At 37.1% G+C, this 72,089-nt stretch overlaps 2 protein-coding genes and 1 long non-coding RNA gene across 4 annotated transcripts; 1 reads left to right on the top strand and 2 right to left on the bottom strand.

The window, feature by feature from the left end:
• Nucleotides 1-22,973: 22,973 nt before the first annotated feature.
• LOC104214972 (alpha-galactosidase 3-like) lies at nucleotides 22,974-29,325 on the bottom strand. Of its 2 annotated transcripts, none has more exons than XM_070160389.1 (15): nucleotides 28,725-29,325; nucleotides 27,901-27,959; nucleotides 27,734-27,790; nucleotides 27,620-27,654; nucleotides 27,389-27,492; nucleotides 27,198-27,270; nucleotides 26,717-26,775; nucleotides 26,573-26,638; nucleotides 26,400-26,483; nucleotides 26,027-26,091; nucleotides 25,855-25,937; nucleotides 25,326-25,416; nucleotides 25,107-25,165; nucleotides 23,554-23,694; nucleotides 22,974-23,357 (listed from the first exon to the last, which is right to left on the bottom strand). In XM_070160389.1, exons 1-15 carry the CDS (start codon nucleotides 28,868-28,870, stop codon nucleotides 23,247-23,249), a joined length of 1,233 nt encoding a protein of 410 aa, XP_070016490.1. In that variant the 5' UTR covers nucleotides 28,871-29,325; the 3' UTR covers nucleotides 22,974-23,246. The 2 variants fall into 2 exon arrangements, with proteins under 2 accessions (XP_070016490.1, XP_070016491.1); XM_070160390.1 differs by having other exon boundaries at nucleotides 27,734-27,803; nucleotides 28,725-28,761.
• Nucleotides 29,326-43,190: 13,865 nt separating this feature from the next.
• On the top strand, nucleotides 43,191-45,940 carry LOC104248418 (uncharacterized). Its single transcript, XR_716446.2, has 2 exons — nucleotides 43,191-43,858; nucleotides 44,250-45,940. It is a non-coding gene; the product is annotated as an uncharacterized lncRNA (long non-coding RNA).
• Nucleotides 45,941-48,289: 2,349 nt separating this feature from the next.
• Nucleotides 48,290-51,600, bottom strand: LOC104248419 (uncharacterized). Its single transcript, XM_009804664.2, has 4 exons — nucleotides 50,517-51,600; nucleotides 50,209-50,415; nucleotides 49,229-49,320; nucleotides 48,290-49,122 (listed from the first exon to the last, which is right to left on the bottom strand). The coding sequence occupies exons 1-4, from the start codon at nucleotides 51,330-51,332 to the stop codon at nucleotides 48,426-48,428; spliced, it is 1,812 nt and encodes a 603-aa protein (XP_009802966.1). The 5' UTR covers nucleotides 51,333-51,600; the 3' UTR covers nucleotides 48,290-48,425.
• Between the last annotated feature and the right edge of the window lie 20,489 nt (nucleotides 51,601-72,089).

Here is a 72,089-nt window from a genome sequence, read left to right as displayed (position 1 = left end):
TTTGAGAATGGCGAAAGTTTTATCCCCCACTACTCCCAGACACTACCCAATCCTCTCTACAAAAAAAAAGAAAAAAAAAAAAAACAAATTTGATTGTGAGGCCTGAACTACGTTTGACTTGATTCCGAAAGGATACGTAGGCAGCCTCTCCCTGAGGTTCAGTCACACCAACAATAAAATCCCATCCACCCTGAAATTGAAAACCGGGGCACGTCGAGCAGTTGAGAAGTTAGTATCACTACCTCTCTTTACCAAGCACAAGCCTTCAAATCAATTACCAAATATGGTGGGGAATCAATAAGCGTCACAAACGAAGACCATCACACTCTGAAATTGAGAGAGATAAAATGAGAGAGTCTCGGCGGTGAAAACCTTCGGGCACCACGAGGCGACGGGAGAAGAGAAACCAAAATGAGAGAGCTTGTTTAGTAAAAACTCGCAAAGAGTGCTATCAAGCGATGACAGGAAGAGAAATGAGAGAGGTCAGCCAGCGAAAACCCGCAAAGGGCGCTGTTGGCCGAAAAGGAATGACGCCACCCCAAGAAGGTCTCGGCAAAGTTCCACCGGTTTGGAATCACAGATCCGTTCTGGTTCAGGAAAACGCAAGCTCTTAGAAGGTCAGACGTCCAGTCCAAAAAGCATGTCATGTCATTTAAAGCCAGCGTTATCTTCCTCAGATAAGTCTTTCTCATCCCGAAAAGGGTATTCCTTTTCTGATTTGTTTTCCCCTTTCTTTGTTTCTTTTCGAATCCCTTTTGCATTTTAACCCCGAGTTCAGGACACACCGGAAAGGACAGGTGGCAGGTTTGTTTGCACGGAATCCCGTCTCATGAAGGAAAGCACCTCATCTCGTTGATATGATTACCCAAGCATGATGAATCATGACGTTTGATGGTGTTCCGGAGTAAAGAAGAAAGAGAGGAATCTTGAAATCTTCCCCCAGCAAGTCCACCTTCGGACAAATCCCCACAGAGTCTCCCCCTGTACAAAACCCCACAGAGTTTCTCTTTTTGTACAATTTCCCACAAAGTCTCCCCAGTATATATATATATATATATAAAATAAAAAAAAATAAAAACAAATAAAAATCCCCGTTGGAATTTCATCAGCACATCCCCAGCGAGTCCTTCTGTAAATATTCCCCAACAAGATTACCCCAACAAACCCTGGGAAACTCATTTTTTGAAATAAATCCCCAGCCCCATTGTACAAAAATCCACACAAAGAATCCACTTTGAAAATATTCCCCACAGAGCTTCCGTTGTTGTACAGAGCTTCCTTACGAAGCAAGTCATCACAGAATCCGGAAATACAAGCCTGTGCAGTCTAAAGGTTTCACCATTCGAATCAAATCAATGGCGGGACTTCGCAACAGAAGTTTAGTCAGCATTAGGGTTTTAAACCCTAAACTGAACTTTTTCTTTTCAGCCAGCATTAGAGTTTTAAACTCTAAACTGAGCTTTTCCATGCAATCAGCATTAGGGTTTTAAACCCTAAACTGAATTTTCCTTTTAGTCAGCATTAGGGTTTTAAACCCTAAACTGAACTTTTTCTTTTCAGCCAGCATTAGAGTTTTAAACTCTAAACTGAGCTTTTCCATGCAATCAGCATTAGGGTTTTAAACCCTAAACTGAATTTTCCTTTTAGTCAGCATTAGGGTTTTAAACCCTAAACTGAACTTTTTCTTTTCAGCCAGCATTAGAGTTTTAAACTCTAAACTGAGCTTTTCCATGCAATCAGCATTAGGGTTTTAAACCCTAAACTGAATTTTCCTTTTAGTCAGCATTAGGGTTTTAAACCCTAAACTGAACTTTTTCTTTTCAGCCAGCATTAGAGTTTTAAACTCTAAACTGAGCTTTTCCATGCAATCAGCATTAGGGTTTTAAACCCTAAACTGAATTTTCCTTTTAGTCAGCATTAGGGTTTTAAACCCTAAACTGAACTTTTTCTTTTCAGCCAGCATTAGAGTTTTAAACTCTAAACTGAGCTTTTCCATGCAATCAGCATTAGGGTTTTAAACCCTAAACTGAATTTTCCTTTCAGTCAGCATTAGGGTTTTAAACCCTAAACTGAACTTTTTCTTTTCAGCCAGCATTAGAGTTTTAAACTCTAAACTGAGCTTTTCCATGCAATCAGCATTAGGGTTTTAAACCCTAAACTGAATTTTCCTTTTTAGTCAGCATTAGGGTTTTAAACCCTAAACTGAACTTTTTCTTTTCAGCCAGCATTAGAGTTTTAAACTCTAAACTGAGCTTTTCCATGCAATCAGCATTAGGGTTTTAAACCCTAAACTGAATTTTTCTTTTAGTTAGCATTAGGGTTTTAAACCCTAAACTGAACTTTTTTTTTCTTTTCAGCCAGCATTAGAGTTTTAAACTCTAAACTGAGCTTTTCCATGCAATCAGCATTAGGGTTTTAAACCCTGAACTGAATTTTTCTTTTAGTCAGCATTAGGGTTTTAAACCCTAAACTGAACTTTTCCCTTTCAGCCAGCATTAGAGTTTTAAACTCTAAACTGAGCTTTTCCATGCAATCAGCATTAAGGTTTTAAACCTTAAACTGAATTTTCCTTTTAGTCAGCATTAGGGTTTTAAACCCTAAACTGAACTTTTTTCCCTTTCAGCCAGCATTAGAGTTTTAAACTCTAAACTGAGCTTTTCCATGCAATCAGCATTAGGGTTTTAAACCCTGAACTGAATTTTCCTTTTAGTCAGCATTAGGATTTTAAACCCTAAACTAAATTTTTTTTCTTTTCAGCCAGCATTAGAGTTTTAAACTCTAAACTGAGCTTTTCCATGCAATCAGCATTAGGGTTTTAAACCCTGAACTGAATTTTCCTTTTAGTCAGCATTAGGGTTTTAAACCCTAAACTAAATTTTTTTTCTTTTCAGCCAGCATTAGAGTTTTAAACTCTAAACTGAGCTTTTCCATGCAATCAGCATTAGGGTTTTAAACCCTAAACTGAATTCTTCCTTTGCTCGGCGTTAGGGTTTTAAACCCCAAACCGAACCTCTCCCCAGCTAGTCGGTGTTAGGGCTCCAGCCCTGAACTGAGCATGCATATCCTCTTTCATCAATTTTATGAACTTCCTGGTGAATAATTAACGAAATTTTCCTAGTGAAACTGGGGCAGAAAATTTCGTTCGTTTGTTTGTTTTTTCCCGCAGGTCTAACCTCGAGCCACACGGATCGAAATGACCCACGAGATGAGTCTCGACTCAGAATCAAAGAAGAAAAAGAGGTGTCCCAAGATTCGGATTAAATGGAAGGCGGATTGACTCCAGCATTTAATTAAGGTCCTGAACCCTGCCGGTCGCGCCTCACTCAGTATCCCAGAGTTTAAACAGGTCACCACAACTCGCAAGCATCAAGATTCAGATCAGAGTCTGCAAGCAGAATCAGCTAAGACCCAAGATCAAGTCGTAAAAGAATCATAGATAGGAATCTTGTAACTAGCAGTTGACATACACACAAGTAGTTAGCTCAGTTTCCAATTTCCATTTGGTTGTAATAAGGCGGTCAGTAACGTAGCAGTGACAACAGCAACAGCAGTAGCAGAAAGCATCGCAATCCCGTGGTAGTCCCAGCTACCAAAACTTCTCGAACTACATTGACCTGATTCCTGTTTAGCCCAGGATATGTAGGAAATCTTTGAAGCAAGATTCGGTCAGATCTTTCAAAAAAAAAACACATGCTTCATACGGAGTGGTCTATAGGCAAAAATCGCTCATACACGCTCACTTTATCTTTGCACGAAAACCCTTCGTGTTTCCGAACAAAGAGGGGCAGCTGTGAGCACGTGATTTATGTTTCGCACGACAATCGCTCCAAAAGGAAATAAAAAATAATAATTGGCCCTGCTGTACAATTTTCGGATTTCTGTGCTGCACTTTGTTGATTTATTCATGACTTTTACCCATTTTTATTTTTTCTTATTTATTTATTTAAAATACAAAATGTGTGTGTCAGGCGTAATTCGAACCGTAATCCGGTCGTTAAAAAAGAGAGAAATCATAAATAGGCATCTTCGTCCGTGATTTTGTTTTGTTTGATTTTACCTGTTTTGAAATATTTTAGTGTATGTGCAAATAATTGTATTGAGTGTGTATTTAATTTTTAATTTTGATTTTTTGCTTTGTTTTGTTTTTTTTTTTTTTAAAAAAAAAAAATCAGCAATTATTCCGGATTGGGCCAATTTTAATAAATTGGCCCAAACAAACAACGTTCAAACCAAGCCTGCCCGGTCCAGGCCACCTGATGCCCAGGACGTCCAAACGACGTCGTTTGAGTCATGCCTGATCTGGGCCGTTGATCTCAGATTGATCAACGGCCAAGATCAATTCCCCATAACCCACCAATAAACCCGACCCGTCTCACCCGGACTGACCCCAACCCTCAACCCTCAAAACGACACCGTTCCATTTAAGCCTTCAGATCCAGACCGTAGATCTAGATTGATCTAACGGTCGAGGTTCACCCACCCACTAACTATATAAACCATTCACCATACCCTGCCCCCCTAGCCAACACCCCCGCCTTCGTCTTCACCAAACCCATCCCCTTCAAACCCTAGCCGCCCCTGCACACCTTCACCAGAAACCCGGCGGCCTGAACGCCGGTGACCTCCACCTGAACACCATAGAACCCCCATGCCATCCTGAACCTAAATCTACCAACCACACACTTCGAATCCTACCCCACCTGCTCGAATCTTCATTTGAAGATTCGAGTCGGAACCTAATCTACACCAACCAACCCAAGCTTCACACCAGACACTCCCCAGACCCCCTCGTGACCAAACCATACTTGGTTTGGTCCGAATCTGATCAGGGAAGCCTGAATCCCAGATCTAAGTTTGAAAGTTTTGTGTCCTTCGTCACTGGTTCATACCGGTTCAACCGAAGAGATTAAGGTCTAATGGACTTTAATCAAAGTGTTTCTCATCTGAGAAACACTTCGATTAAAGTCCATTCAGCCTTAAGAAAAGTTTGTCCAAATCCGAGTTCAAACTTTTAACTTTGCAAGCTTTAAGGTGAGTTTGTTTTCTTTCCTTTATTTGTTTTAGTCCGTGTGATTTGTTTTAAATATCTGGTCATGTTTTGTTTCAATTTGTGTCTTTAAATTTTACCACCTTCTGATTGACCACTTTGCCTGAACCACTGTGTTTTGTTTGAACCCCTCCTATTCTGATAAGACATGTGTATTGGTTGTATTCCAAATTTGTACTGACTAACTGATTCCTCAAAGTATAATCCTGCTTAATCAGTATAAGTCGAGTCATGTGTCCCATGCTTTTGAATGTCTGATTTGGCTACGTTTGTGTATGTTAATGCTAATATAGTCGAGTCGACATGTGTCGTCAATTAGTTTCAACTGTCTGAACAAAGTTAAATCGATTTGCTTCTATTGAACATTTGCCTGAATCAATTAAGAGCCAGTTTAGTTCACTTATAGCTGTTGGATTGTTTGTATTTAGATTCTGAATTGGAAGGCATGTGCACTCGTGCACAGCATGTGCATTGGTGCATCTCATGTGCTTTGTGCACAGCCTGTGGCCTGCATAAAGGTCCTTTGTTTAATTTTAAATGGTTTGACAGCATATGCTGTCAACATATTCTACTGCCCATACCCTGCTTTAAGTTTAAAAAGTATTAAACCCTTTAAAAGTAAGTCTTCCAGGGAATGTGGATGGAAGTTATATACTTAAATAACTAATTGGGATCTAAAAAGGTAAAAGACACATGGGAGGGGTACTGTGACATTTTGAAAAACAGACTGTTAAAAGAGATGGTGTTGAGGCTTATAAAGGAGGAGGACCTGGGAGATAAAAGGGAGACAGAATTAGAGGCAGAGGGATTAGAAAAGAAACACACACACACTGTGAAGATAGAAAGAAAAGAGAGAGTTGACAGGAATAGAAAGAGAGCAAGAAAGAGAGAAAACAGATTAGGAAATCAGAAATTTGGTCTCGTTTGTCTGAACTTCATCTATTGTCAATACATTAGGCAGTGTTGCTTCTTCTAAAATTCAATCGAGATTATTGTTAGTGTTTTGTGGCATTTGGTATATTCCGGAATTGGATTGTCTGGAGCATTGTTGCCATCACACTGTGTGCTATTTCGTTTGGCTGTTATTTTCCTTCAACTCTAGTTCCACCTCGCATCAGAATCCTTTTCTTTTGTGCTGTTCTGATTGTTGTTGCTATTCTGCTCACTGTTGTTGCTGCCCTGTCCTGCTGCTACTACTAGTCCTGCTTCTTTCTGCTGCTGATTTCCACATCTTCTTCTTCTTCTCCTTTGCATTTTCAGCATTTCCAGGTACACATTTCAAGTCCCGTATTGATGTAATTAAAACAGTTGGAAAGCATGAAATGAAAAAAAGGTTGAAGAAGTTCAAGTATTTGTTGTAGTATTCATAATACATTAGCAGGCCTGTGAAAGTTGATTTAGTTTATGATTCAACAGTTCGAAAGTATGTATTGATATTTGACTGAGTTTACCCTGTTGTATTTTAACTCTGTAGTTGTTTGTCAGTAGGGGCATGTATATTTCGACTTTATACAATACTGTTCTTGTTTCATTTAGTTTTTTTTTGTTTAGTTAAGACTAGTCCACATAAGTTTAGTTAAGTTCAACTCGAGAAGTGTTCGGATTAAGTGTTGTATTTCGTTTAGCTCGTACATGATTCCTTGCCAAACTAAAGTATTTTACTTTGCCAGTTATCCTTTAATCTAGTCCAAATAAGTTCAGTTTAGTTCAACTCAAGAAATGTTCGGATTAGGTATTGCATTTCATCAATCTCATATGTAGTCTTTTGTTCGACTGAAACGTCCTCGCAAGGCATGGCGTTTTTACTTTATAAGTAGTTAATCAGAAACTGACAAAAATCCGGATTAGGCAAAAGCCTATAATTGAATTAGCATGTACCTTTTCTTCTAGTTTTAAAGACAAATGCATTAGAAATGTAGCCATTTTAGGATATCCTTTTCTAAAATAGAGATGAGCCTCGCCAAATAAATATGCAAAAATTGCGGGGCCCTCAATAAATAACCATGATAATTATTTAGAATTCAAGATAGGCCATTTAATAAATTTCATGGCCTTCTACAAAGATAATAACGCGTTAGACTCTGTTGGCGCGGCTTAATTAAATCACATTCTTAAATTCGGGTGCACATTGATGTGACCCAAATCCGAATCTCAACGAAGTCCAAATGTGTCGACGATCACGGGTGCATTGATTGTGACGTGGTTCGAGATGCATTTTCACGACGTTGCAATTCTATAAAAAATAAGTAATAATAATAAAGCGGTTTAAACTTAATAAAAGCACGTAAGTCATAACATGTATTTAAATCAGATATTTAGCCATTATAACAATTTAAGCGACCGTGCTAGAACCACGGGATTCGAGGGTGCCTAACACCTTCCCTCGGGTCAACAGAATTCCTTACTTAGAATTTCTGGTTCGCAGACTTCATTTGGAAAAGTCAAAAATTTCCTCGATTTGGGATTCAAGATAAACCGGTGACTTGGGACACCAAAAGCCAAACCTTTCCCAAGTGGCGACTCTGAATTAAATAAATAATCCCATTTTTCGAATATCGTCACTTAAATTGGAAAAACTCCACCTGCGCATCTTATCCCTCGGGGCGGGGCGCGCAAAAAGGAGGTGTGACAATGTCTAAAATGAGACTCTATGTTGCTTACCAAATAAACAGTAGTCACAAGGTTTTACCGTTGTACCTTTAGCATAAGAAATGAGCGATTTCTTGGCAAGAATCTGCAATCCCTTCTCGCTCATATGGCTCATTCTTTTGTGCCACAAATTTGCAGAAATCTCATCTTGTGATGCGTTCAATTCACCTTGCCATATTTTTGCATTTGTCATGTACAACGTGCCACGTGCAACTCCCTTTGCAATCACCAATGATCCCTTAGTGAGTCTCCACTTTTGATTTGCAAAATAGTTCTCGTATCCATCTCGGTCTAAAGCAATTCCCGAGATCAAGTTCATCCGCAAATCAGGTACATGCCGCACATCCTTTAGAACCAATGTGCATCCGACATTTTCCTTGATACAAATGTCATCAATCCCCTCAATCTTTGAGTAACTTGTGTTACCCATTCTCACAGTGCCGAAATCACCTGCTACATATCTGCAAAAAAGATCTCTTACTAGTGTGGCATGGTAAGATGCCGCTCTGTCAACCACCCATTCCGACTCTGGACCTGACAAGTGCATGCATTCTTCTTCCTCGTTTATAAAGAGGACAACATTATCATTGTTTTGTACCATGGCAGCTGTGTTGTCGTCATTCTTCTGGTCACTGGTTTCACATTTGGCCTTCCTTGGATTTGGGCAATCTCTTTTGAAGTGACTTGGTTGATCACAGTTGTAGCAATTTCTGGCTGTTAATTTGGATCGGTTCTTTGACTTCCCACGAGCTCCGGATCTACCATAGCTGTTCGAACTCCTTTGATAACTCCTGCCTCTACCTTCTGTGATGAGAGCTTGTCCTTGATTTTCAGGCTTCTTTCTCATCTTCTTATTGAGTAAAAGAGCCGATGTGATATCTTTCAACTCAATAGTAGTCTTATCGTGCAGGATGGTTGTTGCCAAATTATCGTACAAAGATGGCAACGAGTTCAACAGCAAGATGCTTTATTTTCTTCCTCAATTTTCACTCCAAGGTTGGCAAGCTGTGTGATTAGTCCGTTAAACATATTTAAATGTGACAAAAAATTCATACCTTCACCCATGTATAGGGCATATAACTGCTTCTTCAGGTACAATTTATTTGTCAGTGTTTTGGACATGTATAGGCTTTTCAACCTTGTCCAAATTCCACGTGCAGTGTCTTCATCAATGATGTTATTTACCACATCATCTCATAAGTGCAACCTGACTGCACTAGTAGCTCTTTCATCCAAGTCAGCCCAATCCTCAGCTTTCATGGTATCAGGCTTTTTGGCATCGACATCTAGTACCTTGTGTAATCCTTGTTGGATGAGCAGATCCCTCATCCTTCTTTGCCATGTTGAGAAACCGTTATCTTCGTTGAATTTTTCTACCTCGTACTTTACTCCGGACATTTTTATTTTTCACTGAGTATAGTACTACGGACAGTGAATAGTATTTCAGTGAACGAGCAGAACTTGTACTCTGATACCAATTGTTGGGAATAAACTCCCAACAGAAATAATATTCACGGTAATAAAAGCGGAATAATAATGTAGCACCGAGATACGGTAATTAACAAGAATAAAAGAGTAACAACGACACCAAGATTTTTACGTGGAAAACTCTTTTAATAAGGGAAAAAACCACGGCCCCGAGAGGAGCAACTGATATCACTATAGTAAGGAATTTTACACTTTGTAGGTCCGAGTAAAATACTCCAAAGACCACTACAACACTCAAAAGAAATAACCCTCTTTTGATATTCCCACCTCACTATAATATCGCTCACTCTCTATTTTTCTCACTTACTATTTTCTTATACCTTGTCTGTGAAACCTCACTCTTTCTTTCTCTCTTTATTGGTGTTTTTTGTGTGTAGAAATGAGAGTTGAAGCTCTCCTTTTATAGCCAAAACTTCACTCTCTAAAGCCTACAATATTTGACAATTTACACACACTTTTCACAATTCAACAAAGTTGACTACCAAACCAAAGAAATTCAACAAGGTTGGTTACCTAACCAAACCAAGTCAACAAGGTTGGCTACCAAACCAAAGAAACTTTTATTAGGCACATGCCTAATACTTCTTCAATGAGATGGACAACATCGGTTTGGATCACAACCTCACTAAATATTAAATTGAGTGACATGTCCAAATAAGGGGGAAAACCCGATATTCTTTTCCTACTTAATTCCCCGGACGAAGCTAATGTTTTTCTAAATGTTTTCAAATTAACAAATCAATCTAAGACCAATAAATTTCGATCACGTTATAAGAAGTCCGGAAGAGGAACGAGTTATACCATGTATTCTTCAACCGGAAAAATATGTTCCAAAATAAAAATGCAAATACACTACAATCGAAATGAAGAGGTTGATTTTTAACTGGCAACGAAATTTGGACTATACGTGTATGTCAAACTTTTTCAAATTGTATTTTTATGTCGTTTGTGCACTTCGGATGATAATCTCATCAACTTCTCGTTAACCATTTATTTTCTTTATTTTTAGAGATGACAATATTCCAAAATAAATAAGGTTTTTGTTATAAATAATATTAAGTGTGAATGTTCATGTATTATAAAATTACTTGGGAGCAAATTATGACCAAGTGGCATGAACTTCAATAAGTGGCAAGGTCTTTCAACAAGTGTCAAGACTTTCAACATGTGGCAAAGCCTTTTCGACAAGTGTCAAGACCTTGGACAAGTGGCCAAATCCTTCCATGCAAAAGTTCCTATAAATAGGCCCAAAAACTTGAAGAATGTAATCAATCAAGAAAAGTTTATTAATTATCTTCCTCTAAATTCCTCTTGTTTTACTTTATTTTTTATTATTCCATAACACATTATTAACACGAGACTCTACCGTCTCAAGAAGTTCTTTGAGAAGACTAAGGTATAATTTAGAGATATGGCTGGCGCTTGGTTTGAGATGTGGGAAAAGAAAAGAGATGAAGATGATGGTCCGCCTACTTGGGAAGAATTTGAAGAGGCATTCATGGCTAACTTTATCCCGAAAGAGGATAGGGACGCTAAGGCTACAGAGTTCAAACAGCTCAAACAAGGGAATAAAAGTGTGCAAGAGTACTACATGGAATTCATAAGGTTAGTTAAGCATGCTCCTCACATGGTTAAGACAGAAAAAGCAAAGATTTGCAGGTTTGTTGGCAATTTGGCTTACCACATTAAGGATACGACATCAGCTGCAGCGGTAGGAATGACAGCGTTCTCTTCTGTTGTGAGATTCGCCAAGCACTTATAAAAACATACAATAAATGAGAGAAGAGAAAGAGCATAACAAGAAAGCCCAGACAACGGGCAAGTTTAATGGTAGATCCAGTGGAGGTGGAAGGGGTTCCTCTGATAAGGAGTCATTAGCACCAGCTCAGTCCACTCATCAGTCAGGTGGTGGGTCTTCCTTAGACGTACTCAGAGTAATGGAAATCAGTCTCCCCAAAATCAGAATTTTAGGGCATCATCTTCATATAGCCAGAGTCATGCTGAGAAACATTCACAACAACACAGACTTTATGGAATAATGTAAGCAACAGCATTCAGGTCTGTGTAAGCTCGGGTTTCATGGTTGCTATCATTGCGGAGACATTGGTCATATAAAGGTCAACTTCCCAAAGTTGAGACGTAATTTCAGTAGGGGATCAACTCGTCTTTCGATTTCCTCAGTTACTGCAGTTGCACCACCTCAGGCTCGTGGTTCTCATAATCAGACCGGGCATGGGGCAGGAAGAGGTGCAGATCGAGTTACTCAAGGAAGGGGACAACCCCGTTTGTTTGTTACACTTGATCGTCAGAGTGCAAAGGCATCTACAGAAGTTATTACAGATATACTTCTAGTCTGCTCACATAATGCTTATGCCATAATAGATCCAGGTTCAACGTTTTCATATGTGACTCTATACTTTGAAGTTAACCTCGGGCTAGAACCGGAATAACTTAGTAAGTCATTCCTAGTATCTACTCTAGTTGGTGAGTCAGTGAGAGTCACAAGAGTCAATAGAGGTTGTATAGTTTCAATCCAAGGTCGCAGCACCGAGGCAAATCTCATAGAGTTAGAAATGGTGCATTTCAATGTGATCATGGTTATGGATTGGTTGTTTTCCTGCTATGCCATATTAGATTGTCGTGCCAAGATAGTCAGGTTCCAATTTCCAAATAAAGAAGTCTTAGAGTGGAAAAGTAGTTCAGCATCGCTTGTAGGTAAGTTTATTTCTTACCTTAAGGCGCAACGAATGATCAGTAAAGGGTGTCTCGCCTATTTGGTTCGCATCATTAATCCAGAATCAGAACCACTAGCTCTTCAGTCTATCCAGTTGTTAGAGAATTTCCAGAAGTTTCCCCAGATGACCTTCCCAGACTTTCTCCCGAAAGAATCATAGACTTTGGCATTTATCTCATGCCAGGCACTCAGCCCATATCTATATCTCCTTATAGGATGGCTCTAGCAGAACTTAATGAGTTGAGAGAACAGTTGAAAGACCTTGTTGACAAGGGTTTCACCAGGCCGAGTGTTTTATCGTGGGGTGCCCTGGTCCTATTTTTCAAGAAGAAAGATGGGTCTCTCAGAATATGCGTCGACTATCGGCAATTGAATAAAGTTCCCATTAAGAACAAGTACTCACTACCAAGAATTAATGATTTATTTGATCAACTTCAGGGTGCAAAGTACTTTTCAAAAATAGACTTGAGGTCGGGGTACCACCAATTGAGAATCAAAGAAGAGGATATATCTAAAACAGCCTTTAGAACTCGCTACGGGCACTATAAATTTCTAGAAATATCCTTCTGGTTGACAAATGCTCCAACTGCATTCATGGACCCCATGAATAGAATTTTCAAGCCATTTCTTGATTTGTGTTTATAGATGAAATTTTGGCATAAGTGAATATTACAACTTTACCTTTTTGATATAATATAGATGAATAATGATATTTATTTTCATTTACAAAAAAATATTTATGTTACAGAGTACAAATGGCAAATGATTTATATAGAGTAAAATGTTAATATGATAAAGTTACTTTTTAAAATTATATATGAACTACTATTTAGAATTTTGAAGTAAACTAAGAATTAGTAACTTTAACCTTCCTATAATTATTCATCTTAACAGGTAAGCTAATACCCAATTACTTGGAATCATTTAAATCACGAATTTGGATGTGTTCCATGTTGTTATATAATTGTGCTTTGAGGTTATTAAACGTACTACTATTTCATGTGCTTAGAGTTAAAAAGATTATATCTTAACGTATATTTATTATTAGAAACAATTGAAAACTTCTATTTTATAACATGTATAGCAACCTCCACAAACTCCTCCCTAAATATTATGATTTCTTGCGTAGTTCAATAAGGAAAATAGTTAATAACTAAAATTTAATTGAATTTAAAGTTCTAAATATTATAAAAGAAACTTAAATTACAATTTTGTCCAATATAAACTCCATTTTTAAAGGGTAAAAAAGGCGAACGACATTTCGCTAAGGGCCTTCGTGCTTTTAACAAAGTATAGAATAGATAGATATAGATTCTTATATTTTTCTTTTTGAAGTTTATTTTTTCATATGCAAAGTTGATAATTATTTTTATGATCAATTTTTATAGGGCAATTTTTTTTTCGATTGATAATGTAACCAATCCACTTAATCTTTGTTGAAACTTTGTTAATCTTAAAGAAGATTTTCTTAATTATAATAATTTTGATCACGGCATTCCAAAGCAACGGTCATGTGCTAAATACTTATATTCTAATTTGGAGTTTTTTCACAAGCTAATTTACTTGAAACGTGTCTATGGTAGCTTGAAAAAAAAATATACATAACAAAAGTGGTAAACAAAAGTAATTCAAATTAGGGTGAAATAAATATGTAAAAATTGTACGGGACGCCTTATTTGGTCGCCCTCATTTAATCTATACCTAATTTTTTTTAAACTTTTAACTTGTACCTACTTTTTAAATAGCTTCAGTCCCCTTTCTCCTTCTCCTTCGTTTTCTTCTTCAAGTTACAAAATAAATTGGTATTTATCTCCAGAAGCAACGCTGCTTTAGTTATAAGGTCAATTTTTTTTAATTGAACAGTTCGGCAGTTATACTTCTGCTCCAACTTTACAGTAAATTAGTCTTAGAAAAAAGTTTAAGTTACGAGTAGGATTTGTTTTGGATTGCTCATTGTTGAAAAGCGCTTTTGTAAGGCCAATTGTTTGTGTGCCCTTTGGAAATATATATATTTCTTGGTGTGATTTTGTGCAGTATATATTCATACGCCTCTCTACTTATTTTTGTTTGTTTGGGCACCGTTATTCCTAATTTTGTCTCAGAGGATATATATCGAGCATCTTGTGACTTTCTTAAAAACATTACTTGCTCATTCTAGTCCACGTAAGCTAACAGCCACTAGTTACAACTAAGGCAAAACAGTAAAAATACTGCTAGAAAATTATAATTGACAAATACAGCAAATTAACAAAAACTTCAGCTCTCTAGAGCTGAAGTTCGCCTTACAAAACAAAAACTGCAGCTCTAGAGCTGAAGTTCGCCAGTTACAAAAATAAAAAATTTAGCTCTAGAGCTGAAGTTCACCAGTTACAAAAACAAAAACTTCAGCTCTAGAGCTGAAGTTCGCCAGTTACAAAACAAAAACTTCAGCTATAGAACTGAACTTCAGGCCCGGCTACTAGAATGCTGAAGTTTTGCGTGATTGTCTTTGTTATTTTAGCCCCGTATGCTGAAGTTATGCGAAAAAGCGGGTACGTTTGCAATTTTTTTGTAAAGCGGGCCCAAATTAAAACGTAACACAAAAGCGGGTATAGATGCAAATGCCCCAATAAATATAAAGTAACTGCATATTTAATTGTCGACCAATTCTACTCATAATTACCTCAAGTAAATCTATTAAAAAATAACATAAAATATGTTACTCTGTAACTAATGATTGTTTCTAAGTTGGGCAGTAACCCAGTAAATGATCAAAAATAATTTCTTATAATTAATCATAACTATTAGTCGTAATATTTTATTTTAATAGATTAAGGGTGTGTTTGGTATGAAGGAAAATATTTTATGGAAAATATTTTTTAATTTTTTCATGTTTGGTTGGCTTAAATGTTTGGGAAAATATTTTCCTTATGAACTCATTAATGTTTTCCTAATCAAGAGAAAGGGAAAATATTTTCCAAAACTCCTTTTCAACCTTCCTCACCTATTCCCCACCCTCACCAACCTATCCCACACCATCACACCCACTAAACCAACCCCACCCCACGCCTACACACCCCATCCCCTCTCTCCAAAATTATTTTTTTATTTTAGTTTTTTTTCCGTCACCACCCACCCTGCTATCTCCCCCTCCCCTCCAACAAAAAAAAAGTTTTATTCTTTTTATTTTTTATTTTTTTATTTTAAATTTTTCTTTTTTCATTTTTCTTCTCTACTCCCCCCTTCCCTCCCCCCCCCCCCCCCCGAAAAAAAATATTTTTTTTATATATTTTTAGTTTTAGTTTCTTCCTCTTTCGGTTTACAAGTTCCAAAGTTATGAGTTCAGATGTTTATGTTTTTAGAAGTTTACGGGTTTAGAAATTATAAAGTTCGTGATTTCGAAAGTTTAGTGGTTTGGAAGTTTATGAAATTTGTGGGTTTGGAAGGTTGTTGGTTCGAAAGTTTATGGCTTCATGTTTATTGTATCAAAATTATTTATGAATACTCTTGAGAAGTTATTTTCCTTAATTTGCGTACCAAACACCGAAAAATGAATAAGATTACTACTCCCTCCGTTTCAGTTTATGTGAACCTATTTCCTTTTTGGTCCGTTCCAAAAAGAATGACCCATTTCTAAATTTGGAAACAATTTAGCTTAAACTTACAATTCTACCCGTAGTGAGAGGCTTTTATAACCACACAAATACTTTGGGTCCCGTTTTGACTTGTTTAGGACTGCAAATTTCAAGAGTCTTCATTTTTTCTTAAACTCCGTGTCCAATCAAACATGTTCACATAAATTAAAACGGAGGAAATACTTGTTTTCCAAGAAATATTTTCTTGTAAAACATTTTCCGTTATACCAAACACACCCTAAACCTATGTTATAATTTATAAACATAAAAAGGAGTAAATTTTGGGGCCTCCTATTTTTGGGGCCTAAAGCTTTCGCTTTAATTGCCTAAGGGTCGAGACGGCATTGTAAATACCAAGTGTATGATGAAAGAAATACCATATTTGTTTTCTTAAAAAGAAAAATTCAGTTCCTAAGGTAGCAACATATTTACCAATTACCATCACTAATGGATGTGGCAGGATATGGACGGGTGAGACACGTTCACCCTTAGGATTCTAGCACGGCAATAAAGAAATTCTATTGGGAGCATTTCCCCCGTTAACAGGGCTTACGCAGACGCAAATCCGAATTACTCGAATCATTGAGTGTCATAATAATTGTTGATGTTTTACGTCTCGATTCAGGTAAAAGGTCCTATGCCTCTTGGTGGAGATATAAAAGCATTCCATTTGATCATATTTTTTTGTCAAAGGATATACTCCCTCTGTTTCACTTTATATGAACTTATTTCTTTTTGGTTCGTTCAAAAAAAAATTATTCTTTTTTAAATTTGGTAACAATTTAACTAAACTTACAATTCTACCTTTAATGAGAAGCTTTTATAATCACACAAATACTTTGAACCCCTTTTTGACTTGTTTTGGACCACAAATTCCAAAAATATTCTTTTTTTCTTAAACTCGTGCCTAGTCAAAAATGTTCACATAAATTAGAACGGATAGAGTATCAAAGTTGTAAAATAATACTAGTAGAAAGACCAGAAAAGAGAATTGCGAAAATTCTTATTGAATAAGGTAGTCTGCTATACAATATAATACGATACAATATATTATGAAACGATTTGTAACAACCCTGCAAACAAGCTATAAGAAAAGGATGCTAACTTTTAGAGAAAGAATTCAAGCAACTATATAATCTCTTTCCTTTGCCAGACTTAGCCATACAAAATGAAGGGACACATAAATTATATAGAGATTTGCAAGAAAGTACAATCACTATATTGCACATATATAGGGATATTTTAATATTATTAAGCAAATAAGATATTCAACCTTCTTGAATCAGTTTAATTCATTTTCCACTCAATACTTCTTCTTATCTCTGCAAGTTTTCGAAAAGGATAGCTTCTTGTTGGAACTTACAAATAATTAGAATTATTTGGTACAGAAGAATCATAGGAGATATTGCAAACTCTTCTACTACTTTGGTGGAAGTGGATAATCAGTTTGATCTAAGCCAAGTACGAGGGTATTTGGCTAAGCTTATAAGTTGGTCAAACTAGCTTATAAATACTCTTCGATTTATTTATGCGTTTGATAAAGTTAAAAGTGCTTATAAGCCAAGTGTTTATAAGTCAAAAATAAGCCAAAAGCCATAAACTGGTCACCCCCAAGCTTATGAATTTTTAGCTTATAAACACTTTAAGATTGACCAAGATTTTTACTAGTTTATTCGTAAAATATTTCTGTCATGACCCGGATTTCCCACCCTCGGAAGTCATGATGGCGCCTACTAATGGGAGCTAGGCAAGCCAACTCTTATCTACCCTTTTCATTAACAAAATTCTTCTTTTAACAATTAACAATGATAATGTAAATACAGCGGAATAAATCAAATGAGCGAAAGACTTAAGTTAATAAAACTGAATGAAATACGGAAATTCAACATAAACCTCTACCCAAGAACTGGTGTCACATTACTCACGAACTACTAAGAGTACTACATACAACCGTTTGAAAGATAATATAAACTATTTGTCTCGAATACATGAGATAATAGACTGAAAATAAAGATAGAGGAGATGTCGGGCCTGCGGACGCCTGAAGGCTACCTCGATGTCTCGTTGGACTGAATGCTAACTCCTGCACTACTGCTGCTGCCGTCCGAAACCTGGATCTGTGCAAAAGAGCACAGAGTGTAGTATCGGCACAACCAACCCCATGTGCTGGTAAGTGCCTAGCCTAACCCCGGCGAAGTAGTGACGAGGCTAGGACCAGACAACCAAATAAACCTATGCAGTTCAAATATATATATACAACAAAAGGAAATAAAGGAAACAACCAATCAACGTGGGAAAGGGAAACGTGTTGTAGGGAGGCAACAGTTTCAATTAAAAATCCTCAATAAAAGAAAGAAACAACAAAGTAAGAATATCAACAAGTATTAAACGTCAACAGCTTGCACGGCATCACCCTTCGTGCTTTTACTCTCGTCCTCACCCAAGCAATATTTATAATAAAATTATGCACGATATCACCCTTCGTGCTTTTACTCTAGTGCTTGCCAAATCAATCGCATTATATCAATGTGAACGGCATCACCCTTCGTGCTTTTACTCTCTTTCATCACAATATAATCAATGGATATCGGTACAGAATGGTACATTGTACGGCACGGCATCACCCTTCGTGCTTTACACTCTTTCCTCACAATAGCAAACAATGCACGGCATCACCCTTCGTGTTTTATCACTCTTCCTCACCCAAAAAACAATCACAAATAAGGGGCAAGGAAGTAAACGGAATAATAATAGAGATCCCACCAAGGGAACAACAATTAAACAATTAAATTCCCGGCAAGGGAGATATCAACAATTCAACAAACATCTCGGCAAGGGAATAATTCAATAATTCTTTATCTTTCTTTCATTTCTCATTTTGTAATTCACTTTACCACTTGAGCCAATGCTCCAAAGGGTCTAAATATCACAATTTCTTTCACATGCTCTTCACAACATATAGAAATCATCATTTAAGCATGGAAGATACAACAAAAATCAGAATATTCGTAATATAAAGACTCACGATCATGCTAAACACCAACGTATAGATACTCGTCACCATACTTATACGTTGTACTCGACAAATAGCAAGTAGCAAATAAGACTCAACTCTTATTTCCTCAAGCTAAAGTTAGACCAAACACTTACCTCGAAGTTCTATGGCCAACTTAATCCTCAAGCACCGTTTTTCCTTTCAAATTTGGCTCCAACTCAATCGTATCTATACACAATTGACTTAATATCAACAATAAATACTAAATAATCCAATTCTAATGCCTAAATATAACTTTCTAAACATTCTTCCAAAATTCCAAAAATCGACCCCGGGCCCGCTTGGTCAAAACACGAGGTTCGGACCAAATTCCGATCTCCCATTCACTCACGAGCCTGAATATATAATTTGCTTTCAAATTCGACCCCAAAACGAGGTCTAATTCAAGAAAAATCAAAAAGCCCTAACTCTAACCAATTCTCTAATTTTCTACTCATATTCACATGTTTTAGGACTAGAAATCTAATGGGTGTTGATAAAAAATGGAAGAAAATAAGTTAAGGATTACTTACCCAATAGTTTTTTATGAAGGAAAGCTCCAAGAATCGTCCAAGAGCTTTGAAGAAGAGAGGGTTTGTGAAAAATGGGAAATTTCCCGTAAGTGTTCTGTTTTTGGGTCTTTAAAATCACTGGGCAAAAATGCCCTTCGCGATCGCGACATGCTGACCGTGTTCGCGTAGAGTCAGGCATGCCAGGCCTTTGCGTTCGCGTACCGTTGGTTGCGTTTGCGATGAACAAAGGCGACCCCCATCCAATTAACCCTCCGCGTTCGCATCACACCGGTCGCGTTCGCGATTAGCAACCTCTCAGTGCTCCGCGTTCGCGACCGTGGCTTCGCATTCGCGAAGAACAATCCACCCCTGCCCCCATTTTACCCTTCGCGATCGCGAGAGTGACTACGCAATTGCGAAGAAGAACATACCTGTGCAGAGATTGCAGATTTTCTGCAATTCTTCCTAAGTCCGAAACACTCCGACGCCTATCCGAAACTCACCCGAGCCCTCGGGGCTCCAAACCAAACATGCATATTAACTCAAAAACATCATATGGACTTATCCATGCGATCAAATCGCCAAAATAACATCATTTACATCAAATTAAGCCTCAAGATCCATGATTTCTCCCAAATTTCATAAAACATCAAAATTTCCATTTTAAGTCCGAAACACGTCAAACGACATCCGTTTTCAACCAAACTTCACAGAAAGTGCTTAAGCCATATATAAGACCTGTATCGGGCGCCGGAACCAAAATAGGGGCCCGATACCATCACTTTCTAATCAGATTTCATTTCCAATTTCCTTAAATATTTTCAGAAAATAATTTTACTCAAAAATTCATTTCTCGGGTTTGGGACCTCGGAATTCGATTTCAGGCATACGCTCAAGTCCCATATTTTCCTACGGACCCTCCGGGACCGTCAAATCACGGGTTCGGGTTCGTTTGCCCAAAATGTTGACCAAAGCCAAACTTATTCATTTTAACACCAAAATTTAGCATTTTTCACAAAATTTCACATTTAAACTTTCCGACTTCGCGTTCGGACTGTGCACGCAAATTGAGACGACCATAAATGAGGTTTTCAAGGCCTCGGAAGCTCAGAATGGATAAGAGAACAGGTGATGGCCCTTTGGGTCGTCACAATTTCTTTTTAGAACAAAACTCCTACATCGATACTCGCCGCCACAAGTATTCAACCTCCCCCCCCAGACCACATTTTCAAATCTGCAATTCTCATTGATTATTTAAGATAAGTAAATTCTCTATTCCTTGAATACTTATATTTATGTGATTGTGTATTAATCTTTGAACTGTATGTAATAAATGAGGACACATCAAATTTTGATGTGTTACTTTTTAAGTGTTGTGGTGATGAAGACAATGTTTGTTTCTCTTCAAATAATTTGTCCTATTTAGGTTTATTTTTTTACTGAGAAACTTTTATCAATTTATTAATTATTATAACTTATAATTATATGCTTATCATAAAATAAATTTTATTTATCATAAAATTTATCTCATCTAAGCACAATTGTATTTAAAATAAAATGACAAATAGAATATTTTGTATTTGGAATCTGGAATCTAAAATTTTGAAGAAATTATGCCCTTATAAGTGGAAATAATTCTAAGGTTATTTAAGTCATTTTAACATAAAAAGAGCTTATCAGCACTTTTTTATCAAATATCGCAGCAACTTATTATCAATTTCAGCACTTGTACCTAAACACATGACTGTTTATTTATTAAATCAATTTCAACACTTAAAGTATTTTTCAGCACCTAATGCTTATCAGCTACTTCAAATCAGTTAATTCAAACAGGCTCTAAATTAGGTGGGTGTTTGGACCGTAAACTCAGTATTATATTGCTAATAAATTACAAAAAAGAGCAATTTAGTTTAAATTTAAATTCAGAATGTAGTACACCTTTAAAATCCAAGTTGGACCAACAACCTTTTGCAATCACTGATCAGAGAAATTTGGTGCTTAATTGTGTTAATCCCTTTTATATAGTGACTAGTTACTGATAGCCCGTGCTGAGCACGGGCCCAATTACTCTATGCTAAATTTTGGGGTGTAGCTTTATTTTTCTTTCATTTTCTTCTTATTTATAAAAAAGGAGATTTTTTGTTGTACGACTATTGTAAATAAGTAATTACAGTTTGCAACACAACTTTTGTCAATCGGTTATTTATTTCTGATTTCATGAGAAAATCTTCGTAATTATCTCAAGCTAGATACCAGTATCATAGAATAAGTAAGCTAATCATCTATTTGTTTTATGCGATTTAGACTTTAGACTACTTTAATAAAGTGGTATATATACAAATTTGAAACTTTTTTACACCGGTAGTCTTTAAAAAAATACTTAGAATAACATAATATATGATTCACCTTTAGAACAATTTCTTCTTCGGTCGAGAAATAACAAGTTTGGATAAATTAGATTTGATCAAAAGTAATTTTCTACAAAGATTAAATTTTTAGCAAGCATTTAACTCAGGTCCATTTCATAAATTGACTGCCCAACGGGCATTATAAAGTGGGTTCGTTGCAACTGTTACTCTAACAATTGAAAAAATAATTCAAATAGCCGACCACCAAACTGTGTAAACTAAAAATAGTCGTTGAAGATATAATATATGCATAATTAATATATATTATATGTAAATAATTATGTTTTACCGATGTATATATTATGTATATGGCTAGAAAAAGTAAACAATGAATATGACAGACTATTTGTGTAAAAATCCCAACAATTTTACCTTAGTATAAAAGTGAGTGTACGTGTAACTATAATTTTTTCCTAATACTATCACTTTTATGTCCTTTTTGTGTGTTCAAATAAATTCCAAGAATACGTTAAATTAAATTTAATAGATTGTACAGGTGTTGGTAATGTTGTAAGTGGAAAAATCTTGGACAAAAAGAGATACACTATCAGTAGCATTCCATGAATTTTCAGAAAAAGCTCCGCAGCCTAATTTATGTAAACACATGAGGTAATGCAAGGTAATAAATTAAGATATTACTGTTCTCCTAAGCAAGTGAAAAGTACTAAAATTCAGTGAAGATTATTTGTAATCCTGCGAGTTCATGAATATTATTTGTAATTTCATTCATATATAAAGATTTTTGTTATACTTATCCGAAAAGGATGCGCTTGACCACCCTCGACATAATGTGGCTACGCCACTGCCGAGTTGCAGGATTTAACTTTTCTATAGACATTTAGAGTTTTTACTTTTCTAGAAAGACTTAAATGTAACTTCAGAAAGTGATAATTAACTCATTTTGCATTTTTTGAATTCTTCTTGCGTTATGATAATTCTTCTGAATAAATTAGATAAATTGATACAAAATATCTTCTCTTTCAAAAGTATCCATTGCTCCCTTCACCACCCAAATATTATAGATTGTTGAGGAATTAAACCCAATGAAATATACCCCGGACAAATACACAGAACCATTCTCAAGAATGCTATATAGAGATTAACCAATATTTATTTTGTCTTGAAATTTTAAACTAAAAATCTTAACTTCGGGACAATTCAAGACACTTTTGTTCCGAAAAATTGAACTGAAAAACTGAAATTCAGGACGCACGAGCTAATTCTTAAATAGCAACCCTTTAGAGTGGCTACCTGGTATCATTTCTACAATATACCCCCCACATGGTCCATTAGAACATGTAACTTGGAGCACTTGAACTAAAAAGAAAAACTAAAAATTTTGCAGGCTTCACAATCATTTCAAGAAACATTATTCTCAAGAATTTCATGAGAGCAAAGTTGTAAGTTCAATCCTTAACGCATGCTGTCAATGCTCATTGAATAGCTTGAATGAATAACTCTATATGAATTGTGAACCATAACAACAGTTGAAGAAGCCTATTTCCAGAAAAACTTTCAATAATGTCACATACTTCAACAAACATAAAAAGTTTATTCATGTGGGAGAGCATTTTACAAAGCTGACTAACTAGATCGCAAGTTCAAAGGAAACTAGTAAAAGATTCGACCATGAAGAGAACTGATGGACACAGATATAGATTAGAAAGATAACAGAGGAAGCCTACGATTTGTGTCTAGCGAGGTGGGGTAGCACCCACCTGGAAAGGTTGTACAAGCAATGAACTTCTCTTACACTTTAATCAGATTGAAGCTAGAGTTGCCCTCTTTGGAGTTAAAATGTACATTTCACAGCCATGAGCATCAACCCGAGCACTGAATGAGCCCACAGTGTTCTCCGAAACAACTTCATGCTGCAACATTGCCATGGCGATGAGATCAGAGCAAACTTTTGAAGTAATGAATACATTTCAAGGACATGAGTTCCAGAACATAGAGAAATGAAACCAGCAAACAATGCTTAACTAATTCAGATGTATCAGTGTGAAAAATGAAGTAATTAGAGATCCTGAAGCTACAAGAAACTGGCTACATGCTGTACCAACTTACCTTCCACAAGTCTCTAACAGAGACGCCGATAGAAGATTCTAATCCAATTGCACCCCATTTAGCAGTAATAGTTGCAGCCTTTGAACATCTATTCCAGAGTACTACGGCCAAACGGTTTCCAGACAAGGGACCTGCCCAAATCTGTAAAAAAAATAAAGAACATTAATAATAACAGATTGGTAAAGCATTATTAAAATTTACACTGCTCAAACCATTCTCTGCCCCCACCCCTCGAAAGAAAAAGAAATTATATCCAAATGCATCGCAACAATAATAACAAGAATAACCACAACAAGAGTAATACATCAACAAGTACGCCTCAATCCTAATTAGTTGGGGGCTATCTTAATCCTCTATATCCCGTCCACTCCATTGACCGCATTAATGATTGAGGATTACTGGTTTTTTTTGTCTTAATAATACTAATAGTTAATAATGACAACAAACAAAGAACTACTAGTGACAGAATATTCTGGGCAAATTCTACCGATATTGTGCAAGAAAACATCATCTTTGTCCGATCAGTCCAACATGTGAGGTTGGCTGCCTTGTCACTTGAATAATAAGAGGAACTACTGATGACAAAACGTTATTGGCAAAGACTACATGATTTTGTGCAAGAAAACATTGTCATGGCAAGTCAGTTATACATGTGAGGAATGTAAATCTCATAGTGGCTGCCTAGTCACTTGGGGCTGAAAGTTACTAAACACTTATGCACCAAATGGACAAAACACTACACTTGTATGTCAGTGTGAAAGCGTCAAGCAATTAAGCATTGGCGTGGAACACTGGATCTCATTGAAATACACAATCTGAAGCTATACCAGGCTGCAAATATCTCGATGACTTTTATTAATTGAAAAACTGTACTTCGAATTTTTGAACCAAATGCTACCTAAAATATCCTATCAGAAAGACCAAAGTTCGATTAACACCCACTAACCCTCTTTATTTTTTGTTCAATCGTGACGGAGAAGAGCTTGATTGCTTTGCAAATTCATTTTGATGAAGTAATAATATTATTGATGTGGTGAATAAATTTCCCAATGTAGAAGTGGCATATAAACGAGGCAAAAATATGGTTTTCTACATATACCATCCAATCCTCTATGCGATCGCTTTCCAAATTGCTCTATCCAAGAGAATGGAAGTTCTTGTTACATTGAGAAAATTCCACATCAAAATGAAATATTAACATGTAGAGAAAATTTAGACTTCCTTTTTTTGTGATTATTGTCAGAAATCAACCTCTGTATGATCTTTAATTATTTAGGTAGTCTAAGTGAGAAATTTTTCAATCAATTTCTCATAATCCTCCAGCTAAATATTTCAAGTAAAACAAGAAAGTGTTCAACTCAATAAGGTCACTTTATCTGGTAAGCATCAAAGAAATCTTGTGTTTAAACTGTAAACAACAATAGAGCTCTTCATTCATATGTCAGAATACTGATATAAGTAGCTTTCCAAGAGATTATCTTTTTCTGGAAAACCAAAAGATGCTAAATGTAGATAATGAGAAAGAAAAAATGAGAAACAAGGTGCAACTAGACCTGCTCGCAACCATCTGATCCGGAAGCATAAACTCTCCTACCCTGAACACCAAGTGGATCTGTAAAACAGAAGAAGTCATTTCTTATAAATAATTATTTATATCAAAACCATATGCACACCAAAAGTACAAGGAAAATATGAGCATTCTCTGACAGAACAACCTCCTACCATCAAAAAAGGGGTGGAGAAGGGGTTACAAGGAAGACAAAGCTTTTTACCTTGGTCAACAGCGATAACCTCTTTATTGGAAAGAATTTCTAAAGTTTCAGCGGTGATGTTTCTGACATCACAACCAATAATAAGCGGAGCCTACAAATAGAAGCATGATGCCAGTTCATGAAGTAAGAGGGTTGAAGCACACAAAGCCACTGCACTGTCTCTTTGCATGAATAGCCCAACATAAAGCTGAGTTGTTTTCTCATATATGTACCATGATAATTTCTTTTAGAATGGGGAATAAAACAAACACATCCAATATGATGGACTTAAGTAATGACATATACACATTAAAACTTCTAAAAACTGGTCCATCTCCCTATTCTTATCCTTATTTCATTTACACACATGCACCATTTATACCAGCAAACAATTTGACTGAAGAACGGTTCCATCACAAATTTGTCGTCCTAAGGAGAAATTTTTTCGAAAAGGGATTAGATAAAAGTATTCAGTCAGACAATTAAAAAGAGAAAAAAAAAACAAGAGAGGACTCAGAAAACATAATTATGAGTTTGATTGGGGATTTGCCTTCATCAAAGCCCAAATGCTAAAGTGCCCTTTGTACTCGTGGTAATTCATGCCCCCATTTCCAACCTCAAACATATCAGGATCTGCCAGAAGATAATAGAGAGTTAAAAAAACTCAAATGCTATTCATTCTACACCCCTTCAAAATCTAATGTTTCAGGCCCACTACCTACCGTTCCATCCACCAGGTCCAGCATACGATGCCCACTTGTCATTGATATCAGCAATAGTTGTCATGCTAAAAGAAGTAAAATAAATGAAAGATTTCTGTCAGTATGATGCTTAATAGAGTTAAGTAACAATTCAGAAAAAGCAAAAAAGTTAAGCAGTATGGACAGTGAAGAGTTCTCTTAATGTTAAGTTAAGCTTGCATATTGTTTTATCCAGCTACTGTTCATAATTAGTGTAGAGCTATGATCAAAATCTTCTAAGTTTTGAAGGTACCATACATACATGCATAACTATCTTTATTTACTGTAACAACATCAGATTACAAAATAATACAAAAATAAGATGAAATAAAATAAAAATGTCGTAAGTTAGAACCTAGCCCATGTATCATTGATGTCATCTGTTGTACGCCAACTGTTTCCAATTTTTCCAGCCCATTTGGCAGGGTCATCGACACCCCTGCCAATTTTGAAACAAAGCACAAAGAAAGCCCTCAAAATGCTGGTTAAGAACTCCATTTCAAATCGAAGAAAGTGCTTCGAAGTTACCATTCACAAAGTGCGTAAAATATAGTCTGTCCAGTAGCATTAAGGGCATCACGCATGGGCGGGTATCTGGGAAACATCTTAGTAATTAGATCTAATTATACACCTAAACCAATTAAGTTAGACCTCACTGACTAAGAGTTGAACCTCTTTTGTGGTGGGAGGCCTAGATTGAAGCAGTTGTCGTACTTCAAATAGCCAACACCCTGTGTAGTTGAACAATCAGAATTTTAGTTAGCAGCTGAAATGTAAATCAACTTCCACATTAAAAGAAATGAAATGAAAAGCAACGCTAATGCTAACATATTAACCAGGATTTACAAGTAAGAAAACTGTGTTACCGTGTATACAAAATGCAATTAACAGTATTAGCTAGTGCTGCAATCAGCATATGTAACTGAATAGCTCTTTTTTCTTTTAAAGCAAAGACAATTAATTCCTCGAAATCACATCAATTCTTATTTCCGTTATCTAAAGGCTAGGATATCCAGAAGAAGAAGAAAATTTCTGAACATTTATTACCATTACTCTACTGCTGGAATGGTCATTATTGTGTTTATCACTAAGTTTGGAGACATTCGGTAACAATGCGAGTGTGCGACTGACGAAACAGAAAGGACAAACTAACCCAAGATGCCCAAAGTTCAGCATCATTTTTTTCATGAAACAGTGAGCCAGGTCGAACTTGACATGTAAAAGCCCTACAAGATCCAAGTAACTGAATAGTGCACAAACACTTTATGCCAGACAGAAAATGTTTTAAACTAATTTTGGCATAGTTCAAAGATAATCAGACAGGGTAGTGGGGATTTGTCCTACCCAGCATCAGAATAAACACCTAGCTTTAGACCCTTTGAGTGCACATAATCAGCTAGAGCTTTAATTCCAGATGGAAAAGTTTTCAGGTCAGGAATCATTTGACCCTGCACAATAATTGGTGGATGATTAGCGTCTCACAAATCCATATATGGTCTGAAACTAAAAGCAAGAGATCATAACCAAGAAACAACCACAGTTTAAATGACGATATCAGTTAAATTGTAGACGCACCTTTAAATCTCGAGTCAATCTGGACCAACAATCATCTATAATGGAGAAAGCATATCAAACTGTCAAGATGTAAACCTCAAAAACAAAAGCAAATTAGTTTCTTCAAATGCTTACCGATGTTGACATAAGTATAACCCAGGCTAGCCAAACCAGTTGATACGAGTGCATCAGCTACCAAAGAGCACTTTCGTGTTATTGAGTAAACATTTAATAATTCAATAAAGGCTCTCATACTTTTAAGCAAACTATCAAAACAAGGTAAGGGAGCTCGGGGCATTTACCTGTTTCCTTGATGACTGTTTCATTAATATTGCAAGCAAAAAAATTCCAGGTACTCCACCTGTCCCAGAAATATGATTAATCACATAACTATAACACTCTTAACTTTTAACATATCAAAATTGTGAACAAGCATAAAGTTTTATTCTAACTTAGCAAGAGTGTCAAGAAAGGCATCTGCCCATATAATTTCGAAACACAGTTCATGGACTTAGCCTTACCCCTTTTTCCTTATATAGTCAGAGAAGGTTAAAAGCCAAAAAAAAAAAAAAAAAAAACCGCCCGGTGCACTAAGCTCCCGTTATATGCGGGGTCCGGGGAGAGCCGGACCGCAAGGGTCTACGGTACGCAGGTACGCAGCCTTACCGTGCATTTTTTCAAGAGAAGTTAAAAGCAAGGGCAAAAAAATAAAAGGAAGAAACTACATGGTTTCAACTAAATCTTAGTAATTCATTTCCTAAACTTTTTAGCATTAAAAGAAAACCTAAAACCAACCACATGAACATAGATATAACTTATATATAAGCTCCGAGTGTTGCCAATATAACTTATAAGCTCTTAGTGTTGCCAGCATGTTAAGAGTATTATGTCAATGTGCAAGCAAACTGGCCTAGACACTACCGTTATCAAAAAATAAAAAACAACAAGTAGCAAATATCTTCAAATTGACCATATGATTTTCTTACTTTTCTAAAAGTTGAAAGCTTCATACAAGAGAATTACTAATAAACTGAATCAGAGACAAAATAAAGATTCAATTTTTATACGGAAAAAAAAAGCAGGGGATGAGTGAAGAAAAGGGGAAGAGGAGAAGAAAATAACGGACCCCATCTGAGGAGTTCGAGCCAAGCCATTGTCGATTTGAAGAACACCATAATTGGAAGTATCATAGAGCTGAGAAATGGAGAGTCTATCTTGAATTTTCAAATAAGGATGAATTGGAAACTCTCTTGCCGTGACTGTCACTGACATTAAAAACACAGTCAAAGACACAAGCGTAGCCGCAGTGGCAAGAATGCCAGAGGACTTTGCCAATCTTGAATTTTGGGATTTTGTTTCCACAAATTCTGAAAAAGAGTGGATTATTAGGAGAAGAAAGAAGAAAAAGAAAAGAACAAGTTTGAAGAGGGAAGGAAATGAATTATTTGTAGCTAATTATCCAAAGCATCTTCCTTTTATCCACTCTGATGATAATTAAAATTGGCAGCTAATATTGACTTATTGTTATATTATAATTGGACCGTCCATTTCTTACTTAAAAAAGGATCTTATTTTATTGGGTGTTAGCCTTGTTCTTTTGGATTTGTGTTTTTGCTGCACACTTTTCGCTCCCGGGGAAAAAGGAAAATACTATGGGCATGGATCCGATAAGTGCATCCTCAGTATTTTTATTTTTGGGATCCTTAAAAAGTTGACCAGAAAAAAGGGAAAAGATATGGAGGTCAAAGATAATAGGAAAAACAATACTAATGGAGATTTGAGAGCTTCAGTGAAGACGATAATGGCGGAAACAGAAGAGAAGGTTCTAGAGAGAATTTTTTATTTGAGAGAAAAACTGGCTTGTATTATTGAAGCTCTGTTTATACAATGAGCTGATACTATGTATATATACACCTCTACAATTGCATCTAATCTACAGCTCTCACATCACCTAAACTAACCAATTTCATAATTAGTTATAACTAACTAATCCTTCTTAACCGACTTAACTACACTCACGTGATTGGCACGTGATTACTCCTATCTTCAACACTCCCCTTCAAGCTAGATGGTGCAACCAAGTTCAGCACCCCTAGCTTGCCTATCAGGTAATCATGTTGTGATCTTCCTAGGGCCTTTGTGAACAAGTTTGCTTCTTGATCTCTAGACATCACATATCTTGTTTTTGATAATTCCTTGTTGGATTTTTTCTCCGATGAAGTGAAAGTCTATTTCTATATGCTTCGTTCGTTCGTGGAATATAGGATTTGCAGCAATTTGGTTTGCTGCCTTGCTATCACAGTGCAGCTCCACTGGCAATTCAACCTCTGCACCCAGTTCCTTGCATAATCCTGTCAACCAAAGAATCTCTGAGACTGTAGCAGCCATGCTCCTGTACTCAGCTTCTGCTGAGATTCTTGATATCGTGCACTGCTTCTTTGACTTCCAAGATACCAAAGAGTCTCCTAACTTCATCACATACTCTGTCAATGACTTTCTGGACACTAGACATGATGCACAGTCAGCATCACAAAATGCTATGAGTTTTGGGCACTGCTTTGAGCTCATCAACAGAGCAAGACCTGGTGCCCCTTTTATGTACCTTACAACTCTTATTGTTGCCTCCATGTGTGACCTCTTTGGACATTGTACATAAATTGGCTCAACACATGCATTGCATAACAAATGTCTGGCCTTGTCATAGTGAGGTACAACAGCTTCCCAACCAATCTTTGGTATAGCCCTGCATCTGGCAGCTTCTCATTATCTTTCAGCTCCAAGTGTTGATCATATTCTACTGTTGTGCATCTCTGATTGCATTCATTGGAGTGGCTACTAGTTTTGATCCTGCCATTCCAAGATCAGTGATCAATTCCATTGCAAATTTTTGTTGATTCATCAGTATTCCTTCTCTTGATCTTACTATCTCAATTCCCAGAAAAAATTTCAGCCCCCCTAAGTCTTTAATCTTGAATTTGCTTTGCAATATAGACTTTGCTTCTGAAATTAGGTAATGATCATTCCCAGTTATGAGGAGATCATCCACATATAATAGAATGATCACTAGACTGATCCCTTGCCTTTTTGTAAACAAGGAATAATCAAATCGACTCTACACAAATCCTGAATTGATCAAGGCCTCGGTTAGTGTCAAATTCCATTGTCTTGAAGCTTGCTTCAATCCATAGAGGAATTTACGCAGCCTATATACTTTCTCCCCCTGGTTGTGAAATCCCTGGGGCAAGCACATATACACTTCTTCTGTAAGGTCACCCTGAAGGAAGGCATTGTATACGTCCATCTGATGCAAATTCCAATTATGTGATGCTGCTAATGCAAGAACCACTCTGACTGTTACCATTTTGACTACAAGAGAGAAAGTCTCATGGTAGTCGAGGCCTTCAATCTGGTTATACCCTTTTTCAAACCAAACGAGCTTTGTATCTTTCAACTTCCCCATTTGCTCTATATTTTATCTTGAATACCCATTTGCAACCAATGAAAACTTTCCCTGTTGGAAAATCTACCAAGGACCATGTCTCATTTTCTTTGAGGGTATTCAACTCTTATGTCATAGCTTCTACCCATTGAGGATCTGCTGATGTTTCTTCATAGCTACTAGGTTCCTTCAAGCTAGTTATCTTGGAAAGATAAGATTTGTACTTGACTGAAATACCATCATAGCTCAAAAAATCTTGCATTGGGTACTTACAAGATGATTGTAAAGTTGAGCTTGTCAATGAACCATTGCACACATAGTCCTGCATCCAGGCAGGTTCTTTCACAGTCCTGCTTGATTTTCTGAGCTGATTGTCTGAGTGGGAAGGATGAACTATTTCTGAGAGTATTCCTTCTAGCTGTTGTGGCTGTTGTGTTTCTTCAAAATCTGGTGAAGGCAAATATGGTGATTCTGTAGCAGGTAGTATCTCATGTTGGAATGCATCTGCAGAAGGAGGACTTGCAGCTTCATGTGTAGGATCTGCATCTGTAGATCTGTAGATGAAAGATATGGTGTTGTTGTGTCATTGCTGGTGACAGATTCTATTACTCCATTGGGAAAAACCTACAACTTTCCTTCCTTTAAAATCTGGAAAGGAAACATGTTCTCCATGAACTTTACATCCCTGCTTACAAAAAAAGCATTAGTCAAGAGATTATATAGTCTATATCATTTCTGAGATGAAGAATATCCCATATGAACAGTGTTGATACCCAATTTTTTCTTATGTATTTTTATGCACAAAATGCTTTTAAAATAACATGTATATGCATATATAAGCATGCCCAAGTATTTTGGTATTTTTTCCTAATTTTTAAAGATTTTTAAAATTAATTTATTGTCTATTTTAGCAGTATAAAGACCAATAATTACTTCCAAAATCATCAATTTTGGTGAATAGTTTATTTTACTCCCATATTTATACTAAAATATAGTTAAGGTAATTTTATATATTTTTATAAATTTATTTAGTATTTAAAAGACTAAATTGCATATAATTGCAATTATAGCCTACTTTAAGATTAATAGCATTTTATAATTGTAAAATTGGGTCCAGAATTTTTAGATCAATATTTATATACTATTAATTGTATCAGTACTTTTAATTTGCTGTTAAAATCATCTTCACTATTTTTATAAAATAAAAAGGTGAAATTGGCTATTTAATATTTAGCCCATCTTTATTTCAATAACAGCCCCATTACATATCAATTGTACCCTTAATTTGACTCAATTAAACCAGCCCAATTCTATTTGGACCCAACCCACGACCCAATTCCAAATGACGCGCCCGGTTCCTACTGTTGATCCAGGTCGTTGATCATTTTGATCAACGGCCATAAACCACGCTTACCTTTTTTAACTCCAAACGAATACCTTAATCCTTCATTTCCATCTCTCAGCCACCTTTGAAACCTCTCGTCTCTCAAACTCTCCACCCTAGCCTCCTTCTACCCCTCTTCAACTACCACATCATCGGAATCCATGGCTTCTCAGGCCATGGATGGTTGGTACTCACTCCCTAAAACCATGGTTGTTCGAAGCTTCGAGACCTGACCTCGATGGTTCTCCTTCAATCCTTCTCAGATCTGTAGATTTATGGCTTCTCCAGCCATTACTCCGGCATATTCAAGTATTATGAGCCTTTTTAAAGGGCATCATCTTCTCCTTCTTTAAGTACTTCACAGTTTCCTTGGTGGAACTACAAAGTCTTTCTAAGTTTTAGAGGTGAAGATACTCGAAGGACATTTACAGGTTACCTCTTCAAAGGCTTGGAAAATACTTGAAGGACATTTACTCGTGGGATCAGTTCTTGCCTTTAGCAGAGTTTGCCTACAACAACAGCTACCAGTCGAGTATCCAGATGGCTCTTTATGAAGATTTATATGGTAGGCGGTGTCGATCTCCGGTTGGGTGGTTTGAGCCGGGAGAGGCTCGATTGTTGGGTACAAATTTGGTTCAGGAGGCCATGGACAAGGTCAGGATCATTCAGGATAGGCTTCGTACAGCTCAGTCTAGGCAAAAGAGCTATGTGGATCGTAAGGTTCGAGATGTAGCTTTCATGGTTGGTGAGCGGGTATTGCTCCGAGTGTCGCCTATGAAGGGCCTGATGAGATTTGGGAAGAAGGGCAAGCTTAGCCCTAGGTTCATTTGCCTGTTTGAGATTCTTGAGCGAGTGGGAGATGTGGCTTATAGACTTGTATTGCCGCCTAGCTTATCAATTGTGCACCCAGTTTTTCATGTGTCCATGCTCCGGAAATATCACGGAGATCCAGCCCACGTGTTAGATTTCAGCACTGTCCAGTTGGACAAGGACTTGTCTTACGAGGAGGAGCCAGTAGCTATTCTACACTGGCAGGTTCATCAGTTGAGATCCAAGAGTTTTCCTTTTGTTCGTGTTCAGTGGAGAGGTCAGCCTCCTGAGGCTTCGACCTGGGAGTCTGAGTCCGATATGCGGAGCCGTTATCCTCATCTATTCCCCGACTCAGGTACTTCCTTCTTCTGTCCGTTCGATGATGAACGGTTGTTTTAGAGGTGGAGAATGTGACGCCCCAAAGGGTTATCACCTATTTTCTTATCTATTCCGAGCTTTTAAGGCCTTGAAAACTTCACTAATGGTCGCCTCGATTTGCGTGCATAGTCCGGGAGCGTAGCTGGGAGCTCAAATATGAAATTCTGTGAAAATTTGCTAAGTCTTGATATTAAAATGAATAAATTTGACTCCGGTCAACATTTTGGGTAACGGACCCGGACCCGTGATTTGACGGTCCCGAAAGGTCGTAGGAAAATATGGGACTTGGGCATATGCCCGGAATCGAATTCTGAGGTCCCAAGCCCGAGAAATGAATTTTTGAGTAAAATTGTTTTATGAAAATATCTAAGAAAAATGAAAATAAAATTTGATTAGAAAGTGATGGTATCGGGCCCGTATTTTGGTTCTGACATCCGGTACAGGTCTTATATATGGTTTAAGCATTTTCTGTAAAGTTTGGTTGAAAACGGACATCGTTTGACGTGTTTCGGACTTAAAATAGAAATTTTGATGTTTTATGAAATTTGGAAGAAATCATGGATTTTAAGGCTTAATTCGTTGTTTATGACGTTATTTTGGCGATTTTATCGCACGGTTAAGTTCGTAGGATGTTTTTGAGTTGGTATGCATGTTTTCTTAGGAGCCCCAAGGGCTCGGGAGTATTTCGGAGGTGTTTCGGGATGATTTCAGACTTAGGAAAATGTGCATATTTTGGCTTCAGCTGTTGCAGGCCTATTTCTTAATCACGTTCGTGACGCCTCTTTCGCGTTCGCTTAGCCTTGAGTTTTTCCTTCATTGTGTTTGCATCAGTGACCTCGCGAACGCGTAGGGTTATTTGACCCTAGCCTCATTTTCTTCTTCGCGTTCGCGAACAATCCCACGCGTTCATGAAGCTTCATCTTTTCCTCCTCCGCGTTCGCGTAGCCCCACTCGCGATCGCGTAGCTTTGCAGGTTCCTTCATCGCGTTCGCGTGGAGTCTCACACGTTCGCGTAGACCAAAATTTTGGACCCCCAGTCTTTACACTTTGCGTTCGCATTCCCCTGCTCGCGAACGCGATGGCCTATCCAGAGCTACCCTTCGCGAACGCGACCTGCCTTTCGCGAACGCGAACGGCAATTTCACCCAGTCCTTTAAAAGTCCCAAAATAGAACCCATTTTGGGATTTCACCAATATTTCACAAACCCTCTCTTCTCCAAAGCTTTTGAACGATTCTTGGAGCATTTCTTCACCAAAGTTTCTTGGGTAAGTCTTGCTTAACTCGTTTTCTTCATTTTCTATCAATATCATTTGAATTCCTAGGCCTAAACATGTGAAAATATGTAGCAAATAAGAGAATTGGGTAGGGTTATAGCTTTTTGAATTTTCTTGAATTAGACCTCGTTTTGGGGTCGAATTTAAAAGGCAAATTATATATTCGAGCTCGTGAGTGAATGGGTGATCGGAACTTGGTTCGAACTTCGTGTTTTGGCCAAGCGAGCCCGGGGTCGATTTTCGGAATTTTTGGAAGAATGTTTAGAAATTTATATTTAGACATTAGAATTGGATTATTTAGTATTTATTGATGATATTAAGTCAATTGTGTATAGATGCGATTGAATTGGAGCCAAATTTGAAAGGAAAAGCGGTGCTTAAGGATTGAGTTGGCCATAGAACTTTGAGGTAAGTGTTTGGTCTAACCTTAGCTTGAGGGAATATGTCACGACCCAGATCCCGAACCTGGTCGTAATGACGCCTCTCGTGAAGACAAGGGCAGCCATTCTAACCCAATTCGTCTTTTAAAACAGTTATTCAAAACAAATATCGTATAAACATGGTTTAATAATACCAAATAGCGGAAAGTATAGATAAAATGCGGAAATCCAACCCAACACAGCCCTAACCGGGGTGTCACAAATCATAAGCAACTAAGGAATCCTGACACAAGTCTACTAAATACGAAATCCAATACAATAGTTCGAATAACATAAAAATAATAAGATAAAGGAGTCATGGGGGCTGCGGACGCTAACAGCTACCTCATAGTCTCTGAAACACCGCCTGGACTAGAAGGATCAGCTCTCAGGAGTGGAAATCTGCTATGCCTGAATCTGCACACACGGTACAGGGAGTACTGTGAGTACTCCGACCTAGTGAGTAATAAATATAAATAATGGCTGAAAGCAAGAAAACACGTAAAGGCACAAAGCATTCTATACAGAAGCAGTTAAATCACTTAAACTAGTAAATCAGCGAAGTATCAAATGAAATCTCTTTTAAAACAAGTAAAATAGGTAATTTGGCAGTAATTAACAAGTAGAAATCTGCCACTCGGGCACAGTATCAGTCACTCAGTACAGTATCAGCCCTTCGGGCTCTCCCTCAGAACAGTATCAGCCTCGCGGGCTCACTCTCAGAATAGTATCAGCCCCTCGGTCTACCTCACAATCACTCATATCAGCCCCGCTCAGCATAATGGGTACCCGCGCTCACTATGGGTGTGCAGACTCCGGAGGGGCTCCTACAACCCAAGCGCAATAATAACATAAGGCCTGAAAGCCTTCTCACATCATTCATAAGGCCTGAAAGCCTTCTCACATCACTCATAAGGCCTGAAAGCCTTCTCACATCACTCATAAAGCCTGAAAGCCTTCGCACATCACTCATAAGGCCTGAAAGCCTCCTCATATCACTCAAGCCACCGCGTGGCATAAACAGGATCACAGGCCCTCGGCCTCATATCACTCAGCATATCCTCATATATGGCCCTCGGCCTCACTCAGTCCGAAAATCATCATAAGCCCCTCAGGCATTTGTAAAACAGTAGTTCTCAGCCCAAAATATCATTTAGAAATATCATTTGAGTTTTAAATCTGTATAAAAGCGGCTGAGTTTGTAAAACAATAATTTTCAACAGGACTGAGTTCAAATACAAGTCAAAACAGTGAGAAAATAGTGATAAAAATCTCCGAAGGGTTCAAATAATTGGCACGAAGCCCAAATATGGCGATCGGTCCAAATCATGATGATAACAAATAAGTTTCAGTCAAATATGCGGTAAAATCGTCAATCGGGCCGGACCAAGTCACAATCTCCAGTAGTAAAAGACCCCGCACTCATCATCTAGCTCGTGTCGCACCTCAATATAGCACTACGATGTGCAAAATCCGGGTTTCAAACCCTCAGGACATCATTTACAACACCTCGAACTGGATACTTCTTTAGTTCGCGACGCTTTTGCCCCTCGAATTGGCCTCCACGTGCGTCGAATCTATCCAAAATCAGAACGAATACGTCATAATATGTTATGGGAATAAATCCCAATCAAAACAATCGAAAAATACCAAAATTCTCGAAATTAGCGAAAACCCGAGCCCCGGGCCCATGTCTCAAAACTCAGAAATTTTTACATCAACGGGTTCTTTATCTCCTCACGAGGTCCATCAAAGGCGAGGTGGGAAATGCCCCGCACGAACTATCTGATCAAGTTTTCTTTTTCCTATCACAGGCAGCTGGCAAAGCCGTGTTTGATCGTCGCGTACATGCTCCGTTACAGCTTCGTTCATGCGCCAATCAATTGACAGTCTAACCATACCAAAATTATCCAAATCCCATCATATTTCGACCCTCAAATCCGTGATTCTATCCAAGAGGGTTTTCTAAACTTTTCCAACAAAATTCATGGATTAAATGCCAAAACTAGTAGTAGATTCAAGTTATCCAACCAAAATTGAGTTAAGAACACTTACCCCGTTGTTCTCTCGAAAAATCATCTTATCCGAGCTCCAAATCGTCAAAAATGGAAAATGGGACGAAGTCCCATTTTCAGAACTTAACATTCTGCCCAGGCCCGTTCTTCTATGCGATCGCAATACTCCCTCTGCGATCGCAATGCACAAAATTCCAACTCCACACTTTTACCCTATGCGATCGCATACAGACCCCTGCGATCGCAATTTATCAGCTCTTGACCCTATGCGATCGCAAACTCACACCCGCGCTCGCATTGAACAAATTTCCATTCAAGCCCCCAGGTCCACTTAACACTGTGCGATCACAACCCTTATTATGCGGTCACATTGAACAACCAAACAACCCCTCAAAATCCTCATATGCGATCGCAACACTTACTCTGTGATCGCATAGAGCAAAATGCTCTGCAACAGCTGATGCCTTTTTCTACAATTTTTCATAGTCCAAATCTCCCCTTTAGCCATCCGAAATCACCCTGAGGCCCCCAGGACCTCAACCAAAAGCACCAACACATCCTAAAACATCATCCAAACTTGTTCCAATCATCGAAACACCTCAAACAACACCAAAACCATCAAATTACGTCGAATTCAAGCCTAAGTTCTTCTAAAACTTCCAAAACACGCATTCGATAAAAAACCCAACCAAACCACGTCCGAATGACCTAAAATTTTGCACACATATCCCAAATTTCCTAACGAAGCTACAACAACTCTCGGAATTCCATTCTGACTCCCGGATCAAAATCTCACCTATCAATCGGAAATCGCCAAAATACTAACTTCGCCAATTCAAGCCTAATTCTACACCGGACCTCCAAAATCACTTCTGATCACACTTCTAAGTTACAAATCACCTACCGGAGCTAACCAAACCATCGGAATTCACATCCGAGCCCTCTAACTCATAAGTCAATGTCTGATTGACTTTTCCAACTTAAGCCTTATTAAAAGAGACTAAATGTCTCATTTCTTATCAAAACCACTCCAAACGCAACCCAATCAACTGGACCACATAAGACACGGATAACGAAGCATGTAGAAACAGAAAATGGAAAAAACGGGGCGGTAACTCATGAGACGACGGGCCGGGTCGTCACATCGTCCCTAACTTAAACAAACGCTCGTCCTCGAGCAAGTCAAGAAACATACCTGAAGCCTCAAATAGGTGAGGATATCTGCTCCGCATCTCCCGCTCGGTCTCCCAAGTAGCTTCCTCCGCGGGCCATCCTCTCCACTGCACTTTCACTTAAGCTATATCCTTTGATCTCAACTTTCAAACCTGACGACCCAAAATAGTCATTGGCTCCACATCATAGGTCAAATCATCATCTAACTGAACCGTGCTGAAGTCCAAAACATGGGACGGGTCCCCAACATACTTCCGGAGCATAGAAACATGAAATACCAGATGCACATTCGACAAACTGGGTGGCAAGGCAAGCATATAAGCCACCTCCCCAATCCTCCTAAGTACCTCAAAAGGTCCAATGAACCGCGGACTCAACTTCCCTCTCTTTCCAAATCTCATAACACTCTTCATGGGAGAAACCTTCAACAAGACCTTCTCACAAACCATGTAGGATACATCTCGAACCTTCCGGTCCGCATAACTCTTCTCACACGACTGTGCTGTACGAAGTCTTTCCTGAATTACCTTCACCTTTTCTAAGGCGTCTCGAACCAAATCTGTCCCCAATAGCCTAGCCTCGCCAGGCTCGAACCAACCAACTGGAGATCTACACCGTCTCTCATACAAAGCCTCATACGGTGCCATCTGAATGCTAGATTGATAGCTGTTGTTGTAGGCAAACTCTGCAAGTGGCAAAAACTCATCCCAAGAAACTCCAAAATCAATAACATAGGCACGCAATATATCCTCCAATATTTGAATAGTACCTTCGGACTGTCTGTCCGTTTGAGGATGAAACGTTGTGCTCAACACTACCTGAGTACCGAACTCTCGCTGAAAAGTCCTCCAAAATTGAGAAGTAAATTGAGTGCCTCTATCTGAAATAATGGACACTGGAACACCGTGCAATCGAACAATCTCTCAGATAAAGATCCCTGCCAGTCCCTCCGAAGAATAAGTAGTACACACCGGAATGAAGTGCGCGTACTTGGTCAGCCGATCCACGATCACCCAAATAGCTTCGAACTTCTTCAAAGTCCGAGGAAGACCACTCAAAAAATCCATAGTGACTCTCTCCCACTTCCATTCGAGAATAATCATTTGCTGAAGCAAACCACTCGATCTCTGATGCTCATATTTTACCTGCTGATAATTGAGACACCGAGCTATAAATCCCACAATGTCTTTCTTCATTCTTCTCCACCAATAGTGCAGCCTCAAATCCTGATACATCTTCACGGCACCCGGATGAATAGAATACCGCGAGCTATGGGCCTCCTCTAAAATCAACTCCCTAAGCTCATCCACATTGGGCACACAAATCCGGCCCTGCATTCTCAACACACCATCATTACCAATGGTCACATCTCTGGCATCATCATGCTGAACTCTGTCCTTAAGGACAAACAAATGCGGATCATCATACTGGCGCTCTCTGATGCGATCATATAAGGAAGACCGAGAAACCATGTTGACATCCAATTTTGTCCCTCTTTCTTCCAGAATGTTTATTTGAGCTTCTAACATCACTTATTAAAGTAATTTTAACACCAAATTAGACCTATTTTCTATTATTAAAATATTACTACTAACATTACTAATTATTGTAATTATAGTTATAATTATTATTTTTACCGTCATCATCATTGGCATTCCAAAATTATTCTCGTATCTTTGTGAAATCATACCCTTTCTCCTTGTTTAATCAAATAGTATTATCTCCTTAATTCAACAATTACAAATAAATACTTAATATTATAGTATTTTATTTAGAAAGTTAGTGTAATAGTTATTCATTAAATTTTCATAATATCTTATAATTATTTTATTCATTTAAATACGAGCTATTATAATTTACTCTAGTATTCTAAGTATTTTAATGATTTGTTCAACATTATAATAAAATTTAATCCAAACAAGGAGCCCAAAGAAAAAGAAATGGCTATTTTAACTCAGCCGATTATATTGGCTCAATCTATAGAAGCTAATCCTTATCCTATTTAGCATACAAATCATTTTCCATGATCCAGCCTAACACTCGAAAGAAAAGGGTTATTCATCAGCCCATTAAAGAGGCGGCCCAGCAAGCCTATATGTTACCCAAACACCTTCAAATCCGTCCAGCCCACACTATAAGACCAAGCCCGCCCGCATAAGACCTAATCCGTAGCCTTTTCTTTGCTTTTGTTTCAACGTGCTTCTTCCCTATTGTCACAGCGGCGTTTTCAGTCCGCCGAAAATGCTGCCCGATGTGCGGCAGTAAAGTCCCCACTTGACCTCAGCCTTACCCAATTTTCGTTCGCTTTCGAGGTTTAACACTTAGAATAAATTTAAGGCAACATGAATAAACAAAGGCAACATAGATTTACGGGAACCCTTTCCCAACCTTTTATAATAAATCAATTACAAAGGAAATTCTCGAGTTAGGCAAGGTGCTGCCACCCTTGGCAGGCACCAACTCACAAAAATGGCCTACACTTGCACGAATCTGCCCTATAAAAGCCCCTGCCTAAGGCCGCTCGTGCTACCACTCGTTTGGCAAGGCAATGGCACATATTTTGCCATGCTCAAGCCATAAAATAGACAACCCTATGCCTATCTTTCAGACATTTTCCCTCCCTAGGTACTTAGCCCGTTTTTAAGGCTGCTAGCACACATATATATATAATGTAGTCAGCCCCAAAAGTGTTTCCTATGTTCAGTTGACATCCCCCAACTGATAGGACATGATCCCCATGATCAAAACGTGTGGAACATGATAGAACATGCTCCAAAAACGTGCAAAGACTTAGCCATATAATCAGCAACTCTTGGACAAAGGCAGTTGTAACCGCCAACTGCATCATGTGCACCACATGTGCGCATTTTCTTGGCCAGCTGCTGCCCAATTTCGTGTCTAGTCTTGGACCGGCCCAATGCCATTATATCCAGCTGCATTGCGCCAAGCTCCAACGCCATTATATCCAGCTGCGTTGTACTATAAATTTCCTTGACATCGCCACGAACTTGTTTGCTGCACGCTGCCTGCTGTCATAGTTGATTGTTCTTGTCAAGTCGCCCCTACTTGATCAAGTCTGCCCGTTGTCAATGCTGATTTTAGCATCAAGTCACCAAGCCTTGATGCCCTTCCCTTTGCCAAGTCGTTTGCCCACAAATAACTTAGGTGCCAGCCCGCTCACCTAAGTCATGGCAACATCACATTGCCAATGCCAATGCCAATGCCTTGGCACTAAGCTGCCTCACTTTAGCGCCGAGGTCTTTCCCGTTTAGACTTGTCAAGCTCCCATCCAGCCCGCCTAGTTTCGTCAAGGTCTTGGCCTTGCTTGTACGCAGCCCACTCTTGCTTTGGTGTAATTCGTCGCACCTTAGCCCTCAAATACAAGTGTAGTCCGTCTCACTTGCTTAGCAACAGTTTGTTGCCATTGACAACACCCCCGCATTGTCTTGCATGTTGATTTTCCCTCGCACATAGGCCAATGGCAAGGCCATCATGCCAAAATCCTTGCCACTGCCGTGCCGCTTGCCGATCAGCTTTGTCAGGGGTCTAACAAACCACCCCAACCAGTTGAATTCGACGCCCTCGTCGAATAGATCCCAACACATGCTGCCATTTGCAAAGACATCACAAGTTCAGCACCCTTTTGAGAATAACGTTGTCCTTGCCCTCAAGTGCAACGTTTTTGTTTTCTCATTGCATTTCTTGTCCGTCGTTCCCACAGCAAATTCAGCACGCCAACTGACTGATTTGTAAGAACCCACACTGATTTTTGGCACCCTCAAACTCGAAATTTCTGCATCACTGCCTTCCTTGCCTTTTCTGAATTTCTAAGCCAAGACAGTCCCTTCCACGAACAAGCACACTGACCCACTGTCTTGCAGTCTTGTCCATGGCCGTCTCGACCTCGTCACGAACCAAACCAAACCAAACCAAACCAAACCTGGCTTGCTCTGATACCAATTGTCATAGGGGCATTTTCTGTCCGCCGAAAATGCTGCCCGATGTGCGGCAGTCAAGTCCCCACTTGACCTCAGCCTTACCCAATTTTCGTTCGCTTTCGAGGTTTAACACTTAGAATAAATTTAAGGCAACATGAATAAACAAAGGCAACACAGATTTACGGGAACCCTTTCCCAACCTTTTATAATAAATCAATTACAAAGGAAATTCTCGAGTTAGGCAAGGTGCTGCCACCCTTGGCAGGCACCAACTCACAAAAATGGCCTACACTTGCACGAATCTGCCCTATAAAAGCCCCTGCCTAAGGCCGCTCGTGCTACCACTCGTTTGGCAAGGCAATGGCACATATTTTGCCATGCTCAAGCCATAAAATAGACAACCCTATGCCTATCTTTCAGACATTTTCCCTCCCTAGGTATTTAGCCCGTTTTTAAGGCTGCTAGCACATATATATATATAATGTAGTCAGCCCCAAAAGTGTTTCCTATGTTCAGTTGACATTCCCCAACTGATAGGACATGATCCCCATGATCAAAACGTGTGGAACATGATAGAACATGCTCCAAAAACGTGCAAAGACTTAGCCATATAATCAGCAACTCTTGGACAAAGGCAGTTGTAACCGCCAACTGCATCATGTGCACCACATGTGCGCATTTTCTTGGCCAGCTGCTGCCCAATTTCGTGTCTAGTCTTGGACCGGCCCAATGCCATTATATCCAGCTGCATTGCGCCAAGCTCCAACGCCATTATATCCAGCTGCGTTGTACTATAAATTTCCTTGACATCGCCACGAACTTGTTTGCCGCACGCTGCCTGCTGTCACAGTTGATTGTTCTTGTCAAGTCGCCCCTACTTGATCAAGTCTGCCCGTTGTCAATGCTGATTTTAGCATCAAGTCACCAAGCCTTGATGCCCTTCCCTTTGCCAAGTCGTTTGCCCACAAATAACTTAGGTGCCAGCCCGCTCACCTAAGTCATGGCAACATCACATTGCCAATGCCAATGCCTTGGCACTAAGCTGCCTCACTTTAGCGCCGAGGTCTTTCCCGTTTAGCCTTGTCAAGCTCCCATCCAGCCCGCCTAGTTCCGTCAAGGTCTTGGCCTTGCTTGTACACAGCCCACTCTTGCTTTGGTGTAATCCGTCACACCTTAGCCCTCAAATACAAGTGTAGTCCGTCTCACTTGTCTTAGCAACAGTTTGTTGCCATTGACAACACCCCCGCATTGTCTTGCATGTTGATTTTCCTCCGCACATAGGCCAATGGCAAAGCCACCATGCCAAAATCCTCGCCACTGCCGTGCTGCTTGCCGATCAGCTTTGTCAGGGGTCTAACACCTATCTTCCTCTTTGGTGAAAGTTCAGCATCTGCATAAGCCATGGCAGAGCTTTGACGTTCCGATTCGAGTAAGACTTTTGTCCCTCTTCTAAGATCACGTGAAGTTTGCAAAGTCTGTCCAAAATCCCTAATGTTCAAATTCAAAGGGTATGTTGACCGAAATTCAAAATCTGAATTTGAAAAATCCCTCTCAAGAACCCTAACTTCTATCTATAAATACCAACTCTGAAATTCATTTGAGAGAGGTTTTTCCGGTCACCACTTTACCCCTCAAATTTTACTATTCGTTTAGCTACAAATTTCATAAAAGCTTCAGCCCCTCCTTTAACCTTAAGATCAGAGCCACCCACTTTGACCCCCAAAGGTGACAGCTTCAGCCGTACCTCTCCGTTAAAAAATCCTTAAGCTTCGGCCGCCATTCAGAAGCTTATACTTTTACTACTCTAAAATTGTTTGTAGAAGCGGGTTCGAGGTCGGAGCTCAATAGTGCATCTAAGATCCGCGCCTCAGTTCACTGCGCCGCAAAAGGTCGGTATCTTTCTTCTTGTTTCGTTTCTGGAATTTTAGTGTTTTAATGTTTCAGTATCTAGTTGGCAATAAGCTCTTAATTTTTTTTGTTATTTGATTTATTATCTGGGGTGTTTCTTGTCGATTTCTAATTAGTTAATATGGATGAAAGGCTCGTATGCTCTGTTGTAAAAGAAACAACTTTTATAGGTTAACTGATGTATATTTCCTTATTATAAGGATGCCCGGGCTTAGATTTTGCTTGAAACTTAGAGACCATGCTTATAAAATTTAATTAGCTCTGAACTAGTCGCAATCAGTCCCTTTTAGTTACTGTCGAAAGCAAATAATACAACTCAAGCCAAGTTGTGATCCTCTCTTATTGTTGCACTAGGCTGAAGGCTAGTTTATAGTGTTTGCACCTGTTAGTGACCTGTTATAACTGGAGAATTTCATATGTGTTTTAACGGAACTGGTTTTCGAGATCTTTTCTTAAGATGGTGTGATTGAAGTATAGAAAATGTGGCTATAAGTTAGTTTGGTTTTCTGAACAAAGTATCTACTAAAGATTTTGACATAAGGTTCTCTTCATGTTATAACTTAGTAAAGATCTAAGCTAAATGACCATTAAATAACAGTGTTTAGTCTCGTTGAAATCTCGCCATCATATAGACTTATCTAAGGATCACACTTGCTGTTATTGTTTGGCCTAAACATATGAACATTTATCCCCTTCGTGTTTTATGTCTGAAATGCCAGCTTGTGAATCTTTCTTACATTGTTACCATGTTTGTGCCTGAAACACCAACTTGTAAAACTTTCATGGATCTTTGATAGTTAGTTTGTTAAGATTCTTAATTGGAAACTCATGCTTATGGGGTGTGCTTGTTTGTGAAATACAAGAAGCTCGTCACTGTTTCTCATGACTGATCGTGTGCGTGTCCTCCTATTTGTAGCGTTAATGTTATCTTTATTACATGTAGTGTGATCTTCTAATTATGATATAGATGAAACTGTTAGTTGTCTTTGTTAAATAACCGTATAATTTTTGCTGCCATAATCTCTTATAGCTTTAAGAATTAAGTTTAGCTCATTTTAATGGCCTTAAGGAAATAAGCGTGATTTGTTCATTGGGATAATTTTCTATTAACAGCTAAAAGGTACTTACAATGTTCAGTAAAAAATAGAATTGCTTATATGTAGATTGAACCAAAATTAAAGAAGGATGCAATCTTATTTTGTATGCCTCATCTTTATATGTCTTTAACAAATAATGTTTCGCTTCTAATTCTCTTTTTTCTTTTCTTTCTTTTTGCATATGCACTTTGGAGCCAATGGAGTCTTAAGGCAAGACTACCATACTCGAGCATGGAGTCATCACACTACTCAATTTTCTTAGAATGCACCGGATAGCGAGAAAACAAGAGAAGCGCTTGGGATGCCGATGGCGTCCTTCTTCCTTTCTTTTACCGTTGTTTGCCTTTTATCGTCTATGTTGTTTGATGTCTAACTTTATAAATTTGTTTGCGTAGTTATTTATCTCCATGTTGGAAATAGTTAGCAGAAACTCATGATTAACTACCTATAATTTATATCTTCCTGAAAGGTTTAAGGTTAATAATTGGAATTGATTTTTAAACTGACGCCTAGCTTGACAAGTATATATTTAAATTACTGACTATTGTTTTTCTCGGCAGATTTTAAAATATACCAAGTAAGGGTTTATCTTTGCAGTAATTATTCTTTAGTTCAGTCATTTCAAATTGAAACATTAAGCTTAACCTGGTGTTCTTTTAACTGTGAACTTTAACATTTTTGAAGAAGTTTAAAAAATTCTTCTATGTCAACAATCTAGTTTTCAATGCGAAAGTGGCAGAAGTTCACCACATTTGCTATAACTATTTTAGGTCCACGTTTTTTGAAAGCTTAAATAAAAGAAGTTTACTTCAGTTTTATCAACGGAAGAAATTTTACTTCAATCGTTAGCTAATAATACTTCCGATTCGTATAACAATTAATTTAGATTAATTAACCTAAGTTTGGCCAGTTAACCGTATTTTATGGATCATATAAGGTGCTTTAATAACCTTCCCTAGAAGATTAATTAGAACCCTTACCCACAATCTTAAGTTAAGCAGACCATAAAACTGAGATAACTTTACTGCATTATTTAGTTATTAGGTGTCCTAATTCACCTTTAAAGTAATTAGGTGTCGACTCTCTTTAATTAATTAAACCTTCAGAATTACCAATATGTTATACTCTAATTTGACTCGTGTTAAAATGGGGTATAACAAACCACACAAGTCAACATCCGACTGGACTCCGAAATATCTAATCGCACAAACCGATTGGCCAAGGCCTGAACATCAATTACAAAGGGTCTCTCCCCAACTGGAATGTACGTCAAACTCCCCATACTCACTGCCTTTCGACTCAAAACATCGGCCACTACATTGGCCTTTCCCGGATGGTACAAAATAGTAATATCATAATCCTTAAGCAACTCTAGCCATCTCTGCTGCCTCAAATTAAGATCCTTTTGCTTGAACAAATGCTGAAGACTGCGATGATCAGTGAATACCTCACAAGATACGCCATACAAATAGTGCCTCAAAATCTTCAATGCATGAACTATGGCAACCAACTCTAAATCGTGAACAGGGTAGTTCTTTTCATGGGGTTTCAACGGACGAGAAACATAAGCAATAACTCTACCATCCTGCATTAACACACAGCCAATCCCAACTCTCGAAGCATCACACTATACGGTATAAGAACCTGAAGCTGATGGCAAAACCAACACTGGAGCTGTGGTCAACGCCGTCTTGAGCTTCTGAAATCTCTCCTCACACTCGTCCGACCATACAAATGGAGCACCCTTCTGAGTCAACTTGGTCAAGGGCGATGCAATGGATGAAAATCCCTGAACAAACCGGCGATAATAGCCTGCTAACCCAAGAAAGCTACGAATCTCTGTGGCTGAGGACGGTCTAGGCCAACTCTGAACCGCCTCTATCTTCTTTGGATCAACCTGAATACCCTCGCTGGACACCACGTGCCCCAAGAAAGCCACTGAACTGAGCCAGAATTCACACTTAGAGAATTTTGCATAAAGCTTCTCCTCTCTCAATCTCTGCAACACAACTCTCAAATACTCCGCGTGCTCCTTCTGACTACGCGAATACACCAGAATATCATCAATGAAGACTACGACAAATGAATTGAGATAAGGCCGGAACACAGTGTCCATTAGATGCATGAACGCTGCTGGGGCACTGGTGAGCCCAAAAGACATAACAAGAAACTCATAATGACCGTATCTGGTCCTAAAAGTTGTCTTAAGAATGTCAGAATCCCTGATTTTCAACTGGTGATAGCCTGAACGAAGATCAATCTTGGAAAACACACTTGCTCCCTAAAGCTGATCGAATAAGTCATCAATGCGAGGCAAAGGATACTTGTTCTTCACTGTTACTTTATTCAATTGCCTGTAATCAATGCACATTCTCATTGTGCCATCCTTCTTCTTCACGAATAAGAGTGGTGCGCCCCAGGGTGACACACTAGGCCGGATGAACCCCTTTTCTAGGATAATTGCCTTCCAAGCAATAGACCCGGGTTCGACTCCCGGCAGAAGCATTTTTTAATGAATTTTCATTTTTTTTGTTCTTTGTTTCTGATCAGTTTGTACTCATGTCATGTATATTCCCAAATTTTTAGTTCAACTTGGAACATGACATGATCTTTGGATCAGGCAAGGTTTTTAACAAATATGGTTCGATAAACAAATAACATGCTGAATGTACAAAGCGAGACCAGATTACCTAAAATTGTTTGGTTATGTCTTACATGAACTTCAAAATGATAGTGTGAACTGTTGAAATGGCTCCCTCATATTTAACAGGAAAGCAATCAAAAGAACAGTTTTCTATAGTAATAATTTGTGATTAAGCTTATAAGAGTATCATATAGTATTGCGGCTATGTGTACCAAATGACATATCAAATTTTACCAAATGATACAAATGAAATAGAATAATTATACCAAATGACATAAAGGGGTAGAAACTAAACACAAACATATCAAAGAATGTTGATACAATAAAATAAATCTCAGCTTCCTTTCTCAAGGATTCTTCACTTTGATCCTCAACTTCCTGGCTATATGTCCTGCTTTAGGATGAATAGGACGTTTATTTGAATCAAACTGTTCCACTTCTACCCAATTAATCACTTTAAGCAAGAGTGATTGAGGGACTTTGCCTGAAGAATCTGATTCTACTTTTCCTTTAGCCTTTTTCAGCCCTTTCTCCAGGGACTTTTCAAGAAAATCCATAAACCAACTTCCACTTTCACTCTCAATCTGCTTTCCCAATTTGATTGTATTCGAAAGGCTGCTGCTTGTGGAAGAAGAAGCCGGTTTCTTGTTCTCATCATTCTCATTTATGTTTGTATTATTGGATAATGCTCCTTTTATTGCCTTTGATGTTGATCTCAAATGCTTCCCAAGAATTGACTTTTGATCACTCCTTTCAGGAGGAAACACTGCAATGGATTTGTAAAGTGCAGCTCTCCTCTTTGATGCATTTGATTCGCTGTCTCGTGATTCTTCCAGTGAATTCTGCACTATTTCATGTAAAATAGGGGTGCCATTCTCTGGTTCAACATTTGAAGTTTGTGACATTTCATTTGAAGCTGTTGCTGCTTGAATAGATACCATTTCTGCTACAGCTTGCACAAGTTGTTCATGAAACTCAAGAAATTGATCGAAACAACCTGCTGGCGCTTCCGGTTTTGCAGCTCTACTCAAGTTTGAAAACATCCTTCAAAGCCATAAGTGAGAGAAAATCAAATTCAGGCACAATGTAGTATAGTGATAAGCACAGAAAATACAATAAAAAATAACACAAATAATCAAAAGTTCCTTACTTCAGTGACCGCACAAGATTTTCTGTGGCTGATGCATCCCTTAGTGCTTGAAGAGCAATTTTCTGTGCATTTTCTCTTTGCAGCACAGCTTCCTAATAGACATCACAAACGTGCTTTGATAAGGCTAATGTTCCAACAAAAAGGCAAGAATAATGCATATATTAAAAGCGAAAAGGATAAAAAATACCCCTTCTACTATTCTATATATCTTAGCTATTTATGACCTTGCCATTAGCAAATTGTCTCATATGCTCCCGTTAAACCCCATAGAGCCTCCGTTAAACCCCATAGAGCTTCAACCTCAAGTATAACACTACAGATAACTTTATACCCAGGTTAAAAATAGAGGGTAAAATTGAACATTCCATCCTAAATAATTTTGATAAGTGAAATCCACCCAATTCATGTTGGAGCTCCATTAATATCAAGGGCAATACTAGACTGTTTGCTAATGATAATGGTATGAATGACCCTAAAGTAAATGGATCATAAAACCCAATGTAATCCCACAAGTGGGGTTTGGGGAGGGTAGTGTGTACGCATGCGTTACTCCTAGCTTGTGAAGGTAGGGAGTATGTTTCCGATAGATCCTCAGCTTAAGAAACACTAAATAGGAAGCAAACAACAATAACAACACAAGAAAATAACAAAGAATGACATGATAAGGAATAACAACGATCTAGGAACACAAAAAATGTAAGAATAATACTAATACTACTAGTACGATTAGGAGAAACTCTCGACTACCTATCAGCCTACAATCCTAATTCTTTACCTCCACGCCTTCCTATCGAGGGGTAAAATTAGACCTTTTCCCTGTATTAAACATGCAACAAACAAATGCAGCAATGATGTTACCTCTCGACTACCTATCAGCCTACAATCCTAATTCTTTACCTCCACGCCTTCCTATCGAGGGGTAAAATTAGACCTTTTCCCTGTATTAAACATGCAACAAACAAATGCAGCAATGATGTTACCTTTCCCAAGATACTAAGTTTTCCAGGCAAATTAACAGTCAAACTGGTGTTGTCTTGGTTTGAATCAATAGGCTTAGATTGTTGTTGTTCTTGACAAGACTTTTTGGTATTGGAAAGCCTCTGAGAATCTCTGCCTACAGTTGGAGAAGCTGCCATTCTTGCACTCCTTAAACTTGGTGGTGGAGTTGTACTTTTCTTTTCCTGTGTCTACACACACACAAACCAAAAAAGGAACAATCAAATTGCAACATGTTATATGCCTTAAAACACATTGATGAACTATACATAAAAGGGAAAAATGTACCTACAGCTGAATTTAAAGGAGACTTGAAAATTCTCTCTTCTCGATCGCGATCAGTTACACTTCTGCTCCTAGGAAATTTCATCATGCTATGTGTAGCACAACTTTTCCTTACCATAGCAGGACTATTAGCCTCTATCAATTTAGACAACAACGCGCCACCAACGGATGATCTTACCATAGTACTACTCGCGCTTCCTCCTCCTCCTCCTCCGTCTTTAGTTAATTTCCCTCGAATAACAGGTGACATTGGAATAACTCGCGATATTTTGACAGCACTAGACCTTTCCTTAATCGGTGTACATTGATCGAAATCAATAGGAACTGGCTTCAGAACTTGAGGAGATGAAGCAACAACTACTTCTGTCCCATTTTGGCCTATTCCCCAAGAACCCCTTCTTGGAGGAGCTGACATATTTTGCTTAAATTTTTGTTCAACTTTTTCGCCTTTTTCTCTCAATCCCATTAATGGTTCTGGAGTTCCTACAAGAGGATGTCTTCCAGGGAGAGGCTTCGCGCCTTTAACGACAGGAACAGGCGAACCGGGCTCTAATCTATCGACATAAATGAATTGCCCTAACTGCATTTTATTGCTTAAAACCAAGTCATCTTGTTCATATGGAAGACTTACATAAATCGAATGTGAAGAATCTGAAACCTTGATGAAAAATCCATGCTTTGGCCATAGATTTTTCTCATCAAGATCTGCAGGGACAATATCAGTAACCTGTAAAAGTGAACTCCGGTGTTCACTTGTTGGCTTCACACCTGATTTCATTCCATTTAGAAGTTTCAACAAAATTCCTGGTGCTAATGCTGCCATTTCTTGAAAATTTTCAATAACCCCACCACAATTAACTCAAATTCTTGGGTATTAAGAATTTTCAAGAAAAAAAATCAAGAAAGATGACGAGAAGTGGAGTGAGTCAAGAATAAAATGTACTCTTAATATATTAAAAGTGACACAAGTTTAGCTGATAAGTATAACCAAGAAGTGGACCATTTCAGAGGGATTTTTGTTGATATTTGAAGCTATGTTTAACTGATAAGGTGGAGGTGGTGAAGGGATTTTGAGGACTAACGGTAAACTTAGAGAAAGATGAAGGAGGTGGGGTTTTAGGATGGGTCCCATAAATGAATTTTTAAATTTGTGAGTTTAGGAACGTTGTGGTAGTAACGGTCATATCTTGTGAGTGAGTCATATCAATGTATTTTTGTTTCTTTTTTGAATCTTCAGCGGAATTAAACATGATGCCCGTGTCCCTCTTTTTAATAGTAGTAACTTTTTTATTGCTTTTTGTGGTTAAAAAATTAGTGAGTTGAATATTATGTCTTTTTCATTTTTGTATTTATTTCCTAAAGAAAACATTTTCAACGAATAAAAAAGAATTGGGATGTTGCACATATTTGCTTCTCAAACTTGTGGACAGAAAGATAGGGACCGGAATAAAGAAGACTTCCCCCGATTAGGGGTGTTCAAACCGAATCGAAAAACCACACCAAATCGAAAAATCAAATCAAACCGATTAAAAAATCCGATTAGGTTTGGTTTGACTTGGTTGGATATTGAGTAAAAAATCCGAACCAAACCGACACATAAATATATAATTTATATATATATTTTTAAGACTTTATATTGAATTTTCTTGAAAAAATATTAAAATTTTGGGATCCTCTCGTGTGTTAACCTAGAAAGTGTTCATTAACAAAAATTATTGTTAGGCAACTAAGAAAATAACTATCATGTATTACTAAAAAAAATTCTCCCATTAGAATATTTTAATAGATCATATATTTGTCAATTTTTTCAATATTTACTAAACATATATTCACTTATCAAAACTTTATCTATAACTTTAACAAAGTAAGATCGGAATAATATTCATGTAACAGAAAAAAACCCGAAAACCCGAAAAATCCGACAAAATCGAACCTAGCCAAACCGATATAATTGGTTTGGTTTGATTTTGATAAAAACCGAACCAACCCGATCCATATACACCCTTACCCCCAACTATCAAATTAAACTTAAAGAATTAGAGAATATTTGTCTATTTGCTTCTATGGAACTAATGATGTAATTGCAAGTCTTTATTGTTTTTTTTTTTTTTGTTGTTGGATTTTTGTATGAGCAGATGTTACTTGTATTTTTTGATTTGTTTATTCTTATTTGAATTATATTGCTAGAGATATTATTATCAGTTCATTATCATTGATCATGTATTATATTTGGATGAATATTGCGCATTTGATCATTACAATAACAACGATGTCCCAATCCTAACTTCAAAATATATTGGTTCAGTTACTAAGAATGTAATTCTTATAATTAAATATTTAATTAAGAGTTAGTATCAACTCTGATCACATACTAGTGTCAAAATATCAAATGTCAATGGGACAATAACAGATATTTTGATTTTTCTTTAACTTAAAGACTACGCAGTTGTAAAGTAGGTTTTTGCACATTTGATCTCATCCCCCCCCCCCCACCCCCCCAAAAAAAAAAAGCTTTTTGATAGTAGCAATTTTTTTAAAGTAATGACAGTCATTATGCATAATAATAAATTAATAATAATCTATTTCCTTTCTTACTTCCTCTTTTACAAGATTAATTCACCATACTATATATTCCGAACAGACAAAAGCAAATTGGTCATAATTAAACTACAGTTTCAACTGAATGTTGATTTCCAGTTGATTAACCTGAACAACTATCACGCACCACCACGCAATATACTTGTGTTTCAAGGAAAAAGAGCCCATTGGTTATCTACTTGCTTAACAACTGGTTAAGTGCCAAATAGGAAATCAAAAGTAAAAATTATGCGATAATTCTTATTTCCTTTGCTGCGTATTTAAATTATTAATCAATTCTTTGCCACCAGAAAGGGTAAAAAGTAGGAAAGTTTTCTTCTTCACTGTTGAACTTTCATTGAGGTGCATTTTTTTCCTTGGCGCAACAGTTAAAAAAGCACAATTGTTTTTTTAAAATTAAATTTTACGCAAGGGTAGTTTAAGAGACTGTAATCTTATAAATTAAAATATTACGCCAATCTACATTAGTTATGTGTCACTAATTTAGTTGATAGCTTTTTATAGCGAAATTTTCGCCTCTCTTTTCCATTCCCCTATCCCTCCAAAAAGAAAAAAAAGTATTAGTGCCAGTTATTTTTTCAAATGATAAATAAAAGATTAAAATGATACTACAATTTTAAATCAGAATAAAACAGTCTAAATCTATGAGTTGATTTGCTAAGGCAGTTATGCTGGCACGAAGTACAATTTGTTCTTAGTTGAGCTCAAGTAAGACAATCATTTATTTTTTTAAAAAATCAGAGGCCTTCTCATATGTCAATTGACAAACCTTTTTGTTTATTTGTTTAATTAGAGTATATTAAAAAGTATTTTCTATAGTTTACTCTTGCACTACTTTATTACACCATCTAATATCTTTTGTATATATTGCAAGACATAAGTATATGCCCTTAATTTCCAATGGAATTTGTGTTTAATTTTTTAAGATATCTAGAATGGTAAAATACATAAATTCTAAATCGTGGGTTTTAATTTATACACAGAACGAGCTTGTCACACACTATAATGTTCATCATATCCTTGGTTTATGATTAAGTTTAATCCAAATCATTTGAAAATCCATACCTATATCTAACCAACAAAAAAAATCTTTTATCATTTAAATTTGTTTCATTACGATCACTATCAATGAACATTGCGAAAATAAAAGATTTTAGATATGAAAACACCCTCGGCTCAAGAACAATAAAAATGAAGCACTAGAGAAACAATATGATTTTAGATATGAAATTGGCTTCCTTAATATTAAATTAGTTATGAAAATTTTACCTTATATAGTAAAGGTATACACTCTATTTATTATAAACCAAAATTATTTTAAAATATTATTTTCTATAGCTACCTTTTATATTTTATAGCAAAATTGATATTTATAGTATATACTACCATTGAGGCATGAAGTAAGCTATTTATGTTTTTTCTCTCACTTTCTTTCAATTAACACACGACTCTCTCTCAGGATTTTTCTCCTTTCTCTCTCTCTTCAAGAAAAATACCTGCTTCTAATCGTGAATTTTCTGGCCAAATCATGTATGGTTACTGCAATTGAAAATACTTCTAAACTATTGGGAGAAAGAGGTGAAAGATAGACCATTTCTTCAAAACCAGATTCCTCCATAGCAAGGAGGGGCTCGTCGCTCTGAGGCTAGGGCCACTGCGCAGGGAGCAAAAATATGTCGGAATAATCCGGGTAGAGCATGAGTACTGTAATATGAACGACGGATACTGTATTCTATAACTTTCTTCTCTTCTTGGCTGGAAAACGCCTTCTCTTCTTTACTATTTAGTCATATACAATGATACAAATACATTGTATTCTGTACAAATTCACTCAAACACATTGTATTTGGGTATAAATATATTTTTTGAGTGTATTTATGTATTTCAAAGGTCTGTGTTTTTTTAATTCAACTAAATACACATGTATTCATGCATATTGTACATATAATACGCATGAATACATGATATAAACATTGAAATACACTTAATACAAACATTGAAATAGAATAGAATATAAATAATGAATACAATTAATTTTAAAATACCGTGAAATAGAGTAAAATACACTCTATACAAATAAAAATATAGTGAATACAACTAATGAAATATACTGAATACATCGGTAATAACATGTATTAGGAATAACTAAAATATTGTTAATACAAATATATTTGAATACATTGAATACAAAATAGTGAATACAGTACAAACATTGAATCTAAATAATGCGACAGTAAAAAACAAATATTGAAACACATTAAATACAAAAGTTAATTATAACAATTATATACAACTGCAAAATCATTCTAATTAATTGGGTTGATAAGGAGGCGTGTTAGAATTGATTTTGTTGAGTTATATTAGGAGTGTATCACGCTAATTGATCATATTTCCATTATTAGATAGCTGGAGAGACCTATTTTTAAGGTGATTGTTATTACTGTATTCATGAATACATGGCGCAAATACATTTGAATACAGTCACGCACAACTGTAACCCCTTATTTTTATGCGACTTTTGCTACTGTATTCATGAACGCAGTAGCGCGAATACAATGAATACACTACCATAACAATTGAATAGTATCTATAGGAAGTAATTATGTATATGGTAGTTATAGAAAGTTAATATTCACTAAACAATAGTGATTTCTGAAAATTTCACATTACTAATAGCCCGTTTGGCCAAGTTTCCAATGCCAAAAGTATTTTTTTAAAGTCTCTCCCATTTGGCCATAAATTTTGGCTTCATTTTTTCAATTTTTTTTTTGAAAACATTGTTTGTTTATGAAATATGATCATGTTCTTGGGAAAAAAAATTTCAAACCACTCACAAAACTTCAACTTTTCTTCAAATAAAATGTATGTCAAAACACAACTTCAAAAACTATATTTTAAAGTTTTAATCAAATCTATGTCCAAACGTTAGAAAAATGTGCTTTTGAGTAGAAGTAAAAATAATTCTAGAGAAGTAGAAAAAAATAGATTCTCCCCAAAAGCAGCACTTTTTTAATAAGCATTTTTGAGAAAAAAATATATTTATAGTATGTTTGGGCAAGCTTCTCCAAGTCCAAAAACACTTTTTTTTTTTGTTTGTAAAAACACTTCTTTTTTCAAAGTTGAAGTGTTTGGCCAAACTTTTAGAAAGAAAAAAAAACGCTTTTCAGTAGAAGCAGAAGCAGAAAAAAGTAGCTTATTCCCAAAAGAACTTTTAAGAAAAATACACTTAGAAGTACTTTTTAAAAGCTTGGCCAAACACTAATTGTTGCTTAGAAATGCTTTTCAAATTAATTAGCCAAACACAAATTGTTTCTCACCAAAAGTACTTTTGAGAAAAATGCTTTTGAAAAAAATACTTCTCAAAATAAGTTGATTTTAGAAACTTGGCCAAACAAGCTATTAGAGGCGCTTTTTAAAAGCTTGGCCAAACATAAATTATTTCTCACCAGAAGTACTTTTGAGAAAAAAAAGTTTCAAAATAAACTGATTTTACAAGCTTGGCCAATTAGACTATAAGTCAACTTGACTCCTTTCCATTCTTAGCTGTCTAAAAAAGAGCACCACACGCAAAAAGCTTCACAAGATGTAGCTTGCAAACTATAAATATAAGCTACAGTGTTGGTTTCATGTTATTAAGTTTGTCTTTGATATTAAACATAACGTTCAACTTTAAAGCAATCTAATTTTTTAAATCCTCTTAGTGTTAAGAAGGGCAAAGTAGGAAAATCCGGTGCAACTTTTTCTGGAGTATGGTGTCAATTTTTTATCCAAATTAGTTTGTCAATAAACTTTTGCCAAAGTAGAAAACTGTGATAAAATCCTTGAAATATTAGGATCTTATAAATAATCTTTCATGTACAATGTAACTCTTTGTCCTTAAGTAAGAATTTCTCTCTCTCTCAATCAAAAGAATATGTTAATTGAGTACGTTGCTATTTAGGTTAATTCTGTTATAAATATATTATATTATGGATGTTCATTTAGTACTTCGTTGTAAATTATCTTCCTGAAGAAGCTTATTCATATGGGACTCCACCGTAAATATGTTTATCTATTTAGGACTCTATTGGAAATAAGCTTCCTGAAGAAGCTTATTACTTCGGTACCCGGTTATGGATAAATATTACCCTAGGTAGAAGATTATCCATACCGGGTATAATAAGCTTATCCATTCAGTACTCCGTTATGGATAAACATTGCTCTCAGTAGAAGATTATCCATATCTGGTATAGTAGCAGCTTACACAGCAGTTTGCAGTAGCAGCTTACACAGCAGCTTGCCGTAGCAGCTTACACAGCAGCTTGCGTAGCAGCTTACACAGCAACTTGTAATAGCAGCTTACACAACAACTTGTAGTAGCAACTTACACAGCAGCTTGCGTAACAGCTTACACAGCAACTTCCTTTCTTCTATAAATAGAAGAGATTTCAGTTCATTATGTACATCAGTTTGAATTCGAATAATATATCAGTTTCTCTCTATACTTGTCTTTACTTTACAGTCTTTATTTTATAACACGTTATCAGCACGAGACTCTGCCATCTCGAGCAAATACTTTGAAAGTATCAAAGGTACGAACTTTCTTTTTGTAAATAATGTCAAATCTTTCTAAACGTGAATTTGTAGTATTGGATATATCGGGCAAAAGCTACGTGTCTTGGGTGCTTGATGCTGAAATTCATCTTGATATGATGGGTCTAGGAGACACCATCAAAGATAAGTTATGCGTTTTACTTGCTATGTGTGCTACTGCCATTAAAATAAAATAAAAAAGGTACTTAGGAACCTAGTAAGTGAGCCATAATCATTGGACGAGGATTCTGGAGCATTTTATGAATTTTAAAACACTATAATTTGTATATCTTTATGTTTCGTTTTTCACTTACTCGTTTTCGAATTAAGATTTTAATTTTACTCCAGAAGAGAAATATTTCATAGGAAACTATAAAGTGGATGACATTGTTAGATCCACTTATACTCCAGCAGAGTTTGCAAGAAATATACAACCACCAGAAGTGGTTATGTTTCGCATATCTCGTTGTAACTAAATTTTTGTTAACCAGCAGAAGTGGTATATGCCTATGGCCACTAGAACTGATAATTTAGGCTTTCTGTGGTTACAATTGAAGATAAACTAGAAAAATATTCTCTATAGTACATACATGCCTCGATTTGCTCCTGAAGTAGCATTATCGTAAAATAGCTTCTAAGACATCACACGATTTGGTGTGATTAATGCACGTTCAAATAATTATGTTCTGTTCCCTGAAGGATGAGAACTTTTGATAAATATTAGCCCATTCCTGAAGTAAATGTGACAATTTTAATAAAGGGCGTAAATAGGAACACGTTTTTGATGTGAATATATTACAATTCACCTCCAGAAGAGGTAATATGATTGGAGGAATATATACTCAATATTTCGTATTTTAAATTTGCTCCTGAAGAAGTAACACAATTGAAATTTTCTCCTGAAGCAGGAAAATATTATGAAACTGTGTCTTTCTGTGCTTAAACAAAATAATAAGCTATTCAAAGTTATTTTTGAAGCACATTTTCATTCCATGGAGTGAATGAAGAAATACCACAACTCACCTCCTGAAGAGGTAGAATAACAAAGGATATAAATTTTGTTTTTGTGGCATAAAGATCATTACCGCACGTACCCGTTGTATGTAAAATATCTTGAATAATTTTATTAAATATCATTCTAAGGCAAAAAGCATTCTTGTAGAATGCTTTGTACTACAACCACATTAATATTTTATGGTTAGTTATCGAGTTCCCCGAAGGAAATAACAACTCATGTATCTTTCCCTGAAGGATGTAATGATTATGTGGTTGCCGCTTTGATATAAAATATTCAGATGTTAATGGCGTTTCTCCCTGAATGAGATATTTGTCACAAAGTTGGTGGTAAAAATACTGAAATTTTTAATTTCTTACATTTATAAATTTATAATGTCTTTATAATGTTCATTTTATTAAAAATTTCTCTCATGATACCAGAAGTGTCTGAGCAATATTTGATAGTACAAAATATATCAACAACTCCTGAAGAGCTAACTATTTATCTAGAAGACATATGACACCAGTAGTGTTTGATAAATATTAAATTGTGGATAATAAATGAAGGCTCTCGAAGAGTTTATATACAAATATGTCATTCATATTATATGATTATGGTCAAAACATATGTTGTAGTAAACCTGAAGTTTACTAATACAAATGACTATCATATTGAGACTACAAATGATTGGAAGATTAAAAATCTTTATGTTTCCACAATCATAGGGGGTAAAATAATATATGTATGTGCGAAGTTACCCGCCTTATTCTTTAATTTTGTACTATATCATGTATCAGAGTAATTCTTTAATTTGTACTATATCATGTATCACAGTAAACCAGAAGTTTACTAAAGCAAAAGTTTATGCCATAGTAAACCAGAAGTTTACTAAGAGATAACACATGACATGATAAACTTGAAGTTTTCATTTGCCATTTTTAAATGAGCTATTTGAGAATTCAGATAAGCATATACTAAAGAACTAGAAGATTCTTCAGGAATTCTCATGTGTTGCTTGTTCTCATAATGAATTGATTATACCAGCTAAAGTTGGGACTAAGACCCCTGATTCTGAAATATATAAAAGGTGAATATGGGCCCGTTCACCTATCATGTGAACCACTTATAGGTGCATATATGAGATGGTTACATGTGTAATTATTGTCAACCTGCAGTTTGGCATTTGGAATTGCTTTTCTCGATTAAGAGCATAATTTTCAGATTATGAAATCAAGACAGTTCATCTTGATAATGCTGGTTTATATCCAAGCTGGTTTAGCATTGAATACCTCCTATTAATGGCTAAACCATTGCTTATGAGAACAAAGCTTCATGTGTTGGTCTAAGATTTTCTAAATTGCATATAACAACACTTGTATGCATCAGATCAACAATATATGATAAGTCCTCCCTTCACAATTGGTTTAGGATCAGAAACCAAATATTTTTACTATCTTTTGTTGTGTGGTATATGATTAATTTCTCTACCATAATACACAAAGATATGTTTCCCAAAGATGATTGGGGATATATGTTAGTTTTTCTAACATTTGGGGGATGGAATAAACAGTTGAAAAATATGCTATATGAATCGAATTATCATGATCCTCACTTAGAAGATAATTCAAGTCGAATGCCAGAAGCATTTGCTGATCCAAAATTAAATATCATATTTCAGCTGCAAATGCTCCTATTAAAATTAAAGTCCCTGAAGGATAGAGTTTACTGTACGCATGAAGCGTGGTAGACCAATCGGTTCCAAAGGTAACAATCCTTGAAAAATAGTAGGAGCTAATGATCAAAATGAGGAGGAAATAAGCTCTAGAAGAGCCCACGACATAACATTTCATGAAACTCCCGAAAAAGTTCAGGTACCTGAAAATAAAGAAAGTGATGAGATCTCCACAAGTTATGTCGCTTCGGAACTGACACAAAATGATCGTCGACGATATATTTAATACAATATAGTGCACAATATTGTAAAAGATTGTGAGGATCGGACTAGCAGTCCAGACACTTGAAGATGTCATACCATTTAGATACAAGTCTTAACCTATATGACTTATTTGGCTAAATCTATATGAAGATCCTTGAAGGATTGAAAATGCCCGAAGCATATAATTCAAAGTCTTGAGAAATGTACTCGATCAAATTATAAAGATCTTTGTACGGTTTAAAGCAATCTGTGCGCGTGTGGTATAATCGCCTCAGTAAATATTTGCTGAAAGAAAGTTACATAAATTATGTTATTTGTCATGTATTTTTATAAAGAAAATGTCATCAAAATTTGTTACACTTGCTGTTTATGTTGGTGATATAAATCTTATTGGAACTCCGGAAGAGCTCCAAGAGTGTCTTAAAAATACTTTTACATGGACAAAGTGTACCCATTAAGTACACCAATGAATATTCAATCACTTGAAGTGAATAAACATCCGTTCCAACCTCTAGAAGAGGATGAGGAGCTCCTTGGTCCTGAAATACTCTATCTCGGTGTAGATGGTGCACTTATTTATCTTGCTAATGCTAACAAAAGTGGTACAGATCGTATTGGTAATGCAGATGCAGGTTATTTATCCGATACCCATAAAGCTCGATTTCAAACCGGCAAGCAGGGAGTGCATATGATTGAGATAAGTGATTCATTCGAGAAACATGTGGGTTGGAATGTGATAAAAGACCCACAATATTATACAGAGACAATGTTTCATGCATAACACTATTAAAGGGAGGATTTATAAAAGGAGATAGAACGAAGAATATTTCACCAGAATTATTCTACACACACGATCTTCAGGAAAGTGGTGACATTGATGTGCAACAAATCCGTTCAAGTGATAATCCAACAGATTTATTCACTAAATCTTTGCCAACTTCAACTTTTGAGAAGATGGTATACAAGATTGGAATGCGGAGACTCAAATATTTGAAACAAGGTTTTCATCAGGGGAGTAAAATACGCGATGCACTCTTTTTCCCTTACTAAGGTTTTTTCCCATGGGGTTTTCCTTATAAGGTTTTTAATGAGGCACCTAGCAATGCGTATTACTAATGTGTACTCTTTTTCCTTCACTAGGATTTTTTTCCCACGTAGTTTTTCCTAGTAAGGTTTTAATGAGACACATTATCTTTTAATGAACATCCAAGGGGTGTGTGTTATAAATATATTATATTATGGATGTTCATTTAGTACTCCGTTTTAAATTATCTTCCTGAAGAAGCTTATCCATATGGGACTCCACCGTAAATATGTTTATCTATTTAATATTCTATTGGAAATAAACTTCCTGAAGAAGCTTATCACTTTAGTACCCGGTTATGGATAAACATTACCCTAGGTAGAAGATTATTCATACCGGATATAATAAGCTTATCCATTCAGTATTCCGTTATGGATAAACATTGCTCTCAGTAGAAGATTATCCATATCTGGTATAGTAGCAGCTTACACAGCAGTTTGCAGTAGCAGCTTACACAGCAGTTTGCGGTAGCAGCTTACACAACAGCTTGTAATAGCAGCTTACACAGCAGCTTGTAATAGCAGCTTACACAACAGCTTGTAATAGCAGCTTACACAGCAGCTTGCGTAGCAGCTTACACAACAGCTTCCTTTCTTCTATAAATAGAAGAGATTTCAGTTCATTATGTACATCAATTTAAATTCGAATAATATATCAGTTTTTCTATACTTGTCTTTACTTTACAGTCTAATTTTATAACAAATTCTTCATTTTGATTACTTTTCGTTGCTCCACCAAATAGTACTGGGACTTTACGTCTTTGGGCTATCAAGCCTAAATGATCATCTGACTTTCCTCCCCAGACAGAAGGTTGGGCTGAAGTGCAGGGCCGGCCCAAGGGTAAAGCTGCTAAAGCAACTGCCTTGGGCCTCATAATTTTTGGGGCCCCAAATTTTCCTAAAATGTATATATTAATTTAATTTTTAGAAGAATATTTAGTATTTTAAATGAGAAACTACAGATTTTCATTGTAAAAAGGTAAGATTAGATTATTTACCATAAATTAAGAATTTTTATATATATATATATTGGGAATTATTTTCTAGACCATAAATTGAGAAGGAATTCGATTATTATTCGTAATTCAAAAAAAGGGTTGAAACTTTAATACGATCCCACAACGTGCCGTTGAAATTTTTTTAGCAAATAATAAAAACCTTAATTAGAAAGTATATCTCAAGAGAAATTAAATGGATTAGATAAAATTATTAATAACTTTGCATAAAAAAAGCTAGAAATATAAAATTTAAATGAAATTACATATGAACCTTTTTCTTTTATATAAAAGAAAATAAGGCCTTTTACTGAAATTTTGCTTTAGGCCCATATTTATTGAGCCGCCATTGTTGAAGTGAGTATTGTGCAAGTTAGGATAATCTTGGTAAATATCCACTTTTTAGGTCGGCTATTAGAATTTAGTCATAGTTTAAATTATCTTGGTAAGTAGCCATTTATTAATGCAAAAATACAAGTTTGGATAAAAATACCCCTATCTAAAATATGGAACAACTTTAGAAACGACTACTGCACTTTGAATACTTACAAGTTCAAAATCAGGAATTGTTCTTGGAGTTTGAATGACCTGAAGCAGTAGCTCTCAATTGTTGACGTATCATAAATTCAAAAAGCATGAATCGTTCTTGGATTTTTTTTCTGAATTTTGCACTATTAAAAGTTCAAAAATCAGTAATATTTCCTTAATTTTGTATTTAAAGGTTAAAAATTATTGAAGTGTAATGTGAATTCAAAAACCATGAATCATTCCTATATTCTTTTAGACTTTGCACTAGTAAAGTTTAAAAAACAAGCATTTTTTCTTGGATTTTATATTTAAAGGTTAGAAATTACTGAAGTATAATGTGAATTCAAAAATCATGAACCGTTCCTCGATTTTGTAACTACCTGCCGGTCGCTTTGAGTTTTAACATTTCATTCGGTAGTTTAAGATTTTGAGCAGCTTCATATGATGTATTATGGCTTGCGTGTATGGTTGATTTTGGATTTTGAATAGTTGGAGATTGATTTGGAAGAATGACTCTCGATTTGGAAGCTTTAAGTTGGAAGAGTTGACCACAATTTGACTTTTGGCTAAACGATCTCGGATTTATATTTTGATGGTTCCGATGGTTCGTATGGTGATTTTTGACTTAGGCGTATTTTCGGATTTGGATAGATTTGAAGGTTCCTATGTTGATTCGACACTATTTGTCGAAAGGTGGCAATTTGAAGAACTTAAGAGTTCATAAGTTTGACCAAGAGTTGACTTTGATATTATTGGACTCCAAATGGTAATCTGAAACTTTGGATAGGTCTATATAGTTGAGTTGAACTTGTGTGAAAAGTACGAAAGTAATCTGAAGGGTGTAAGTGTGATTCGAACACTCTTTTGAATGGATGAAGATTTAACAACTTAAGAGAAATTCTATTTGATTTAATCCTCGATTCTTTGTTATGATGTTCCCTTGGCTGTTATAAGCGTTTGGATAAGTTTGGATATTGTATTTATACTTGTTGGTATGACTAGATGGGGTTCGAGACTCGAGTATGTTTTGGATCATATGTTGAGAGACAAGTTAAGTTAGGTACTGGAGTTTGACCACGATCGATATCAAGTGAAGGCGACCTTTTTTCGATGTTCGCGAGTAGGTTCGTAGCATATTTTATGATTGAAATGCATATATAATTTGTGTCCGAGAGGTTCTGAATGAGTTTTGGATGCTAAAATGAAGATTTTGCAATTGCTGATTTTCTAGTACAATAATTCCAAAAATAACAGTTATACCCTTAAAATTTTCAGACTTCCTTTAAAACTTCAAAACATCATATTTCCCTCATTTTAAGGTCAAATTGGATAATTAAGAAATCTATCTTGAGTGTAATCTCGCAAGGATTATATTTAGCTTATCAAATGTTAGTCTCTGGATCAACTAGGATCTGATTCGGGCTGGGACATCTACTGTAATTTTTTTACTTGTTTCAAAATTTAGTTACTTTTTCTCACAAGGTTTTGGAGCTCGAGAAGAGGCGACTTTTTGAGGAATTTCATCTACTTCATTGGAGTAAGTAAACATAACTTGAGATTATGATTATAATATAAATCTATCTTTGATTTTGGCTCTAAATCAAGGAACCTTAAAGAAGAAAAGAGGGTTTTGGCTTGAAAGATACGGCACTGTATTTGAGGTTTCTGGGAAAACCTTTCTAAAGTGAAAAAATAGAGATTTGAACCCCCGATTCGGAGCCGGATTTGGATGAAACTTGTATATTTTGACTCGTATTTGAATTGTCGATCAAGATTTGTAACTTTAATCGGGTTTCGGAAAATGGGCTTGGGTTGACTTTTTGGTTTATTTTGATTATTTAATTAAAGATTCGACCTTTATTATTTGGGTTTGATTTTTATGGCATTATTTGATGTTATTGAGTTATTTTTTACTAGATTCGAGCCGCTCAAAGTTCGATTTGTACGGGAAGGCATTATTAGAGTATTGAGTTGGCTTGTTTGAGGTAAGCATCTTTCCTAGCTTTTGTTGAGAGATTTTTTTCTAATAATTGATGTTAATTTCTACATGCAAAGATGATGTATATATGATGTGACGAGCGTACATACATGTGCCATGGGTATCCATGTCCGGGATAGATTTTAGATTACTCTATGCCTTATTTGGTTGTGTGTTCTACTTGATTCTATGTATTATTCAATTTATTGACTACGTGAGCGTAATAAACCATGCTAGTGCTAATGTTACGACTATTGGTGCCTTAGTTTGAACATGATGAACTAATCTTGAGATTTATGCTACACTAGCCACAGACGTAGTGTAGCCACGGACGTAGATTCACGTATGTTATGAGCACACATCCGTACTTGTTCTTGTATTGTGTCTTGATTGGGTGTGTGCACTCTGTGACACATATGTGATCCTTTGTATGACTACTTGAACTTGATTGCTATAATTAATATAGCCATAGTCATATTTTATATGTTGAACCCCATCCGTATTTTTGTTGTTATCATGTCCTTGTGCACTTTATTAATAAGTTATAAGGATGTACTTCTCGATAATAATTTGTTATTTTACATTGTTGTGATTGTGGCACGAGGTCTTTACTATGCGATTGTGATGATATTGTGGCACATGTGGACATATTGAGCGGATTGATTAGGGGTGTCAACATGAGGTCTTTGATGTATGATTGTGTTTATTGTTGTATGCGTGGGGTGAAATAAGAGTGTCGTTTTCTCAAGTTACCTATGTGGCAAAATAAGGGTGGTGATATGCGCATGTAGAGAAAGAAGAAAGACATTTTATTGTGATGTGCACATGCAACGAAATAAGGGTGACATTGTTGATGATGCTATTTTTATTAAGATCTTTATTTGTATTATTCTAGTAGCTCGTGTACTTGTGACACCAGTACTTCTGGGATGGTATTTAGACATCGCTATTATTTTGGTTTTCCAGATTTATTCCAGTTATTTGGTTTCTTTATTACTATTTAAATCGAACTGTTAAAAATGGCTAAAATTATTCTAACGTTGGCTTGCCTAGCAAGTGAAATGTTAGGCGCCATCACGATCTCGAGGGTGAAAATTCCGGGTCGTGACAAGAACCCCTTTATTTATAGAGAAAATGGGACTCAGCCACAAAGTAACAAATTCTAAAAACTCTCTAAAAGATAGACATTCAACTTAAATACAATTAAATTTATAACACTTATGAAACAGTAAAGAGCCTTCCAAACATAATAGTCGATGTCAATCCATCATCCAATATTCAAGCGAAATTTAGCAACAAAAATAATCGTCCACGTTACTTAGAATTGGATAAAACTGTAACAGTTAACACCAACAACCAAAATTTCCACCAATTAGAATTGGATAAAATTGTAATAGTTAGGAGTTTACTTATGATAGAATTTTAAAATCAACCAAACTTTTCATAGAATCTTAGCAAATTGCCACCACTACAGACGACAACCATATCTAATTTGGATTCTAATTAAGTGATGACTCTATATTACGCCTTTAAAAATTTAACTATTTACTTAAACATATAATCTATCTATCTATATATATATATCTATCTATCTATCTATATATATATATATATAACGTGGGAAAAATAAAAAATGAGTTGGCACCTCTTTTTGGCCAAAGATCCTATTTATCTATTTTCTCCTTTTTTTTTTTTTTGAAATTTTCTTATTCTTTCCCAATTTCATGCTTTTTTTATGCTTTCAAGGTGCAATTAGAAGAAGACTAAGTCGCTTCTATACTCTAATTAAATCTTCTTAATTACACCTCCCACTATTTCTCTTAAGAATAAGCCGTTTTTATACTCTAATTAAATATTTTTAATTACACCTGATAATAGGCGAAATTTAGGTGGTTTAGCTATTGTTTATACTTCCGCTTGATTATATTCCAATGACATATTATGGTTAATTGATGAAAAATAGGCTCTAATTGTGATATGTATACATTGCAGGATGAGGAGCCTATATGATGCTTTCAAGAGGATATTGGAATGATTTATGAGCAAGAACAACCCCTCGGAGTCGAGTGCGCGCAAGGACGAGACGAAAAAATGGACGAAATCAAGCTCCAGGTGCGCGAAGAAACGCGCGAAGTCGCGCAATAGTTCGCGCGTAAGAAAGGCCGAGGCAGAATCATGCGCGAAGAAACACGCGAAGTTATGCGCAAGCTCGCGCGTGTCCGGTCCGGAAAAACGTTATTTAGGGGTAAAATTAGAAATCTGGAGGGAAACCCACTTAACCTATATAAAGTCAAGCTCGCCCAAGGTTAAAGTATCAAGTTTTTGATAGTTTAGTGGAAGAAATAGAGAGGCAAGAGGCAAGGAGGAGTTTTGACCATCAAGTTCTTCTTTTCTTCTCTTGTTTTTGCTGTTTTGTGATGAAATTGAACTTATTTATGATGAACACTAGTATGAGTGGCTAAAACCCATTGTTTTGGGGTCATGGGTGAAACATGAATGTTGTTGTTTGAAGTTTAATTCTACAAAGTTGGTTTATCATATTGGGTTGTTTATTTAATTCTGCGTTTAATTATTTTGCTGAGTAGCTAACAGTGAAATACTATCTACGAATCTTTAGTTGAACTCGAAAGTGGGAACTTTAGATTGCATATAGAATTAAATAGAGCAAGTTCTTGAACCCGGGCCTCGAGGAGATTTGCAATTGGGATAGACATATACCCAATTGCCTTGCTTGGTTGAAATACAGGAATTGTAAGTGCGTTCTTGTTAATTTTAATTCCATAGACATATAGGCGTTGAGTTGACTTGAATAGGCGAGTAAGAACTCGACAGATTCTTATGAGTAATATCAACCCTGTCATTCAATAACCGAGATAAATTGATTAGTCATTTTGAGCCAAGAACACAACACGATTGTTGACTATGCCTGTGACCCTGGAATATCTTCTCCTACTGTTTGTTACTCGTAATTGCTATTCGTTTGGGTACTTGCGTTAGTTAGATTAATTCTTTATATTTTAAGTAGTAAAACAATTACATCTCTCTTTAGTGAACAATCTCTTGGGTAGATAAATAAATTGGGTTTGAATCAGTCAACAGTTAATCATAAGTCTTCGTGGGAACGATACTCTACTCACTACTCTATTACTTGACGATCACGTGCACTTGCGTGAGTGTTTTGGTCGCAACAAGTTTTTGGCGCCGTTGCCGGGGACTTAGAAATTAGCTACTTGACTGAATTGAGCTTTTATTACTTATTTATTTGAGTTTTAACTTTTAGTTCACTTTGTTTGTGCTAATACAAGAGTTTCTATTGAATGCCAAGAAGTAGAAGCGCAAACAATTTCCTTCCTCTCGATCCAGAAATTGAACGAACACTTCACAGATTGAGGAGGGAGGTGGACGCGAGAACCAGAATTGAAAAAGGGTTGGACATCGAAGTTCAACCACAACCAATTGAGATGGCAAGTAATGAGGAACGCGCGGTGATTGAAGCCGCAAGGCCCAGTCTAGCTAATATGACTCAGGCTATTGTGAAACCTGACATCACTGGGCACTTTGAGCTGAAATAATACATGGTGCAGCTGATCCAATCCACAGGGTTGTTTGTGGGTTTACCTCATGAAGACCCGCAGAGGCACATTCAAAATTTCTTGGAAATTACGGATACCTACAACTATCCGAACGTTTCCAAGGACTATGTCAGGCTGACACTTTTCCCCTTTTCACTGATTAGGGAAGCTAAGGAGTGGTTGAATAAAGAGCCAGCAAATTCAATCCGTACCTGCGATGATCTGGAGAGGAAATTCTTAATCAAATTTTTCCCCACTAAGAAAACAAAGGTATTGAGGAGTCAAATTCTTGGGTTTGAACAACGAGCGGGCGAGACACTGCGTCAAGCATGGGAAAGGTACAAGAAGATGCTCAGAGACTGTCCTCATCATTGCCAAACGGACGAGGTATTGGGTCACACTTTTGTAGATGGGTTAGATGATGCTTCAAAGATGAATCTTGATTCCGCTTGTGGGGGTAGTTGCATGGCCAGACCGTACAGTGAAATCCAAATCTTGCTGAATAACTTCACTGCTAATGATAATAACTGGCAAGGTGAGGGTGATTCACGAAAGGCAGTTAAGCAAAAATCAGCTGGGTTACTTGAGTTAGACGAAGTGTCAGCCATGAGAGACGATATTGCAAAGCTGGCCAATCAGATGACTAGGATGACAATGCAGCAACCACAGACAATGCAACACGTACAACATATGACTATTTGTTGTGAACTCTGTGGCGACAGTCATACGAGTGATATGTGCCCCACGAATCCAGAATCTATCTATTATGTGGGGCAACAGAACAGAGGTCCGCCGAATCAACATGCATAATACGAGAATTCTTACAATCCAAATTGGAGGAATCATCCCAACTTCTCATGGGGTGGAAATCAGCAGAATCAGAATCAGCATAGACCCCAAGGGAATTTCAATCAGCCCCAGAGACCACTCCAACAAATGGAAGAAAGTACCAATAATCTGCTAAAGAAGTTGTTGATTGACAATCAGCAACTCAAGACCGACTTCAGAAATATTGAAAGGCAAATGGAGCAGTTAGCAACAAATCAAAACACTAGACCTGTAGGCTCCCTCCCCAGTGATACAGAAAAGAACCCTCAAGTGAATGCAGTTACACTTAGAAACGGGAGGGAGCTAGAGGAAGTGCCAAAGAAAAAGAAAGACAAGCCCATACCTAAGGGAGAGTTGATCCCTAAAGTGACTCAAGAGCAAAAGAATGCTGCTGAAATTTCAGAGCCCGTGGAGGCCCCAAGACCACCACCCCCTTTTCCCCAGAGATTTTAGAAAAAGAATGATGATCGCATGTTCACAAAATTCCTCTCTATGTTGAGCCAGGTTCAATTGAATATCCCACTTGTTGATGTGCTTCGTGAAATTCCAAAGTATGCTAAATACATAAAAGATATAGTAGCTCACAAGAGAAGATTAACTGAATTTGAGACAGTGACATTACTGAGGAGTGCACTTCAAGGGTCCAAAATAAGCTCCCTCAAAAGCTTAAGGATCCCGGCAGCTTCACGATTCCTGTGCGCATCGGCAATATTGATGTGGGTCGTGCTCTTTGCGATTTGGTGGCGAGCATAAATCTAATGCCCCTGTCCTTGTTCAAACAACTAGGCCTAGGAGCTCCAAGGCCCACTACTGTGATGTTACAGCTGGCTGACAAATCAATAGTACACCCTGAAGGGGTGATTGAAGATGTGTTGTTGCAGATTGGGAAATTCATCTTCCCTGCTGATTTCATTATCCTCGATTATGAGGCTGATGAACTGGTTCCAATCATATTGGGACGACCTCTCTTAGCTACTGGTGATGCAATTATCAAAGTGAGAGAGGGAAAGATGATTTTGAGGGTAGATGACGAGGAAGTAGTTTTTAATGTCTACAGAGCAATCCAACTTCCCCGCCACTATGAGGGGCTCTTAATGATATCTATTGTTGAGGCCGATGAGCAGATTCATTATCCGAGTGTATATCTTGACGATTCTCTAGAGAAAGCACTTATGTTACTTGATAGCCTGGGGGCTGATGAGGAGGTTGAGGAGATGATGCACATCCTTGATACATCTTGTGCGTACCTGCAAGGGATGCACCCCTTCGAGCCCTTGAATAGACCAGAGGGGCCTCCTCCAAAGCCGTCAATTGAGGAAGCCCCAAAATTGGAACTTAAACCCCTTCCACCTCACCTACAATATGCTTATTTGGGTGACTCTGACACTTTACCTGTTATTGTCTCGTCTGACTTGTCTAAATTGCAGGAAGAAAAGCTGTTGAGAGTGCTACGTGAGCACAAGCGATCACTTGGGTGGACTATGTCTGACATTAAGGGCATTAGTCCAGCCTTCTGCATGCACAAAATCCTCATGGAGATGGACACAAGCCCAGTGTAGAGAAACAACGCCGACTCAATCCAATTATGAAAAGGTGGTAAGAAAAGAAATGATTAAGTGGCTCGATGCAAGTATTGTATTCCCTATCTCAGATAGTAAATGGGTAAGCCCCGTCCAATGTGTACCCAAGAAAGGAGGGATGACTGTAGTAGTCAATGAGAATAATGATTTAATACCTACAAGAACTGTCACCGGGTGGAGAATTTGCATTGATTATAGAAAATTGAACAATGCCACCCGGAAGGACCACTTTCCCCTCCCCTTTATTGACCAAATGTTTGATAGATTAGCTGGCCAGGAGTACTACTTCTTCTTAGATGGTTACTCGGGATATAATCAGATTACTATAGCCCAGAGGACCAAGAGAAGACCACTTTTACGTGTCCTTATGGCACGTATGCGTTCAAGCGAATGCCTTTTGGTCTTTGTAATGTACCTGCGACTTTTCAAAGGTGTATGATGGCCATTTTTACTGACATGGTTGAGAGGTTTGTAGAAGTGTTCATGGACGATTTTTCTATGTTTGGATGTTCTTTTGATAACTGCTTGATGAACCTTGATAAAGTACTTGCTAGGTGTGAAGAGACTAACTTGGTGCTAAATTGAGAAAAGTTCCATTTCATGGTACGTAAAGGTATAGTCCTGGGGAAAAAGGTGTCCAAAGATGGTTTGCAGGTGGACAAGGCAAAGGTGGAAGCGATTGAAAAATTGCCTCCACCGATATCTGTCAAAGGCATTCGCAGTTTCTTGAGCCATGCAGGTTTTTATCATCGTTTCATTAAAGATTTCTCGAAAATTTCCTCTCCCTTGTGCAGGTTGCTTGAGAAAGATGTCGCCTTCAAATTTGATGATGCCTGTCTGAAGGCATTCGAGAAGCTGAAAGGAAGGTTAGTTACTGCACCAATCATAATTGCTCCGGACTGGGAGCAACCAT

The sequence above is a fragment of the Nicotiana sylvestris genome, chromosome 10 (assembly GCF_000393655.2).
Source record: "Nicotiana sylvestris chromosome 10, ASM39365v2, whole genome shotgun sequence".
In the NCBI taxonomy this organism is placed as follows: Eukaryota; Viridiplantae; Streptophyta; class Magnoliopsida; order Solanales; family Solanaceae; genus Nicotiana; species Nicotiana sylvestris.
This window is presented reverse-complemented; position numbering and strand designations above follow the sequence as displayed.

Excerpts from the sequence above, each read along its gene's own strand:
- LOC104248419 (XM_009804664.2), bottom strand. The coding sequence starts at position 51,332 with ATGGCAGCATTAGCACCAGGAATTTTGTTGAAACTTCTAAATGGAATG. Across the intron at positions 49,321-50,208 it reads AACTTAGTATCTTGGGAAAG|GAAGCTGTGCTGCAAAGAGA; the intron begins GTAACATCATTG and ends GATGTCTATTAG. Across the intron at positions 49,123-49,228 it reads AATCTTGTGCGGTCACTGAA|GATGTTTTCAAACTTGAGTA; the intron begins GTAAGGAACTTT and ends ATGGCTTTGAAG.
- LOC104214972 (XM_070160389.1), bottom strand. The coding sequence starts at position 28,870 with ATGTCAGTGACAGTCACGGCAAGAGAGTTTCCAATTCATCCTTATTTG. Across the intron at positions 27,655-27,733 it reads TTATACTTATGTCAACATCG|ATGATTGTTGGTCCAGATTG; the intron begins GTAAGCATTTGA and ends TCTCCATTATAG. Across the intron at positions 26,092-26,399 it reads ATCAATGATACATGGGCTAG|CATGACAACTATTGCTGATA; the intron begins GTTCTAACTTAC and ends TACTTCTTTTAG.